General features: G+C 43.3%; 4 protein-coding genes across 8 annotated transcripts; 2 read left to right on the top strand and 2 right to left on the bottom strand.

Annotated features, from left to right (window-relative positions):
- Positions 1-25,127: 25,127 nt before the first annotated feature.
- LOC125744832 (peripherin-like) lies at positions 25,128-33,037 on the top strand. 2 transcript variants are annotated; one of them, XM_049017101.1, is made up of 10 exons: positions 25,128-25,152; positions 25,475-26,011; positions 29,507-29,567; positions 29,655-29,750; positions 30,567-30,731; positions 31,108-31,233; positions 31,397-31,617; positions 31,876-31,925; positions 32,328-32,401; positions 32,510-33,037. In XM_049017101.1, exons 2-10 carry the CDS (start codon positions 25,506-25,508, stop codon positions 32,555-32,557), a joined length of 1,347 nt encoding a protein of 448 aa, XP_048873058.1. In that variant the 5' UTR covers positions 25,128-25,152; positions 25,475-25,505; the 3' UTR covers positions 32,558-33,037. The 2 variants fall into 2 exon arrangements, with proteins under 2 accessions (XP_048873058.1, XP_048873057.1); XM_049017100.1 differs by lacking the exon at positions 25,128-25,152 and having other exon boundaries at positions 25,443-26,011.
- A 3,719-nt stretch (positions 33,038-36,756) lies between these two features.
- Positions 36,757-51,513, top strand: LOC125744833 (transmembrane protein 198-like). Of its 4 annotated transcripts, none has more exons than XM_049017103.1 (6): positions 36,757-37,396; positions 43,287-43,506; positions 48,503-48,747; positions 49,364-49,939; positions 50,013-50,161; positions 50,477-51,513. In XM_049017103.1, exons 3-6 carry the CDS (start codon positions 48,594-48,596, stop codon positions 50,624-50,626), a joined length of 1,029 nt encoding a protein of 342 aa, XP_048873060.1. In that variant the 5' UTR covers positions 36,757-37,396; positions 43,287-43,506; positions 48,503-48,593; the 3' UTR covers positions 50,627-51,513. The 4 variants fall into 4 exon arrangements, with proteins under 4 accessions (XP_048873060.1, XP_048873061.1, XP_048873062.1 ...); XM_049017104.1 differs by lacking the exon at positions 43,287-43,506 and adding an exon at positions 38,117-38,250; XM_049017105.1 differs by lacking the exon at positions 43,287-43,506 and having other exon boundaries at positions 36,757-37,388.
- Positions 51,510-57,155, bottom strand: LOC125744831 (matrix metalloproteinase-19-like). Its single transcript, XM_049017099.1, has 9 exons — positions 56,934-57,155; positions 55,827-55,915; positions 55,342-55,472; positions 54,893-55,105; positions 54,553-54,798; positions 54,145-54,240; positions 53,616-53,780; positions 52,648-52,775; positions 51,510-52,488 (listed from the first exon to the last, which is right to left on the bottom strand). Exons 1-9 carry the CDS (start codon positions 57,144-57,146, stop codon positions 52,252-52,254), a joined length of 1,518 nt encoding a protein of 505 aa, XP_048873056.1. The 5' UTR covers positions 57,147-57,155; the 3' UTR covers positions 51,510-52,251.
- Positions 57,156-62,884: 5,729 nt separating this feature from the next.
- pym1 (PYM homolog 1, exon junction complex associated factor) lies at positions 62,885-66,630 on the bottom strand. Its single transcript, XM_049017785.1, has 3 exons — positions 66,349-66,630; positions 65,222-65,315; positions 62,885-64,806 (listed from the first exon to the last, which is right to left on the bottom strand). The coding sequence occupies exons 1-3, from the start codon at positions 66,377-66,379 to the stop codon at positions 64,281-64,283; spliced, it is 651 nt and encodes a 216-aa protein (XP_048873742.1). The 5' UTR covers positions 66,380-66,630; the 3' UTR covers positions 62,885-64,280.
- Between the last annotated feature and the right edge of the window lie 4,416 nt (positions 66,631-71,046).

Genomic DNA, 71,046 nt, shown 5'->3' with positions numbered 1-71,046 from the left:
CTGAGAAGTGTGGAATATTTTCTAACCCATCTTTTGGGAGAAGTTTTGTTCAGATGGATTGTTTGTGTTTCATAATCATTGACGTTTATATTCACATGACACTTTCCGACAAAGCAGAGTAGGACTCGTAAGTGGCTCAGTGGGCTGTGTCTCTCTGTCCGTGATCAGGAGGTTACCATGATCAGAAGGTTGCCAGTTTGAGCCCTGACCTTGACAGAACAGTCACCTGTCCAGTGGCCCTTAAGTAAGGCCCTTAACCCCCCAGCTCCAAAGATGCTGCACATTGGCTGACCCTGTACTGTGACCCCCCAAAACCATGAATAGCAAGATCGGATAGGTAAAAGCACAAATTCCTATTTACTTGTACTCATAGCTGTGCAATGCAAATGATCAATAAAGGATTACTAATTAATTAAACAGGGCTATTTTAAGGGCCTTGCTCAAAGGCCCAATGGTGACATCGTTCTATCAAGCCTGGAATTTCAACCACCACACTAACCCAGGGCAACACAAAAACCTCAAATAATGAATAACGCTACCAAAGGTGGGACTGGAAGCCATGACCTGGACGTTAAAAGGCACGTGCTGTAACAAACGAGCTCGTCAGGCTGGCTATCAACAGTCACCTGGAAGACGTTTTTACCAGTCCTGACAGTTACAAAAATGTCTGTAACAATTAACACTCAAAAACAGTAACACTGCCATCACAGAAGTCTACATTTTTCTTTGTGTGTAGATTATTGTTCTTTTCTTTTAGTTCTAAAAATAAAATGAAATACAATTGCTTGCCATATTTTGCTTGCTGTATTTGTCCGCCAGCGTGTCATAATAACGTCTATTAAAACTCACGGATATTTCTCTGTTACGTTTGGATATTTTGGAGAATGGATACTTGAATCCCATGCATTTCTGGAGGCAATGATGAAAACATGAACACTGCGCTTTTTATAGCGGTTTGTTATGAATCCAGTAGATTTTAATAGTGCATGTGGTCATGTAAACCTCTCTTCCTAGAATGGCTTGCTGTGAAATCTGAAAACTCAGATGTTCAGGCATGTAGACATCTTCCATCAATCACCTCAGCCAATTCCCGCTGTCTGTAAGAAACTCTGTGGATATTTGCAATATATGAGCATAGTAATAAATGGAAAGTCCTTATCCTATAAATCACTAGTTGTTGTCTTTGAATGTGACTGTTCAGTGTAATGAAAAAATAACACTGTTAGGTAAATTGATTAACTTAGGCCACACACACTGCGCCCATAAAGGAATGATCCCTAAAACGGTTTATTGCTACATTACATATCCATACAATGAACATGATATTCAGTATATCACTCAAGTATTTTACAAAGGGCTAGCAATATAAGCAATATAAGCTACATGTTTGCATAAGATCACGACAGCATGGCCAGTTCTAGGGGCCGAGGGGGGGGGGGGGGGGGGGGGGGGGTAGTTAGAGGGCCCCTGAATCACAACAACAAATTTATTTTTGTATAGCGCATTATCACAACATTACATCGTCTCAAAGCGCTTTACAGCATCCGCACCCAAAGCCCCCAGTGAGCAAGCCAAAGGCGACAGTGGCAAGGAAAAACTCCCAAGAAGGAAGAAACCTCGGGGAGGTGATGACAAGCCAGTGCCGAGTCTTCTTCCAATCGCCAGGACAACTAGAGGTAAGGCAGCGAGCGGGTCACACATGGAAGATGACACTGGCAGAACAGCGAGCTGGATGCAGGGACGTCACTGATGGTCGCGACACCACATGTAGCAGGGTGTGCTGGACATCTTAGTAGATTGAGGTCTCCAGGCAGCACCCCCCAGGAGGAGTAGGGGAAATAAAATGTACAATTAGTCAAAGTAGGGGAGGCTATAGGCAGTGCTAATGGCTAGATGAGTGCAATATGAAGTGCAGTGTGCAAGCTCCGGTAGATATGGCTATGGCAGCATAAGTCAACAGCAAAATTAAATAGCAAAAAGGATTTTTAACAATTTAATAATGACTTGTAACAGTTTACTAATGAGAACAGATGTGTCAACCAGATAAATGACAAACCTGTAATAAGGGGTTTAATAGGAAATAAACTTAAGTTTCTTAAAATTCCATTTTGTAGTTATAATCATGGACACCTTTGTCCATTCTTGATGCTGAGTATAAAAATGCATTGAGAAACCCTTAATCTATAATTCATTTACAATTTGTTTAACTACAGCCCTGGGTGAAAAGTAATAAAATTGATTATATGAGGAGAGTAAAGCATTGCATTGCACTGCTACTTGTTTTTCAGAATTACAAGATAATCTCATCATTGTTCAAATTCTAGGAGGGTTCCGCTGATTGTGAGGCCTTCAGGGTGACTCATCTGATTAAGAATCAATTTATCAACGTTATAAATGCATAAATTGTTTCTCGTTGGAGCAATCTGTGTTATAGCATAATAGCCTAATTAACCAGCACACAGAGAGCTATTAAGAAAAAAAATTAGTTTAATAACACAATGAGGTATTAGCATTATGTGGTTTTTCTGAAACAGCCTTTGTATCCATGCATGGTCTCTGAAAGCTTGACCTGAAAAATGGTTATAAAAGACTATTTTGCATCCATTTTGCTAACCTATAATTAAACTTGTTTGAGCTTTCTTCTAGCTGGTGATGTGGGGATAGAACAATTAGGCAAACAGTGGATGGATGGATGGATGGATGGATGGATGGATAAATGGATGGATGCACACATTGGTGGATTTATTTATGGGAGACATGGTCAGCCAGCGAGGGCGACATCTTGCTAGGGGCAGCATGGGGCAATTTTCTGGCTCATTTACACGCTACATCAGTGTCACCTTGTGGTTCAGTTAACCTTGTCGGAGTGGGGGCCCCGATTCTAGATTGTGAACTAGGCAGACTACCAGTCAGAAGCACGAGATGACAGGGGGGCGGGGGGTGGCCTGACCGCAAGTCACCCCACTGGAAACCGAGGTAGGGAGAGCAGGGGAGGACATGGCATGGCGCACCTCTGACTTTGTACAGTACTAATGCAATCAGTAAAATCAGTCATGTTATAAAATGCTGCCAAATGAACCACAATTCATTCATAATACTGTGAACATGCACTCACTGGCCACTTTATTAGATACACTTTACTAGTACCACTTTAGAGCCCTGCTTGCCTTCAGAACTGCCTTAATTTTAGTATAGATTCAACAAAGTGATTGAAACACTCCTCAGAGACTTTGGTTCATGCTGAGAAGACGCAGCTGCTGCAGATCTGTCCGCTGCACCTTCATGATACGTATATTTTGCTCTGCCACATCCTATAGGTGCTTTATTTGATAGAGATCTTGTGACTGTGGAGGCCATTTGAGTACAAGTGAACTCATTGCTGTGTTCAAGACATCAGTCTGACATGATATGAGCTGTGAAAATATCCCCCACACCAATATACCACCACAAACAGCCTGAATAACTCATTTAAGGCAGGATGGATCCATGCTTTCATGCTGTTTACGCCAAACGTCGCAGCAGAAATTGCAATTCTTGTGACCAGGCAACGCGTTTCCAATCTTCCTGTGAGCCTGTGCCCATTGCAGCCTCAGTTTCCTGTTCTTAGCTGACAGGACTGGAACCTGGTGTGGTCTTCTGCTGCTGTAGCCCAGCTGCCACAAGATTTGACGCGTTGTGCATTCAGAGATGCTCTTCTGCATACCTTGGTTATAAGAAGTGGTTATTTGAGTTACTGTTGCCTTTCTATCAACTTGAACCAGTCTGGCTATTCTTCTCTGACCTCTGCCTTTAACAAGGCATTGTCACCCCGAAAATCGGTGCTCACTGTATGCTTTTCCTTTTTTGGCCTGTTCTCCGTTAACCCTAGAGATGGTTGCGCGTGAAAATCCCAGTAGATCAGCAGATTCTGAAATACTCATACCAGGCCATCTGGCTCTAAGAACCGTGCCACGTTCAAAGTCACTTAAATCACCTTTCTGCCCCATGCTGTTGTTTGATGTGAACATTACTTGAAGCTCCTGACCTGCATCTGCATGATTTTATACATTGTACTGCTGATATATGATTGGCTGATTAGATATTTGCTTCAATGAGTAGTTGAACAAGTGTACCTAATAAAGTGGCCAGTGAATATACAGACATAGTGCTGCATTTTTTCTGGTTTGTGCAAAACCATCAATAACAATATAAAGCCAGTCTGCATTCCACCAAGGTGAATTTGTTTAGTTTTGACTCCTGGTTGCCAGTGTTGGAGGATGGGTAGTGTATTGAGTGCCAAATTAACACAAATGGATAAGAAAAAGTCTAAAACATCAAGTGCCCAGTTTAGAAAGGAAAGGAAGGAAGAGGAGATACGTGCAAAAGATAAAGGAATGCTGCTATTCATCTCTTTATGAGTATAATATTATGCATCCAGTGAAATAAGCTAGTCCAACATTAGTAGGTTTGTTAGCCAGTGGAGTGTTATTTAATTCCCTTTTTAATTAATATATACAGTCTATTTCTATTTGTCTTTGATACTTTTTTGTTGATAATTATGCATTTATTTTTTTTATTTATATAGTTTTACATTTTATTATTATATATTTATATCGGTCCAAATATCTTAATAAATATTGCAGTTAGTGCTAAATGGTGCTCTTTGGAGGGGGGGGGGGTGAGTGATGGATACTCAATGTTTGCTGAAGGGGGAGGGCGTCTGCCCAGAGTGCCATACAGGCTGGAACCGCCGCCGGATGGATGGATGGATGGATGGATGGATGGATGGATGGATGGATTGGTCTCGCTGTGCATTGTGACTGCCGTGACTGTGCCTGGAAATTAAAGACAAAATGGATAAAAATGAAATAAAAGCTTTTACTGTGGTAATTCGAAGTATGTATTGCATTGATAGGAACAACCCCAGAGGATTCATATACAAGTGCATATCTTTGTAAATTTGCAGGGATAAATGTTAAAATCAGCTTTAAAATCAACTGAAGTGCTGACATTGACTTCAGTAAATGTCTGCCATGTCCAAGCGAGTCTATTTTTATCTTCATAGATTTGATCAGAGATGTGGTCTCTGATCAGATCCTCAAAACCTGACCCGCATGTCAATGTTTCTACATCAGGACCGCTTTCACTGCAGTCCAATTTGACAACTCAAATATCCATCTCAACCGTTGCTACTGGTCATTTCTGTCCTTTTTCTGTTTTGCGGTCAGAGCAGAACAAAATGCCATTAAGTCCAGATAACAGAGCTCCACAGGCTAATGTTTCAGAACACATGTGAACATTTGTCATACAAATTTATGGGTTTCTTTGGGGAAAATAACATCTCTGCACACTCTACTGTCATTTTACCCTACATTTTTCAACATAAGAACGAGTTACAGCTGCTTGTAGCTCAGAAAGTAGGGATATTTATTCTTTGTGTTAAAAAGGTGCCGTTCTCAGCATGTAATACTGATCTGATATTGTAAAAATGATTGGTTACAAAGTAACGAACTGTCACAAGGTAGAGAAAAGGTACAGGACAGCAGGCATTTTATAAAAATAAAATATTTGATTAAAACACAGTGAAAGCCATTGATGGGGCCATTTTATCCAAATTGGTGTCCAGGGGCGGTGGACAGGGCATCCCGCAGCCTTTCCAGCTTTTCCTCCAATACTCATCTCCCTAGCAACCCAGCTGACCTTCTTAATAATGCAGTCAGGCCTGAGGGCCAGCTGGGTACCACTCCCTGTTACCTAGACCCTGGGCTGATGATCCATCACTATGGCAACGCATTTGATTACCAAAACCATGTGATGTATGCGCCTCTCTCCAGGTCAGAATACCTTTCCGGAACGTATGCTGCTCATAGTTTTTACATAGCTGTGTTTCACGCACTTTTGTCACTATCCAGTGTTCACCTTGCTTCATGGCCTGTGACTTCTAGCATAATGCTCCATGTTGACTTTCACTGAATGAACAACATGTTTTTAGAAGATGATTAGCTGGATGGATGCATTTTAAGTGCAATGCCTCAAATTATAATTAGTTGAAAAAAAGCCTTTTTAATATAGCATAAAAATATCCATTTGCATGTTAAAATGGTCCTTCTTATACTATAATACCAGATGCATGCATGCGTGCTGGGCTCTAGAGCCTGGCCCTTAACCCCAGCCGCTCCCGGGACGCTGGCTGACCTTGTCCTGCTCTCAAACCTTCCCCAATCATCCATTGCTTCGGACAAAAGCATCTGCTACGTTAATGACTGCGAATCTGCATAAGCGCTGACATGCCAGCTTGTTTCATATGCATTTACAGAAATGTTCTTAGTGGTAATTTGCACTCACCAGAGTGCCTCTAATGGCTTATCTGTTTTCTGCTTTCAGTCGCCCCAAAAAAATCATTCATTGGATTCTAGCAGCACTTCATAAGAAATGCTACGTGAACTAGAATCTACTGCTCGCTTCATTATAGTTCATTTTATTTATTTTTAGTGTTTTCCACTCATGTTTTACATAGCAGGCGGCCCTGAGGCACTGTGTGTTCTCACAAAGGGCTCTGCATCTATAATGGAATGACACTGTTTCATTCCGTCCCCATGATTCTTTTCTTGCAGTCCAATCCTTTGCCACAGTCCCCAGTTGCTGTCCATCCAACGCTTATGCAATGATGTCATAATTGGACATACTTCTGCTCTGGTCCTACCCCTCCTGAGCTCAATACAATCCGCTGCAGGAGTGCATAAGTCCAAATGAATAGACTTCCAGAAATGAGATTGCATAGTGCCATTTCCTCATACCATTTTTTGCCTTTTCCATACATTGCAAGATGTAGGATAGGGGGAGTCATGATTTGTGCCTCGAGTTGACATATATGTACACATCTATTCTGCCTTGAAGTCGAGTCCTACGAAAAAAAAATGCTGTTATACGAATGCATAATGACAATAAAGAATTCTATCTATCTATCTATCTATCTATCTATCTATCTATCTATCTATCTATCTATCTATCTATCTATCTATATGTCTGTCTGTCTGTCTCTCTGTCAGTCTGTCTGTCGGTCTGTCTGTCGGTCTGTCTATCAAAAATGCATTAATTGTACAATATATACCCTGATTCAGGAAGCCAAAGTCATCCTGTTAATCTTCACATTGTCAATATTTCCCATCTAAACAACCTAATTTTTTGCCTGGTCACTGCTGTGCTCCATCTCATGTTTATGTGACAAATGATCGATAACACGCTTTAGCATAGCGGCTAATTTTTCTGCCTGCATGTACACGCTATTGTTTGCTGAAAAACAGCAACTACTGCTTTTCCATTTAAAGGTTTCGTCTGATAGTGTTGTGCCTTCAGTAAACCCAACTGTTTAAATTCTAAATGAATGTTGTAATTCTATTTACGTAATTTAAAAAATAGACTCATTTTGTAAGACAATCTCTTTAGCATTGTGACTCCGCAAGACCTCTGAAGGTGTCTCATGGTATCTGTCACCAAACAGTTAGCAGCAGATTCTTTACGTCAGTAAGTTACGAGGTGGGGCCTCCAAGGATCGCACTCGTTTGTCCAGCTCATCCCACAGATGCTGGATCAGATTGAGATCTGGGGAATTTGGAGGCCAACTGAACACCTAGAACTCTTGTAAGACTGCTGGCCATGTGGGACTTTGTGACCCCCGATTTCATTGGCCTGCTCTGCGTTTCACCCAGGGGTGGAAAACGTCAGCTCGGCTCCGATGAGGCTGAGCAAAGACCATCAGACCAGGATCAGCCCTCATCTCAACCCCCACCGAGTGAGAAAGAGCCCACAGGCAGACTCTCTGACCATAAACACATCCTGCCCTCACCCCCCTCCCTTCCTGCTCCCCCTATCCCTGTCCCAGGTCCCACATGGGCACACAGAAAGCCAAAAGGGGGAAAGCACTGTCTGATGGTAATGTAATCAATGAACCTACTCAGGCTTGGTCGCATTTGAATGATCTCAGTGTGACTGATATCATGACCTCAGTCTAAAACCAGTATAATAACATTATGAAGATCTAGAAAATTAGACAAACCTTGCCTCGTTGGGAGGCTCTGCCCCTCACTAAACAAAAGGCCCTAATGATCTGACCATTAACATTCCAACTGACCATTAGTTTTGGAACTTATCTGCCCAGTGACTTATCAGTATACACTGATGGGAATCACAAAGAGATCACAGCCTAAAACCAATATCTCTAAGTAAACAATACCCATAACATCTGTTCAGAGGCTGGTGGGGTTGACTGGCCCTCCAAGCTGACACTGTGTCAGCTGTAGTGATCCCACAACCTCTGAAATGAGACCAGACGTGGCAGATCTGCGGATCGCCTTATCGGTCAAAGCGAATCTGCTGTAAGGCCCCGACTCACTGACCGATCTGCAGCCGCATGCACACCCATACACTGTGCAATATTTTGCAGCGCTGTCTGACTTTTACCGTGCATGCTCCAACAGTTTGTGGTTTTCTATTGACCTTTTTATATTTAATATACTACTGTAATATCTTATATTTTGTTACATGCTTAATTGCAAATTTGCGCAAATTTTCAAAACAAAAGGGAAAAAAAATTATGAAATATGAGTAAGTATTATTTCTTTGTCAAGTAAATAATTCAAAATGTACTAAGAAATAGGTCTTTCCAGGTGGTCATTTTATATAAACCACTTATTGATTGAATTTACAGGAAATGTGCTGTATCGTGATATGCATGAGATCGTGGTCATATTACAAATCCCCCAATTTGCGTGTTATTTAATAAAACTAATGGCCACAGGATGCCGATTTTAACACTTCTGTCATGACATTATTAAACATGCTAATCACAATTCACCAATAAGTCAGCCTGATCACAAACATCTGAGGATCACCTCCAGTCATTTCCAGAGCCACTTTCCATAATGAATCAAAATGGGTTGTATGTGATACAAACCATACAGCAAACAATCTTTCCAACTGGGAAAAAAAAACCAGACGCCCAAAGGTTTCGTCTCGCTTTTATAAAAATTTCTAAAAGCCGACAAGATTGGAAACCTCTGAGGCCGACTGCCTGCTTCGAGTCGCTGGGCTTTACTGGGACGAGAAAAAGCTCTTAAATCTCTGCCATCACTATCCTTCCCCGTGGGCATACAATTAACAAGAAATAATAATGAAAACTGCGATGCGATTGTAAAATGCAGAATAACGCGAGAAGTGTAATACAGCAGAAAGTGTAAATATTTGCAGTAAGATGTAGTCAAAGTCAAAAGTGCCCATGACTAAATCTACTTAAGTACAGATATGTGAAAAAGTACAGAAGCGGATGATACTTCGTTACTTTCCATCACCTTGAGGTCAGCCTGATGGGCTGGCCTTCCCTCCCCATACGCGTCACTGAGCCTTGGGGGCCCACAACTCGTTCGCCACTTTTGGTTGGAACTGAGCACAGCATTCCAGGAACACCCCATGACACTTGCCGTTTTCTTTAGATGCTCTGACCTAGACGTCTAGCCGATGCAATTTGGCCCTTGTCGGAGTTGCTCGGATCATCGCGCTTGTCCATTTTCCCTGCTTCCAATACATCAACTTCAAGAACTGACTGTTCACTTGTGTAATATACAGTATAATGGCATCATTGACAGGTGCCATTGTAAGCAGTTAATCAATGTTTTTCACTCCACCTGTCAGTGGTTTCAATGTTATGGCTGATCAGTGTAAAGTAAGTACAGGGGAGTCATGTGACCATTTTTTGTAGCACAGCACTAAGAGTTAGGGCTGCTTCCATATGGGGGAGAGACCTAAGTAAGTAAGAGTTACAGTAAGTAAGAGCTAAGTAAGTAAGGGCTAAGTAAGAGTTAAGTAAGAGCTAAGTAAGTAAGTAAGAGCTAAGTAAGTAAGAGTTAAGTAAGAGCTAGGTAAGTAAGTAAGAGCTAAGTAAGTAAGAGTTAAATAAGATCTAAGTAAGTAAGTAAGTAAGAGCTAAGTAAGTAAGAGTTAAGTAAGAGCTAAGTCAGTAAGTAACAGCTAAGTAAGACTTAAATAAGTAAGTAAGACATAAGCAAGTAAGTGCTGCCAGCTCACCTGGGATTGTTTTAATACCCAGACGAGGAAATGGGCTGACTTCTGTTACAGAAGCCCCTGCTGTGGGAATATTATTATAAAAAAACCTGATCCGTTTTGCCACGTATCAAGTTGTACTTTGAAGTGCCTCCTTTGAGGTTCTGTACAGTAAGGATTCAAGGGCACTTTCCTTACTTAACATGGTCTAATTAAAAGCACTCCAGCATGTGTTTTTAACAGCCTTTTCAGCCTGAGAGTAACAGGTTGTTTGTTATCTCTCTGTAACACATTAGTTCTTTGTACTTGGGGTTATGCTAAACTGAAAGTTCTTTCTGTTTTTGTGTGTGTGCGTGCGTGTGTGTGTGCGTGCGTGTGTGTATGTGTGTGTGTGTGTGTGTGTGTGTGTGTGTGTGTGTGTGTGTGTGGGTGGGTGAGTGGACCTATGTTTTTTTTTTCCTCTGACCACATGTTCCTCCCAAAACATCGGAAGATTTCCAGGAAGTTCACGCTCAGAGTTTGGTCAGCAGTAATCAGCTTTTCCTCAAACAGGCTCACTGGGAGAGCAGGGCAGCCCCATCACCTGGGGAGCTGCTGGGTGAAGATTCCGGATCTTCTTTATGGTCCTGTCACCACATGGCTACCGTCGAATATCAGTGATGAAGTAAAGACGAGTTAAAAAAATATAAAGCTAGAGAGGCATTCCTTCAACATCCACAACTCCGACAATCAGTCATATTTACAACAATACATACGCCTCTTTGCATGCATACATACTGCAGCCATACAGATTATACATGCATACATACTGTATATACACTATATATTGACATAACTGACATGACATATAAGTCATTACACCTATCATTTCACCTACAGGCAGTTTTATGACACCCCATTCTAAATCCATACACATCAATACAGATTTGCTTCCCCCTTTGCAGCTATAATAACTGCCACTGATCTGGGAAGACTTGCTTCGAGATTTTGGAGTGTGTCTGTGGGAACTGTTGCCCATCTAGAATAGCATTGTGAGTTGTTTGTCTGATATAGGACTACAATCATAGTGTGTTGTCCTTGCACTCTGCATGCCTCGGTAATGCTCGGATTCGTAATGAAACAAAAGGAACATGCTATTATTTATTTGTTTCTTTCTTTACTGGGGAGGAAAGCGTGCGAGGGGATCTGCTGATTTTGGGGGTACGTCTTCCCCCCTGGCCCCCACTATTTCCAACGCACTGTCATCCATATTGTTTCACACCGTCTGTATTCTTTAGTGCTGTCTTTAGTCTCGGTAACCTCGACTACTGAGATCTTTCCCTCCTTTCCTGCCATTTTGTAAGCGCCCCTCCCTGAGGTGAGACGATGCCTGCGTGTCTGGCTACTTGGACAGGTTTCTGGGGGGGGTAACAGTATGCTGATCTGCAGTGGGTGCCCTAGCTGTGTAATTTTAGCGGGTGGGTTCAACGTGCCACAACACAAGTACATTTCTAAACTCAAGCACACTGTTCACGCACGACTAAACTGCGGAAGAGTATTCGCCTTACAGATTATTATCATTAAAGCCATTCCCTGAAATATCCATAGACATAAATATATAGCTGTTCTATCTGTAGCTGTCCCGGTGCATTTGTGTGTGATCAGGAATTCTTATAGATTTCCCATCCCGATTTGAGCTGCTAATTCCACACGAGCTCTCAAAGAGCCTAAGCTCTATTTCAGGAAGCAGGTACTTCCCAGAGTGGGGGTTCAGCTTTAAATTCAGTAGGGTTGCCACTTTCAAAAGTGATAAAGATTTGTTGAGCTTGGGGGTTCCTATGGTAGGTAGAATTTGCTAAGGGGTGGGGGGGGGTTGTCCAGGACACCATACAAGCTATATTTCATGATTTAATGTTATTGTTTCTTGAACAGTACTTAGGCTTTGCCACCCCCCCCCCCCCCCGTGACTGTGTACTGTATGACCTTATGATTAAAATGGTCCAAGCAATTAAAATTATTGAATATAGCAGAAATCATTGTATTCCTAGATCTGTATGCTTGATCAGCTCCATTTGCATTTCACGGTTTTATTTCTATAACAGATTCATAAGCTATTTAAACCCCTGCAGACATTTAAACATTAATGTACTTGCACTTCAGCTTGTATTGGCGTTGTCCAGTTGACATTCCAGACCATCTTAGCAGGATCTGATCCAGTCAACGTGGAGCCGTTCCACATTTTACAGGCACCCAAAACTGTTCACCCTAATGATAGCACCGACTAATAAACACAAGACTTTGACTGACGGAAACGCATCTGTCACCATGACTAAGTGCCTGTGAATAAAACCATTTCCTCTTCTAAATTCTTACCGCACTGACGGTATGAAAGAGCACATTTCAACGTGTCATTAATCCACCTTACCATTACTAAATAGTAGCATGCGAAATAGATAAATCAATTCACCACATAAGGCATCACAAAAGTGAACCATCTATTACATAAATTGTAAAACTGAAATCATTTGCATTTAACGTCTCCTTATTTTAACTCGGAGTGAAGCACATTCTAAACAGCCTTTTAACAAATTCACGTTTTTAAATTATCAGTCACCAAGTTGTTACAATAGTCAGATTAAATTGACAGAATAATGGAACCTGACTGGTAATTGTCCAATAATATAAACAGCACCTTTGTCAGTCAAAGACTGTTATATCCTGTATTCTTCCAGAACATATGTGTCATCCTAGAATGTAAAATCCATTTATATTTTCAGAACCCTTTGTGGGAATTCTTCCTGTAGATAAATATCCATCCATCCATTTTCCAAACCGCTTATCCTACTGGGTCGCGGGGGGTCCGGAGCCTATCCCAGAAGCAATGGGCACGAGGCAGGGAACAACCCAGGATGGGGGGCCAGCCCATCGCAGGGCACACTCACACACCATTCACTCACACACCATACACTAACACATGCACACCTACGGGCAATTTAGCAGCTCCAATTAGCCTCAGCAAGTTTTTGGACTGTGGGGGGAAACCGGAGTACCTAAAGGAAACCCCATGATGACATGAGGAGAACATGCAAACTCCACACACATGTGACCCAGGCGGAGACTCCCGGGTCCCAGAGGTGGGAGGCAACAGTGCTAACCACTGCACCACCATGCCATCCCTATATATATATATATATATATATATAATAATCCCAAGCGATGGTAACATCAGGAAGAAGGAACATGAGAAGCTCGAGAAATACCAAGGGCTGAGAGAAGAGCTAGAAAAGATGTGGAAGGTGAAGGTAACAGTGGTCCCAGTGGTAATTGGAACACTCGGGGCAGTAACGCCCAAACTGGGAGAGTGGCTCCAACATATTCCAGGAATGACATCTGAGATCTCTGTCCAGAAGAGCGCAATCCTAGGAACAGCTAAGATACTGCGCAGGACCCTCAAGCTCCCAGGCCTCTGGTAGAGGACCCGAGCTTGAAGGACAAAGACCGCCCACAGGAGGGCGAGTGGGGAATTATTATATATATATATATATATATATATATATATATATATATATATATATATATATATATATATATATATATTAGATGCAATGCTCTTCTATTATACCCTGAAAATTTCCTTCAAAATTTCCTTGGCAATATTTTTTTTTCCTGGCCAAGTCAAATTATTATGCATTGAATTTTTTTGTGATAAAAACAGATTTAGGCTTATAAGACGAACATGTCAAACCAAAGCAAGGCATTGAAGGTTATTTATGCTGATGAAGACAAGAGGGCGCTGAACTTGTAAGTCATCTTTAACGGCGACACATCCCTCGTCTGGCCCCCAGCTGCCAGTCACCGGGTTCATTGCTTTTGTTTGGTGCTGCAGATCTTTAACTCAGAGCCGCTTCCTCTATATTCTTCATATTAATTTGTGAAATGGAATGTAATTTAACCCTGTAGTAAATGGGATGGCATAATTCAGTGAAATCTCACTGACTCATAAAAATCTTTGTACCATTTCCATCTCTGCTATTAGCTTAGCGCTTTTACCCAGACTTTGTAAAGCAAAAAAACAGACTGAAAAGACTTTAATGGCTTTAACAGCAGTCAGACCATTGTCGCATGCCACCCCATTGAAATTATATAACTATATTTTCTAAATGATTATTTTAATATCCTTGCTCTAATTTCGCAGAGAAATTGGTTTGAATCTTTTCAGTTTCGTCATTTTGTTAAAAACGTCAGAGCCCAGTGAGATGCGTCCTCTGTTTTTTTTAAATTTGCTAATTGCTTAACGCCTTTTGAAGAATAATTCGTGTTAAATGGACAAAATAATTCAATAAAGTTTATGGAAAATTGTGTCAAAATGGACTGAAAAGTTCAGTCCAGGGAATACAATCCTTGGAGAAAGTCCACCAGTTCATATACTACAGATCCACTAACCTTATGGTAACCTTTTCAGTGTTTGTGTTACAATGACATCGGAAATTACAGTGAGTCACTTAGCCACAATTTTTGTGCACAGTGCCTAGAAAAAAAAAGAAAGTTAAAATACATGCAAAGACCACATGGCTGATATTGTATTTATAACCGCTTTGATATAATTTGCTAGTGAAATGCTTTTATCAAACGTGCGGTGTTTTAGATGTCATCTGTGTATTAATCCTGTTAGGTCCGCTCTCAATAAAACAACAGCAGTCCCCGCATAGGGCTTCTTTTGATCATCGGGCCAATTCTGTCACCACTGCACTAGAGTCTCTATTCTCGGTAATGGGAGATAACAAAATCGGCTGTGTGCTCCACATTCCCCAGCGTCCATAGAAACAACAACAGTCCACCAGAAATATCATTCAATCATTGCTTAAGGAATTAAAAATACAGGTAAACCCTCAGTTTTTATCTCTTACATCATGCAACTTGCGTACAGTACGAGATTAAACGTGCAGTACTCTTGAATACATTTAAGAAGCGGAAATTCACTCCACCTCTCTACTATGAACCCGTGTGTTTGAATTCACAAGTTCAAGATTAGAGTCAGACTGTTAAAAAAAGCTGAAGGCACATAATCTGTGTTATATTTAATATTGGGGTAATTCTTCTGTAAAATGAGAATCGTTACGTGCTTTGTAGGGCTTTTAAATGCCCGGAGAGACACCTACTGTTAAAAAAGCGTATTACAATGCGAATACGATGAGGCTGTCCCTCATTCTCTGTCTAATGACTAAGGTGTTTCTGCTTTTTAAACGTCTCCATTCATACTATTTATTATTGTTAATTTAATTAAATCAGTAATGTAATCACTTCGGTTATATTTGATTGAAGGTGAAATGTTGCTGTCACTTTGCTTTACTGTAATGTCTCCTGTCATTGAGCACGTTACCACCGTTTACCGATTATGAAAGGGAATAACTTAAATTTGATTACATGTTAGATCCAAGCCATATGATACAAACATCAAGAAGCTTTCACTGTCTACTGAATGGTGACCTGGAGAGTGGGATGGCGTCTCGGTGAATACCCCTGTCATTTCACATCTGTGGTTCCAAGATGGATGGCTACTAGCCTGGGTCTGTGTAAGTACAGTTAAGGCTTCGGTGTCCTTTCAAAGTTAGAACAAAAAGCTGCAGTAGTATCTTTCATTTGAAAGCCTGATTGGAAAAGTGCTTTAAAGCATATTCATCTATCATTTGTCAGGCTCTTCTTCTCGACGGGTAATGTAAACATACTTCAAAGCCAACGCAATTTATACTCATTAAGCAAACATTCCAGTGTTCGTTGGAAAAAATGAACGCAGAGGAAGCGACAGGCTTTTGGGATGCACAGTCCAAGCCTGCGGTAAATAATAGTTTACTGCACCAGGACATGGACACTGGGCATGAGAAAGCCACTGATTCTCACAGTGTGGATATGTGTGTGGTTTCAATCTGCTGACAAACTTGCAGGTGACCCTGAAGGTGAATTTTCACATTTCCCTTAATTGGCTAACAACTGTAGCCCAGAAAAGAGACTTTACCAAAGTTATTAACTGAATTAGCTGCTTACATACTGCGGTAGTGCACTGCTGTACAGAGCTTTTAAATGACCTTTTCTCAATAACCCTAGTTAAACTGAAGAACTTGTACATTGAATTGATTTAAATTTCATACATTTCATGAGAGGCTGTAAATGATGGATTATGATTTGTTTCGTAATATTTTACCCAACTAGCTGCTAACCTCCTTTTTTGATGGAAGGTTTTTTTATATATAAAATCTGATTGGCAGAGGTTTCAGCCAATCAAAATGAGGCAGATTTTTAGTCATTGTACCATTTCCAAGACAGAAACATATTGAAACAAAGAAGCAATCAGGAAAGATGGGACACTAGATTAATGAAAATTTCCCATTATGGATTAAAGACACAGCTGAATAAAGGAAAACATATCAGATGAGCAGTATTATGGGCTGTAAGCTAGAAGATATCCACAGCTACAAAATTCAATTATTTTCTGAGTTAGGACATTGTCACCATCGTTGGCAGACCAGCACATGCTGGAGCCAGGCCTCAGCAAGATCTGTGTTAGTCTCCAAAGAATCAAACCAAATAAATCATTAACAGCAGATTATAGGCAAAGATAGCATCAAATGGGTCTTAATTTATCAATTGGAATGAGAGCAAGCTGACAGTGATCTTACCAAGTAAATCGGCTCATGAAAAAGCTCCTATCATACAGATCAGGTCAAGCTAGGCCAAGAGACATCCAGATGGAGTGAGGAGTTTTCGGGTGAGGAAGCTCACAGGGAGCCTTGTTAAATGATATAACACTGCCCAAAGGTTTAGCTGGCCAAATATAAACTGGGGAGGATACCAACAAGACGCTGTGCTGGTTTCCAGTTCTCCAATTCATTGTCTTTATCATTACAGGAAAAAAAAAGCATTTTGCTTAAGAACTGTTACATTGAGCAGAATTAGCAAAATATCCCTTTGGTGTGACTATTAGAGTTAGCTTTGTCAAGGGAATGGCTGCTTATATGTGATAAGAGGGGTTGGACTTTCATGCAATGGCCACCCCTGCAGGGGATTGTGGGTAAACATGATAACTGATTCCTATCACCGAAAGCACTCCAGCTGCCCAGCTGAGTGCATCCCTGCTTTTCTTCTGCTCCGCTGCTCTGGCTGCACTTTAAGTAAACAAAACCCTTATCTGCGAAGTCAGAAGTTTCCATCCAGGTTCTCTGCAATTCTTTCTTTTTGTGACCAAATTTTTATTAGAGATTTTTTTTTTTTTAACAAAAAACAAAATGGAACAAAACAGAACATACTCCACCCCCACCCCACCCGTTCTCTGCAATTCTGTTGGCCTCCAAGCTTCTGAACTCCTGGGATTTTATCGGCTTCTGTCCAGTGCAAGTTACTATCCACAAGACTCTGGGGCACATATATCGCAAGAAGACAACTCCCAAATTCCTTCCAAACTTTCCCCCATCCCCAAACCTCCAGGAATCTCACAATAAAAATTGCTCTTAAGATACAATGATTCCATTTACTCTATCCTTCCAAACCAAAGGCCAATTCATACTTCACTTTTTTGTGTTTGCTTTCGAATGCAGACGGGTGGACGTGAATTTTGTAATCAAGGATTGGTTGCGACTCTAGTCGGTTTGGGTGTAGCCCAATTTTTATGTCTAGTGGAAACCTTGCGCATCCGTGTGCATTGACCCCAACCGTGCAAGATAATTGATCAGTTGTTTCCAGTAGGTGGCAGCGTGGACTTCCACAGATTAGCAGTCAATGACAAAAGGGTAGAGGAACAACAGTTGTTGCTGTTGTAGTAGTTATGATGAGCAGCTGTATTAGGAGGGATGGAGGTACTCGAATATCAAATATTTTATACCAGTCAAGCCTTGACTAGTTGCTTTAAAAATGTTCATTAAAGTTTTTCCAGGTTCACTACACTGTTTATATTTGTGTTTGTTGCAATACGTCTGCCCTCTCCTGATCTGGTAGAATATCGCTGCTGCATGCATGCACCGGCCGCAACCATCCGCACCCGCAGCCAAATGTAGTATGAACAGAAGTAGCATGACCATCCGCAGACCGAAAATGCTCACGGATAGGCTTAAGCATTATCTTGTTTCTAAATGGAGCAGTGGATACATTAATTGAATTTTCAAATAATGTTTATTTAACATAATGATGTATCATTGTTTGACTGCTGTTGGGTCATAGACAAGTTGAAGATTTTTTTGACATGGTACAAACAGGTTCAAAGCAGGTTTAAACACTGAGACCACTGAGTCTGACAGTGATTCCAGTAAGACAGGTTAGTAGATGGTCTATGGCCTGGTATCAGAAGCATACTCTTGCCTTGGATGTTGAGGGCCATAATACTGTGTGATTTTACTATGGCGCTATCTAATATATGGGTGATATTAGATTCAAATACTGTTGCACTTTATGTCATTGCGTCCTTTGCTCAACTGCCCTGTGTGCCTTTAATTGCCCCTTGGGAACAAATAAACAGAATTGAATTAAATTGAATTGAACCGAATGCTAACATTTGTCAGTTCTATTGCCTTGCACTGTGTCACAGCAGCAACACTAAAATAATATAACTACCCAGACAATACGCATGTATTGGCACGATGTCTCCGTGATACTTGATAATCCATCATCAAAGCATCTCTATGCCGCAGACCAATCACTAGTGAATATTTATTCCACATTCCCCCAATCTTGGTGCCATGTTTTTCAACAGCAACTGTCTTGGATCCGGGCGGATTCTGAGCGGTATGAGCGTCATGGTGCAGGCACAAAAGGTGGACAACCCAGTTGCGACTCAAAATACAAAAATGGGGTTTATTAAATTAACTAAAAAAAAACAAGAACCCTAACAAAATAAAAGTCCCCAAGTCCAATACTACTTTGAATCGCATCTGTATTTGTGCAATTGTCAGTTGGAGAGAAAAGCTCTACAACACAATATGGAAGAAACACTACTTGCACGCAAAAGCAGGTACGCCAGGGAATAGTAGTGATGTCCAACTTGTGAACGAATCCATCTTTTGAACCAGTTCTTTCCAGTGAATTGGTGAAACTGGTGTTCAAATCTATAATTTTTGCATATTCACATGTTGGACAGGTCAAAGTATTAGAATATTAAATATATTAAAATTTAAAAATTTTTGACAAATTATCATTTAAAAACACAGCTGTGTTTTTTTAATTCACTTACGTTTGCTTTCATAGACTGTTTGCAGCCATGTTGTCTTGAGTGCATATCCACTCATTTCCAAATCGTAATCGGTTGTATTTGTGCTTTGTGCATGTCCAGCTGCATAGTAGCTGTGGCTCACTGCATCCGACTACTGATGGCCAAAATGACGTTTCATGAATCATTTGCTGTATTTTCTGACCACACTAGATGGTGCCCTCTGTTCAAAAAAGGGCTCAAAGCATGTCTCAAAGTAAACCAAGAGCGCCATCTAGTGGGATCAAAAAATACAGCAAAAGGTTCATGAAGCGTTGTTTTGGCCATCACTACATCCGACTCTCGTCCGACGCAATCGAGACGTTAGCGAGTTCTACACGTTCATTTTAAGTGGTCACTAGACAACTCTCATCAAAGTCAGTTACTAAGTTTGGAGTCGCATGCGACTCCAAACCCTAATTTTCCCAATGTTTATGTCTATTTTAGTATGATTTTAGTGAACGCGAGGCTTTTCAGGAGCGCACAGTAACGGGACAGTCTGTATAAACCACAACACGTTTATACTATATATATATATATATATTTAAATACTGTAAGGTAATTTTTTCTGTTTACCCAACCTGTAGACATACTGTTTAAAATCATATACCACGCAAACAATTTAACTGATTAAATGTTATATGTTTATTATATTAAATATTGACAAAATGACAGATGCAGTAACAATAGGCGTAATAGATATGCTGAACTCATTAAAGCAAAATTATTTTAGGAAATGCACTCCCCGAAACACACATTAACATATTTAATAATTTAAATATTGTTAATAGGCTTAAATGGAACGTGATCATTTAACAATGTTCTGATCTTAAATCAATGTCCTGCCGATGTATGTGTGCTGACTGGGTATGTATGTGTAAGCATTAATCAGAGAATTAAAATAATGTAAGTTACTTTCCCCAGTAACTAATTACTTTTATATGCAGGAATTTAATTACTTTTGAATGAAGTAAGAAGTAACTGTAACTAATTACTAATTTTCTGTGACTTGCACAACACTGTCAGTGAGCTCAGACTTTTTATATTAATTATTATATAATTTATTTATTTTGTGTTGGTTTGTTTGTTTATCCATCCAACCATCTTCAAAATACTTATTCTCATTTGGGTCAGGGGTTATTTATTTATTTTTGTGATTTTTGTGTTTGTTTGTGTCATGGATTTTTCGCCCCTTCCTGCAATTTGACTGCCCCTGCATATAATGTAATTGTCCCCTTGTGCAAGAGAGGGGTACTTTGCAAGTTTTGTGTGTGTGTGTGTGTGTGTGTGTGTGTGTGTGTGTGTGTGTGTGCAGTCAGCTTGGCATTCTCAGGTTGCATGGTCTATGGGTGGTTCTGTTATTCAGCTTATGCTATAAAATCTTGTTCTTTTCCCTTTAAGGCCTGTAACTATTCAGACAAATATGCTTGTTTCTGAAACTGCCTGGTAATGAAGCAAAAACCAACGTGATGTAACACAGCACACCCTGAAGTGAGTTTCTGAAATTGAAACTTCTGTGTTTTGTGCGGTGTAGTGGGTGTCAAACCTGTTAGGATTCTGTTATTATACAATATCTTAAGGAGTGACACGTGACTGGCATCGAAAACCAGCAGATCAGCCAAAAGCTGAGATGCAATCATACTCTATTGGCTGATCGCCCACCACCAGTCTGAAAGGCTTCAGGGGCCCTCTTTGAATAGATCGTCACATTTCTATTGGCTAACGATGACATCATACCCCATTGTATGCTTTTACTTTTGTAAATGGAGAAATATTTCACCACAGTTAAAAAAAAAAATAAATCTTCCATTTTAGGTTCATTATTCTGGGCTTTGGCAATTAAAACAGTACTATATTGACATTTAATGGGTTACATTTCTTTAATGTACCCTTTGGGGCAATGCACTTGTGCTGTAACTTTGCGGAATGTCATGTGATCTTCCCGGGCCAATAAAATTGTCAAGGGAAGAGACACAGGGTATAAAAAGAAGTATTCACTTACTTTCAATGACACTTGACCCTTTGACAGCTTTTCTTTGCTTCAGAACTCAAGTGTTGCCAGAAGTAATTCACAGAAACGTTAAATGTGAGTTTCCCAGCGTCGGCTTGCCAATTAGTCATCTTGTTGAGGCTTACCTTTTTTGCCCCAGATTATATAAGTTTATTTTGTCTGTTAGCGTGGCATCGTCAGGTGTATGCAGGCATTAGTTTAATGCAGGAAATTAAAACACAGGCTCTTCTTTCTTGATGTCGGTCTATGCTTAGTAGATCAAAAATGTTCTTTCAGTTATAGGCTAGTATGGACTTTCTACAACACTGATGCCACTAATTCTAGACAATCCATGGAGACAATGGTCAATAAATAGACTAATAAGTATTTCACCCTCAGAGCTTCTCTGCTACTCCCACTGTTATACTGCCGAAAGTTTTGTTTGTTAGTTTGTTTGTGTGATTTGGCTCTGGCTGCTTTGCTTTTATTAAGAAATGATTCTCGTTCGAGAAAAGAACTGTCAGAAGGGTGGAGCAGTTTAGCTGCATGAGTGTGGATGAATAGCCTCTATCTCTATACAATGGAATCTACAGGTTCAACAAAAAGGGTCACAAAGGTGAATATTTTGTGAGGTCAGCTTCCTGGCACAGAGGTCTGGATTCACAGAAGTGTTGGCTCTGTACAACTTCCTCAAACTGCGGCGGTCAGTAGCCAGTAAAACACTATAGCTTAAAGAGGGTTTGCCATTTAGCCAAGTTAACTGCAGAAAATACCGATATATTACAGTGTACAAACTGTCACATAGGGTTTTATATCTTTTTAGTTGTTACCATACTTTTTCATCCTGACAAGCCAGGCAAATTTACAAAAAAGACTGACCAAGATATCCAGCAATCCAGCACGCCAAGGTGGAAAATTCAAGCAGGGGCTCCCTAGTAGGAGGGAAGTAGTAATTTACTATCAAATTCCTAAGTATATATCCCTGCTCCAGGGGCTTACTGGAAGGTATACACAGCCACACAGTGTCTTCCATGCTTCCTGCTTCATATGCCTTCATAATGCTGTCATTGGTGTGCTGTATCCAAAGTATACACCAGCTGCAGTCACTAACAGCACCTTAACCTTTGACCTATGTGTGTATGGTCATTAGATGGGGTTGAACTGTATTGCCAGACAACAAAATGCAGTGAAGGTGCTTAATCGGCCGCAAAAGTATTCGGACCCAGATATTAAAAGACACTGAAGCCTAGAACCAACACCTTAGATCACTTAATAGCAAGCAGCGAACAAGCAAACACAAACTTGTTTTCAGATAAATCACTTACGAGAACTAATATCAAAATACTTCACAATATCTTTATCACAGCCAGAAGAATGCAACTTATTGCTAAAATTAGTTTCATATGACAGAAAAGTCTGAAGCTTATCCCAGGAAGTACAGTGCATGAGCACTCCTGGATGGGATGTCAGTCCATCGTAGGGCATGCATTCACATACTGCATGCCTTTGGGAGAACAGGAAGAGGAAGCCTAAACAGTAAGTACATGCCAACTTCTCACCAAGAAAGCCGGGGATTTGGGCTGAGCCAACAAACCTGGAGGTCTGAGGCAACAGCACCAGTCACTGAGGCTTCATGCTCCACACAGTGATTCAAACTGCATGAAAGCAACACATTTTCACAGGCGAGTTTCTCACAAAACATTATGGTCAGAAACGAGGAAAAATTAACATCGTTTCATGGTCTCTGCAAAAACAGGGATCAAGCCTGCAATCTACAAATAACAAGGCCAATGACATGCAATTTTTTAAATGTCCTGATAATGGAAGAAAACAATTGGGGAGTAGTGAGGAAATAAAATGATGCAATGCTGTTTAATTTGACATTTGCACCAGTATGTTGGAATTCTTATTACTGCATATCTTATCCGGCGATGGGTTGGTGCCCAATCCCGGGTTATTCCTTGCCTTGCGTCCATAGCTTCCAGGATAAGCTCGAGACCCCCTGCAAACTTGAATGGGACAAACAGGTACAGGAAATGGATAGATGGCACATCCTATCTCGCTCTGAGACCTGAGAACAAAGCTTGGTTTGCGAATACAGGGGTAGCCATTAATCTGGTACATCTGGACCATGGAGCTTTTGATGAAGAAAATTAAGAAAGGGGAAACCAAAAAATGCATATGGCTCCGGCCCCCCAGGACTGGTTTCTGACACCTGTGCTGTACACTAACACAGGCCAGCAGGAGGTGGGACCAACCAATCAGATGTCTTGGTCCCACCTCTTCTACAGTCTAATTGGTTATCTCTCTGAACCAATCATTTTTCCTTCTGCCCTCAGAACATTTTTGTGTAAGTAAAACTCCCACAAGCTCTGGGTCCAGCTGATGATCTGTTTGCTCAGGCCCAGACAGACAGTCCAGAACATAGTTCAGATAATTTACAGTATAATCCTAATCACCAATGTAATTTATTAATCGCTGCCACTTTAAACCTCAGGACCTTGTTGTCCTACTTGTATGTTATTGTATATTGCTTCTGTATTGTATACATTATTGTACTTGTGTATTGTATGTTATTATTTTCCTCTGTAATTACAATTTATGTACTTCATCATTATAGGCAGTTAATCTCAAGGGAGGTACACAAGCACTGTACGTTGATAATGAAGAGTTTGAATCCCGAAATAAAATACAGCAGGAAAAAACAGGCTTGTATTATTGTGTGTACATAAAACTAAAAAAATTTTTTACTGAAGTTCTCATCTGCCACAATGAATAGATCAAGTACAACATATGGCTGCTCAAGCTTATCTACTGCACTACAAATCTTCCTCCATGTGACAAAATTAGGGCTTACTTCATTGCTTAAATCCCCTTTTCCCACTGCATTCCCAAATGACCACTTTCCTCAGTTCAACTGACCGTTGCCCTGACAACAGCCAGTCTTTTGGCTGGGGGCTCCCAGTGTACAATGGGCTCAGTGTGAATGAGAAAGAGTGCGCGAGTCATAGTTTTGATGGCAGGGAAGAGAATACGCACGGCGTGCCGAGGCTATGTGGACGCCGGCAGCAGTTTTTCACAGGGGGAAGAAAAAATCAACAATAAGCTCCATCGGTAAAAGGGCGAGCGAAGCCGATTATTGACGTTTATCGGGCGATTGTCAGAAGGATGATTTATGGGTAATAACGCCCGTCACGGTCTCCCTCCTTCACGTTGGTCAGCCACCTTCCACAAATCCACCTGTCGATGTACAACATCACTTGTTAGCATTGAATGTGGCGGTCATCTTGATTTGGTACTAAGGGCAATATTATTGACAGAATACATGATGTCAGCTTCTCAGTAAAGCCTACAGGGTTAAATGGGGGAGGACTGCTGAGCTGAAGTCATTGTTGGGGCCCCTAAACTCAGAGCTCTGGGCCTGTATGACCTTGAAAGACTGCATTGGCCTTCATTCTGGAATATTCTATACCCATGCTTGTATCCCACTGAGAGGTTCTAATACATTCACTGGGCAAAAGCTAACAGTCCCTAATAGCAGCACTTTTGACCTCATTGGTTCTCAGACCCATGTGATCACCATATGCCATCCAATCCTTGACCCCGTTCAGATAGTGATAGAGGAGGGGCCAGGAAACAATGGGAAAGTCCGATACTACAAAGACAGAGAAAGTGATGGACCCTGCAGCTGGGAAAAAAGTCACCACTGGGAAAGACTATATATAGTATAACTCAAATTCAGTAACACTTCATTCACTGGGTTATGTCCTTAGGTCACTGCTGGACAACTGGACACGAAGGAAAAAAGTTTCCACCAACCTTGGTCATGTGGCATAAGGATCGCGACTCTGAGCACACGCCGAATTTGTGCATATCTGTGATGAAAATCATTTAGAGGAAATCATGGAAGGATCAGGAGGTGATGCATGGAGGATTTGGAGATGCAGGGGGGGGTGCATGTTGTGGACACAGGTGGAGGTTTTAGGAAGAGATGCGTTGCTGTGGATTAGGGTCTGTGTCTTGGATTTGGGGGAGGGGCCCATATTAGAGGAGGAGGGGGCGAGGGGGGGTGAGTGGTGGATGGGAGTGGGCTAATTTGAACAATAAATGGAGAAGGAGGTGCAGAGTGGCAAAGGGCGGTGGAGGTACGGGGGAGTAATCAGACAGGGGTATAAAAGCCCTCAGTGTTGCTCGGACTCTAGTCTGACACCATTGTTTCCCATGCTCTTCAACCTCTTCAGAGAAACCAACGGAGACATAGGACAGTCAAACATGAGTTCCTCAGCCGGCGCATCTTCATACCGACGTTCCTTCAAGGAGACTAATTATGGCACCCCCCTTCTCTCCCGCCTGTCTCTATCCGGGGGGCGCTATCCGACCTCTGCCTCTCCCGTATCGTCCCGCCCGGGGGGCCACCGACCACGCTCCAGCACCCCCGCACCTCGGCTTGTCTACGACAAGGTGGATTTCTCGTTGGCCGACGCGGTCAACCAGGAGATACTGGCGGCGCGTACCAACGAGAAGACGGAGCTTCGGGAGCTGAACGACCGCTTCGCTGGCTTCATCGAGAAGGTGCGCTACCTGGAGCAGCAGAACGCTGGGCTGCGGGCCGAGCTGGGCAGACAGCAGAGCCGCCAGGAGCCTGGCCAGGCCTGTGAGTTGTACCAGCGAGAGCTTCGCGAGCTCCGGCTCCAGCTGGACCTCGTGGCCAAGGAGAGGGATGGCATCCAGGTGGAGCAAGACAACCTGGCGGAGGACCTGACGCTGCTCCAGCAGAGGTTCGTGCCAACAGGGGGGAGGCTTGGGTACAAAGGGCATCAGGGCATGAAGTACAACCAGAGGTTACAGGCTGCAGGGCGTCCTAGTTCCCTTGAAGATGAGGTTGGAGAGCTTTTTTCGGAGTGCAGGTGTGGCACTGAGGACGTCTGATGTAGATGAGTCCATAGCTGTACAGTCAAGACTTTGAATGGGACAATCAGAGGCCAAATATATTTATGGGGGGGCATCAGGAGCCTTATATTTACGAGGGTGGAGGCACCCTGTGTATTCTATGCTTTTGCTTAGAAAATAAAATAATCCGTATTTAAGTATTTTGATGTGGGATGGCAACAGGGATGGCCACATATTACACCCCTGCCCCCCCCCCCTTGATCTGCCCATTCAGCTGTGCACTTAATGCTGTTTCCTCAACCCAGAATACACTAGTAAATGTTAAGCATTTATATGCATATAAATATGGGCAATATGGACTTTCCATAATAAACATATTAGTGTTTCTAACTCAATGTTTGTCTCGTAGCAGCAATATATCAGTAATAAACTTGACCTATCGCTGCACTTTTGGTAGAAGGAGCATTAAATGACACAGCACCCTATATCGGTAAACTGGGGAAAAGCCTTCTTGGACAGAGAAACCTCATGTGATGCTGGGAGACTCCTGAGCATTTAGTGTCCATTGTAAAGCCACATGCTGCCTGACTGTGAAAGAAAAAGCACACATAAATGAGAACGTGGGGGAGGGGTGGCTGGGTATAGATCGGTGCAGCGGGGGGGGGGTAAAACACTGCCGTTCTCTTAAAGGCTACGTCAAAGGATTTAGTTGCCCCGGCCAATGGTCCAGGAATGCCATTAAGAAGGGGGGCCCAGCACTGACCCATGAATTAAAGATGAGCTGCATCTGCCTCTGTCCCTCTGGCCATTGTCTGAGGGGCGAGGATCCAGAATATTCCCACCAGATGTTCAGTCACTGTCTTCACAGAGCAGTAAGAAAGTAAACACAGCCAGCAGAATGAGCTTTGAGGCTCTATTACAAGTGGGCCAGACCTTAAGATCCTGAACAGAGTGATGCACATAGATGTAGCTTTCAGCTAAAGTGAAAGAAGATGATCAAGAAGAAATATCCTGCTTCTAGCCAGTGATGGGAAAAAACGTCCTACTTCTGGACAGTGACGAGAAGGAACATCCTGCTTCTCGGCCGTCATAAGAAGGAACGTCCTGCTTCTAGGCCGTGACGAGAAGGAACGTCCTGCTTCTAGGCCGTGACGAGAAGGAACGTCCTGCTTCTAGGCCGTCATGAGAAGGAACGTCCTGCTTCTAGGCCGTCATGAGAAGGAACGTCCTGCGTCTAGGCCGTGACGAGAAGGAACGTCCTGCTTCTAGGCCGTGACGAGAAGGAACGTCCTGCGTCTAGGCCGTGACGAGAAGGAACGTCCTCTTTCCAGACAGTAATACCTTCTTTTGCTACTGTTTAGTACATGCAAAAAAAGGAACAGAGACGATTGTTATGATGGTTACCCTGGGTGTGATTCCTGGCACCTTTCTGACTGTAGTTGCACTTTCCGGGGGTGAACCTGCTACCACTGTGATGCATTGTTTTTCTGAGAGTAGCTGTGCATCCTCATTGCTAAGCGACTGGAATTTTCCCATATGGGAATGAGCCTGTTCTATTCATAAATCTATCCAAACTGGGAGACTGACGATGTGATATCAGAGGGGTGACAAACAGACTAATTCAGCTCAATTTTCCTTTATTCCCAGTTACTACATTTACATTCTATTTATTTAGCACACTCATTTATCCAAAGCAACACACCTTTTTTGTGTAAACAGACTCAGCCAGTCCCAGTAACAATTCACAGTTACGGGCTCTTCTCAAGGAACTTAACAGTGTAATAATTCTGCCAACCAGGAGATTTGAACTGAATTTCGAATTGAAATTTTCATTTTGGTCACATACACACACACATCCATAAATATGTGTATATACATATTGCTTGAAAAGGTCTAGGCTGAAGCTTTAGCTTATTATACCTAACCTTTTCTAGTAGGTAACCCATTCACTATTATTTTAACCAATACAAAAAAAATAAATTAAAAAACCACAAGCAAGAACAAAACTTCTAAATTGTCCACATACAATGTTTAGTTATATATCCATCCATTTTCCAAACCGCTTATCCTACTGGGTGGTGGGGGGTCTGGAGCCTATCCCAGAAGCAATAGGCACAAAGCAGGGAACAACCCAGGATGGGGGGCCAGCCCATCACAGGGCACACTCACACACCATTCACTCACACATGCACACCTACAGGCAATTTAGCAACTCCAATTAGCCTCAGCATGTTTTTGGACTGTGGGGGGAAACCAGAGTACCCGAAGGAAACCCCACGACGACATGGGGAAAACATGCAAACTCCGCACACATGTGACCCAGGCGGAGACTCGAACCCGGGTCCCAGAAGTGTGAGGCAACAGTGCTAACCATTGCACCACCATGGTGCCCCTTAGTTATCAAATATAAAACTATCTTATTTTTAAACATTTTTTTAATCAGGAGAGTGAACTACACATTCTGAATTCCTATTCTAAAATTCCTGAACTATTCCACAAGTTTGCCCCTTTGACAGATATGCATCTATCTTTTTATATTTGTCCTTATCCCTTGATTTTTTTAAACATACCTCTTTCCCTACCTCTGCCGGCAACCTTCCTATCACAGACACAGGGTCTTAACCCACTGGACCACATACCCCCCCAAAACTATGGACCGCCATTGTATAAGATTTTCTTTTGATGCTCGATGCTGGACACCAATCCCAGCTCATTCCCGCTCACAAAGTCTGTGCTTCCTCCTTCCATCCTCATGTGCTGTAGCCCTGTTCTCCATCCCGCCAACATACCAATCAGAATTGCCCGGCAACCACGTACTGCATGATAGGAAGGCGACAGAAGATGGCAGATTGGCGTAACTGTAATGAAAGGCTGTTGGTGGGAGTCATGACGCAAGCGTCCTCCTGAAGTGCATCTTAATTATCTGAGGCAGAACAAAATACAAAAAGGCTGGACCCCGTGGAGAAGTGTGGAGGAGGGTGAGAAGAGCTGAGAGCCACTAATGACCTGTTACTGAACATCTGACCAAACCCCACGGGAAGGCGAAGGTCAAATGAGTCCGTCTCCGAAGCAGAGGCCAATTTGCAAACTCTGCAGGCAGGGGAGACTCTAGGATTGCTTTAAAGCAGAGAGCATGAAATGGGCAAAAACTGATAAACGGGCCATCCTTATCATTAGTCAATGGCATGTTTTGTATTGGTGAGTGAAGAGGGCACTCCGGGAGCCAATCAGCTTTGAGCTGGGATCAGAGCCCCTGTAGCCCCGCCCATATATGCAGGGCAAAGGCAGATGGTATAAGGGGCACAACTGAAAACAGGCAAGACAAGCATGCATGTTTTCACAGCCAGCCAACACAAATGCTTGTCCTGTTACTCACCCCCCAGGCTAGAGGAAGAGGTACATAAGAGAAAAGAAGCAGAGAGTAACTTAGCTCTCTTTCGAAAGGTAAGTAAAGGAACCAGCATTTCTTACCAAATGATCCCCGTGTAGGACATCTGGATCATAACAGAACTAATCCACAATATCTCAAAGGATGTGGATGATGCCACACTGACTCGCCTAGGGCTGGAGAGGAAAATCGAGTCTTTGATGGATGAGATCGAGTTCTTACAGAAAGTCCACGAGGAGGTGAGTGCTGCCCTCTAGCGTGTATTAATTGTATTGCACGCAGCACCACCATGGGAGAAATTAAATTATGACTTATTTGCCATTGCCAACAGTACAGCTACGTTGGAATGCTTTTCACATATCCAGTCTTGCTCTCCTGAGACATACACACAGGTGAGAGTAACACTTGGGCTCAGTGCACATGGTCAGCAATTTATCTAGGAGCATTTTAGGGAGTCAAGGGCTCAACAGATATGTGACTATTGTGCCGAGACCAGGAATTGAACCTTCCGATCCCAAGCACCAAAGGTTAACTCACTGAGCCACACGGTACCCAGGAGCAAAACTAATTTCTAATAATTATTTATAGGAAGTATAACCACAGGGGCGGCATGGTGGTGCAGTGGTTAGCACTGTTGCCTCACACCTCTGGAACCTGGGTTCGAGTCTCCACCTGGGTCACATGTGTGTGGAGTTTGAATGTTCTCCCCATGTCGTCGTGGGGTTTCCTCCGGATACTCCGGTTTCCCCCCATAGTCCAAAGACATGCTGAGGCTAATTGGACTTGCTAAATTGCCCGTAGGTGTGCATGTGTGAGTGACTGGTGTGTGAGTGTGCCCTGCGATGGGCTGGCTCCCCATCCTGGGTTGTTCCCTGCCTCATGCCTGTTGCTCCCGGGATAGGCTTTGGACCCCCCGCGACCCAGTAGGATAAGAGGTTTGGAAAATGGATGGATGGATGGATGAAACCTGGAACCTTGAGTAAGCTATAATTAGGCATTAATTGCACAACACCGGCTCTGCCCTCAGCACCCCCACCTCTGACTTATTCCCCCAGGAGATCCATGACTTGAGGATGAGCATGAAGACCCAGCAGCAGCAGACGGAGGTAGACACCACCCCCAGGCCTGACCTGACCGCAGCTCTGAGGGACATCCGGGCCCAATATGAGAGCATCACCTGCAAGAATATCCAAGAGGCTGAGGAATGGTACAAGTCCAAAGTGAGTAGGACTCACATACATACACCTTGACAGGTGACTGACACCAGCCAATAAGGATCCTTGTCTGTTATTGTAAAATATATGGCTGCGTCAATATCAAAGAAACTCAACAGACTATGAGCTGGATGAGAACCTCAGTGTGTTTCAAGATCCGCAATCTTGCTATGAAACGCAAATGTTTTTTCCAGTCCTCTGAACATATGCCCATGGGCAGGACCATAGGGGCACTGGCTCCAGCTAAATGCTCATTGGCCCTCAAAGTGTCACCTCCCCTGTCAGTCTGATTCAAAACATATCATTGGTTAATGATAAGGATGGCTCCTCTGTATGAATCGCCCTCAGATGCACCATCCTGTGTGTATCTTCAATGGCACAGATTGCAGACCTGACTGAATCCACAGCCCGCAACATGGAGGCAATGCGCCAGGCAAAGCACGACGCTAATGAGTCCCGAAGGCAGATGCAGTCGCTGACCTCAGAAATGGATGCCCTGAGGAGCACGGTAGGGCTCCACCGCTGCTGGGTCAAAGGCTCCATGATATATGTCATTAGCTACTGTGTTGCATGCTGGTTCTTTCCCCTCCCCTGTGTTCCTTCCTTATTATATACCCGGTGACACCCCCATATCTCACTGTGGGTGAACCGCACACCCTGATTGGCTGCAGAATGAGACTCTGCTGAGGCAGATGAGGGAGACGGAGGAGAAGTTCGCCGAGGAGACGAGCGGGTACCAGGATACCGCGGCGCGCTTGGAAGAGGAGATCCAGCGACTGAAGACCGAGATGTCACGCCACCTCCGCGAGTACCAGGATCTCCTCAATGTCAAGATGGCACTAGACATCGAGATCGCCACCTACCGCAAGCTCCTAGAGGGCGAGGAGAACCGGTACTGAATCTTCTTACTTTGTGACTGTATTAATCAAGTCAAGCCAAAGTATCTTTAAGGTTGTACTTAAATCCAGATTAATGAAAAGATGTGTCATGACTAAGGATGTTCATGGAGAGTAGTTTGCATCCTAAGCAGAAGACCCTTTGGTCTAGGTCCAGGAGGTGCACATCTAGTTTGAGGCTCTCTGTAGTATTTTTCTCTCATGGTCAACCATCAGGTGAATCCATCATCCCTTTGTCCTCCTCTTTCCTATAGAATAACAGCTCCTGTTCACAACTTCTCCTCTCTTAGCCTACGAAGCACAGGTGAGAATCTGGAGCGCACCCTGCAATTAAGACGACTCACAGGCACACTGGCTGACTTAGCCACATAAAGATTAACACCCAGGCTAACACCCTCTGTGGGGAGGTCATGAGGTCAAAATCCCATGGCTGATGGAGAAATCATATCACTGTTAGGCCCTTGAACAAGACCCTTAACCCCAATTGCTCCAGGGACCCTGGTAGACCGTGCTCACTGATCCTCACTTTCACATTGCTTTGGACAAAAGAATCTGCTAAATATATACGTACACACATCACAACCAACACAACTTGTGTATGTATGCAGCTCCTGAATGCGCCATTCTGTCCTTCGGTGTTGACCTGCTGCTCCATCCCACTTCATGGCAAATTAACTCATCCATTGTTGCTATCTCCTCTACACAGAGTTTGACCGGACCCTGGACACACAGACCAAGAGGATGCTGCTGATCAAAACCATAGAGACACATGACGGAGAGGTCAGCACATTCCAAACTGTTCAAAAGCGCCACCTGTCGGGATATTTTCATATTTTTTGTTTGTTTTCAATTTTCACATGGCTTTTCCACTGATTTCCCTCTCCATAGGTGGTCAGTGAGTCCAGGAAGGACAGAGAATTTGACAGAGATGTTTAGAGAAGTGCCAGCGTACTTCAGTGCCAACGTCACAAAAGAGGAAGTAGCCAGCCGGGACAAGGAAAAAGAAAACACGACGAGGCCATACCTCCTTGTCGAATTTTCAACATCTGGAAAATCAGCCTTGCAACATACTTAACCAAAAGTTGGGGTGGGTGCTATAAACACCAGAAAGAAAAGAAAGAGGAGCGTTTTCTCCCTGACTGTTATACTGGGAGAAAAAAATAGCCTTCCCAAGTCTACCGGCAGTCAGTTTTGTGTTGTTCCTATAGTAACCTCATTGCATTTTGATATTTGCATCTAAGTCAGTAGCACGCCCTCACTTAGATTAATTTTTTTTTTGTCATAGCTTAAAAATATTCTTTAATCTCCACCAATAGTGTTTTTATGCCTTAAGCAACATCTGTGCATCAATGGAGTTCATAAATCAGGTGTTTCGCCAGAGAAAATTAAAGTATAATAGTTAAATCAAAAAGTGTTGTTCTTTGTGGGTTATATTAGAGTTAGAGCACCCTCTAGTGGAGAAAGTTACACTCCGTCAGAGTTCTCTGAAAAATCATCACTCGGTTGCATCCATCCATCCATTGTCCAAACCCTCTCTCCTTCTGGGTCATGGGGGTCTGGAGCCTATCCCGGAAGCTATGGGCACGAGGCAGAGAACAACCCAGGATGGGGGGCCAGCCCATCGCAGAGCGCACTCACACACCAGTCACTCACACATGCACTCCTATGGGCAATTTAATAACACCAAATAGCCTAAGCATGTCTTTGGACTGTGGGGGGGGAAACCGGAGTACTCGGAGGAAACCCCATGACGACATGGGGAGAACTTGCAAACTCCACACACATGTGACCCAGGTGGAGACGCCCAGAGGTGTGAGGCGACAGTGCTAACCAACTGCATCACCATGCCGCTCCTTACCTAAAATCTTATTGGACAATCATGAGTTCTAGCTTAAGGTAAAACCAGCTAACCAAGAAATCCTGCTTTGTGGAACACCCCCCAGGTCCCTGCGCAACCTCGACCTGAACGGATGGATACTTACGCCCACTAAATTTTGGTGTTATTCATCATGACCACCAGAGGGAGCCAACATTCTCATTTTAAAATGATGACAACACAGCAATAAACAAACAAATAAGCGTGGAAAAATTCTAAATTAAAGCAACTTTAAAATCACTTTGAACTCTTATTACCATTGCTGGTTCTTAGCATGCAGCTTTTTAAAGACAAAAAGTCTATCAAGTCAGTCAAATTAACCAAGCAAGTCCTACAACAGAATCATGGAACAGTAACAGCTTTTACAACCTTGCTTATACACATGAGGCTTCATTTTATAGGACTCTTTGCTTATTTTAATGTGACACTCAGGTCAGTTTCCAGTTTTTTCAAATACGCTGATTTGTGACTTGCTAGTGATAGTTAGCTCATAATTAAAGATGAGTGTAAATTTGTGTTGGTTTCGTTAAATCACATCTGCCAGATAATTTCGCTAAAAGCTAGTTGGGCTTTAAGTATTTTATTCCAAAATACAATTATTACCTGCGGTAAATAGGCAACATATACAGTCCAATAGTTTCTCTTGAGGGAAGTTAGATAAGACTCTGAAAATGTATGCGTGATGGCACTGAAGGACTGCCTTGAAGATTTATGCAACCACCCCTGAGATGTTCTTATACGAGTTTGTTTTTTTTCACACCATACATGTAAAAACAACCCAACATCTGTTTATCTTATAAAATTGGCTCATATATTTTCCCCTCCAAAGATACATAAACTCCAGCATTTTTCCCAGACATGAGCACCACGCCATTCCTGTCCGTGGTGTTTTAAACCCCAGATCTGTCTGTCATCTCACATCCTGATATAAATGGCTCTTCAGCTTTTTACAGTCAAACTCAATGCTCTCCCTACCTTCTGCAGCTGTACTGGACTCCACTCCCCACATCTGGCCTACATTAACCACTTCCTGCCAGATTTATCCGGTCAGCCCGGAGTGTGAGGGATGCAGAAGTAGAGTCGTCAAAACATAAGCAGCAGCCCTTTAAGCAGGAGGACTGGTGTCTAGCAACAAAAAATCCTGTGTGGTCAAGACAGTAAATCACAACAAGCTCAGAAGTCACGCATGTTTTGTTGGGACCCATAGCAGTGTACAGGGCCATTAACCAGAAACATTACAGTATGTAGGTCAACTTTTAAAGAGGAAGAGATTTAGACTATATTTTAATTGGGATTTAAACCAAACAAGCATTACACAATTCCTTCAGTTTGCCAGTCCTGGAGATCAAATGAAGTTCTTAATTACAGCCTTACCACCATCCACTCATATCCCATTATGTCATAACCCTATGTTTACAATTAACATTAAAACCATTTCTTCCCCACCATGGTGTCTAAGACTAATAAAAAGCTGGGGACAATTATTCAGTGATGACCTATAATATACCAAACACAGCACATCCAATTAAAAGAAGCCATTAGGAGTGAAGACCAATATTACAAACCAACTGGCAAATCCTACACAATAACATGACATAGAATTTTGAAATATATCTAATACAATATAAATTCCTTCACAGGATTCACATTACGAATCATAAACTCTGCCTCGTGGGAGTCATCGGAAAAAATACATGACCACCTTGAGTGACGATATTAAATACTTTGATGATACCTGGTCTCCCTGCTCACAATACCTCTCAATTCCTACATCCCTTTGTCTATAATATGTTAGACTAATATATACATAGGGAAAGATACTCATCATTTCATCTTTCCACCTTTAAACGTTTCAGATTAAATGGTGGAGACTAAATGTTTTGTCTACCATGCCTCATATTGTCTTTATTACCAACAAAAAAAAGACATTTCCTGTATAATGAAATCTTGAACAGTAATATAGACTTTGCAATAATAGAAAATGCTTAAGCAGTATATTAAATATACGCTTTTCATTCTCTTACGTGTTAATTCTTCTAGCTGTTTTTCTTTAAATATTTTTAGTTGCCGGACAACATCAGTTATAGCTACTTTCGACCACCCATTCGAAGTCGGACTTGTCTTCCTGGATTTCCTTGTTTTTTTTAGCTAACGGATTGTGCTGTTTACGTTCAAACCTCCGTCAGAAGGCGGCTCTGTGAATGACTGTGAGATGCCTGAGAACACAGCTCCATTCAGGGCATATTATGGCCCCCTTTTCTCTCTCTCACTCCCTCTCTTTTCCTTCTCCCCATACAAATGCTTCAGCCGTTGGTTACATCTGGTTGGTATGCTGCTACTGAATGGCAATTCATGTAAATTAAGGGGGGGGGATGCTGTTTCTCATGCAGGACCAGTTTACAGTATGTGGGTGTTTTTATTCATACACTACACCAATTATGATTTCATTCTCTAATTGGAATTATTCAAAATCAGAAGCAATCTTGTAGTTTTCCCAGAAAAGGACAGTTTAGGAGTCCTAGGAGTCGATGGTTTCTGTATGGGAAAAGTAGATTTTGTACTACAAGTTGACTATTTTTACATGAAGCCTCATGCTGTAGTGTACTGCATCCAGCACCTTCTGTTGGTTTAGCTTAATTCAGCTGCTGTCAAGGCCCCAAACATTCACTTTTGTTATATTCAAATGAAAATAACGGCCACATGAAAGGCCAAGGTTGCCACGTTGGGGGAAATTCACCCTTAATCTACAGAAAATTATGAATAATTGCTTTAACCTATACCTTTGTATTAAATGATATATGTACTTGTAGAAAAGACAAATATTCTCTCTGCTTGTAAACTGCTATTTATAAACTGCTATTTATTTGCTGTTTATAAACTGGGATCTGGGCCGTTTTGAGTCCATGTTATATGGAATTACAAGATATGGAAAATTAAACGAGCGTTTGCACTGCGTGACTTTTTTGGAGCTGAGCATGAAATCTTTCATATGATTACACATTTAAGGTAAAATGTGCCTTCGAACTTTCCTTGCACGGCTGCTGATAAGGAACGGAAAAACAATTAAGCGAAATCCTTGTTTGGAGAAAATTGTTTGCACACTACAAAGCTGCTATATATTTAACTTAAAACAAGCATTTAAAACATTTATTAAGGATAACAATCATAATGAACAGTGCACTGCATGAGATTTTTCCGCGCATGTTGACCGTGAAAATGGAGGATCTGGCAACCCCCGTGTGAGCGTCGCACGTCGCTGCCTCCCCCCGGCCACCCTCTCGCCCCCAGCCGGCACAGATGGTCCCAGGATCGCCTATGGTGTCAAACGCTTTCAGCTGTTGCTGGCTTAGCAGGAAAGAAACTCCGATGAAAGTTTTTGGTGGGCAAGTTAAGAAAGCCTCGGCAAGCGAGCTACATATCCGTGACATCAGTTTTAAAACAAGAAAAAGGAGTGAACGCAGCGTAATATAGGGCACGCCAGCATTACCAGTTAGCTAACTTTTTCCAGACTCCTGTCTCCGATCCAGTCTTGGGGGAGAATGCGCTAGCTAATATAGCAACGCGTCAAAATAGTCAATAACCGACTTGCAGACTGTTATTACTTCGCCTCTGAAGTTGTTTTTTGGGTGTTTAAAAAAATAAACGAAAAAGAAAGCGTCGATTCGCCAATTCACAAGTGACGGGCGGCATCTAAGAAGAACATTTTAGGATAAATCTACATCAGTATTCCTGTCAGAAATGGCCAGACTGCTGGAGGGGGATATACTGGCCAGTTTGCGAGCCTGCAGCGCCCGGAAAGCGGCGAAATAAGCAGCCCACCTGTTTGTTTGGGGCTTTTATCCCACTGTCACTTCGGTTTTCTTCGTCACCGAGACAGACCAACGCGGCCAGGTAAACAGGTATGTTTAGTTTAGCTGGCTACACTATTTGTATAAGATAACTAACTGACGTGCGGAAGCACTAATACTTTACTTGCCAGCTTATCATTGCTCATCGTTCTTGTTTACTGATAAGCTAAACTGGCTTTAATTATTGCTTTTTGTGCGTTTTATGACTGATCACCTACCTAGAAAATCTTGTTTTTTCCCCCATTGCCTTCCTTCTGACTCCGGCTGCAAAATGCGTGCACTGTCAGCGCGAAGTGTGCTTTACGAGCTCGTGTGTTTGGTCCTCATAAATTATGAGCAAATAAAAGTTAATCACTTACGTGGAGCTTTTCAAACTCAAAGTGTTTCTTCTTAATTTTTAACGTGTGCATTAATTAGTTCTTTGCAAAATGTGTATTTAGAAAAGCCAGTTATCTGATATTAACATAGGAGCATGTAATTAAATACATTTTGGCTTCTTGGTGATTCTGTCCAATCCCAAAATCAATGATTACCTGAGATAGGGCTTTTAGGTAGAGTGACAGGGGTATAAAGACACACACCTGTTATCTCCGTCATTTAGGTACAAAAAACACATTTTCAGCTGGTCTCTGTGTTCAGGGGTGCTACTTGTCCCTTGCTACATATTGAACTATAATAATGTACTATCTTTTCCCATTAACTCCATCTGGTTGACTTTTGTATGGTTTGTATTCAGGGTGTGATGTGGGTTTTTTTTTTTTTTTACTATAGAGATGTGTTAAGTAAGAGGGCATGTGGGTTCGTTTACAACATATTGGGAACACATGCTGAGCACTTCAAGAACCCGTTGCCTTTCCCTTTGTTTACAACCTGGATGATGACCTCATCCTCTGATCTTATAGAAGGTGTGTAGCTTTTCTGTGCATATTTTCAGGTTGTTGTGATCACACGTGGCCTCACTGGAGGGTGTGTATGTGTGTGTCAGTCATAGGGCAGAAGGCCATCTGTTCTCTAGGAGGTGTAATGTTGGTCGGTCCCTTCTCTGGTGGAGACATTGCATCTCCAGTTACTTCCCAGATGGAATCTGCTTGGGAGAGGTCTCATCTTGCCTTTTACATGTGCCTCTTTTCAACTTAACTATGGAAATTAGAAGCTGATATCTCACCCTGGCAACTGGAGCCAGCTGTAAATACAGTTATAGTCATGTAGCTAAATTGGACTTTTGTTTAATTAGTGTGTCAAATACAGTGAGACAAAAATGTACTAAGTGTTTGTATGAAGGTTCTTATAGCACAGTGTAGTTAACACAGTATAGTTAATTTGGTGAGGACCGCTTTGCTATTGGAAACAAACACACTGTGTGACTCTGGTTTTAGCCTTTTGGTTTTGTTTTGCCGAACTTAGAAACGGAAGCAGCACTGAAAACATGTAGTATAATCATAAATACTATTTAACAGTAACGATTAAGGTATTGTAAACACTCATGTAAATATATGCATCCATTATCTGGATTCAGTCACGCTGTTTCCTGCAGAGGAAACTAAAGCCTTTATTCTTTCTGTAATCTTCTGATGCTTGTCCAATGTTTTCTCATTAGTTATAACTGTCACTTGCTATCAGCAACCATGATTTTAGGTTGAACAAGAGCTTTCACGAGTTAAGTTAAATGCTCTTTTTGTTAAAATCTCTTGAAGTTCTTTTGCCAGTAAAACTAGTGTTGTTTGGGGAAAGTTTGATTTTCTAATGTTTACAACGATAGCTTGAAATATTGTGGGAAACACAGATTTCCCCTCCAGCAACAGTTGCACATATAAAATGTTAATATTTTTTTAAGACACAGGAAGCTCTTTTAACTCGTCATAGTTAAGCTGTTTTTGTACTGTAGATTGAATGTCTTTTCAGGGGATCTGAGATCTCCTCTAGGGCTGACGCGATTAGTAGACGTAGTCGATGACATCGACGATGAAAATGCGTAGTCTTTAATATTCTATATTGACGCATCGTTTTTTAAAATTATTATTATTGTGATAAAATTACCTTTTTGATTTATAAAATGCTTCACTTCGTTATAACAAGTTTTACTTTAATATCACTATGTAATTATGGGAATTCTTCAAATTGTCACAAAATAAAAAGGTGGTTTTACACTGCGCAAAGTTTCAGTGGCATACCAGGGTAGCACTAGCGGGATGCAGGAGCACCTGTAGAGGAAAGGCACGGGCGCTATTCTGGATTGTGGACCTCCAGGAAAGGCAAAGCCACCTTAAGTGTTGTCTGTTTATGTTTATTAAATTACCATTAGTACGGGGAGCTTTAAAAATATCTATTCTCTATACAGCTGCTAAATACCTTAGAAATTCCATTTAGTAAGCGTTTGGAAAAACGTTTATGCTACAATCTGAAATTATTCTGCGTTGATTGATGGTTCCAGTGTGTGTTCATGCACTTTGGGCTTGGTGGGACCAAATGTTAGCGTAAACTAAAGTTGAAACATTAAATAAAAAAAAAATCGTGAACTGAAATAAAAATGGGATGTTTTAGGTTTCTGGGCTGTCTCCTTCTTCAAGTTCTTGACTTCAGTGCTTATGGCTTCCATGATTTACCAGAACAATCGCATATGGCGGTCTCCGCTAAACGATTTTAATAGGCATAAGGATACACCGGATTTATACAGATTACTATAACTTTGGGTATCACAATGCGCCTCTCATTTATATTTTAGGCCTGCTACTAATCTGTTTATGGGGGGTAAGTAAGGTACGTATAGTGCGGAAAGGCCGGCTATCGTTATCTAAAGCCCTGCAATTTCATAGTTTGTTGTTGCTAAAAACAAAATTAAATGAAATGGTCAATTTTATTTTAGGAAGAATATTAATCGTTTAGATTATTCGACGAATGGGTAAAATAGTCGATAGATTAATCGATAGAAAAAAAAATTGATATTCGTTAGTTACAGCACTAAGCTCCTCTAATGCCCGTCACCTGTGAGAACCATCTGCTAACTGCATAAGGGCTCATCTCCCATCCATTCTCCTTTTTAAACCTTAAAAAATATTTACTGATGGTTTTAATGCACCTGTTATAGCTTCTCCAGCCTGTGCAATGCCTTCCATATTCTGCTTCTTTACAAACCAGTTTCTGGTTCCAGATTTGAAGGGCTGGGCTTCAGTTGTGCTTCCACTACAGAGAAGTATCTGCATAGTTACTGAGCGTATTTCCGATACCCAGAAGACCCTCTGTGTAGGGTTCTTGGGTGTATAGGGGTGCCATCCACAGAACACTGGGCCTTTCTTCCCAGTGCCAAGAAGTGAAATGAGCCAGAAATGAAAACCATTGTAGTGTGGTTTCATGAAATGTTTAATCTGTGTTTTCCATGATTTGTCTTTCTTGGTTCTGGTCAACAGCACTCTCCAAATGTTGGTATTTGCTTGGTCCTGGCCAGAGACTTACTCAACATTGCTACGTCTGTTTGGAATGATCAGTGTTGGTGTTTTTGGTCAATAATTGTTAAGCTGTGTGTGCTTTAAGCTCACGTGTCTGCTGGTTAAATTTTTTCTTTTCCTCTATAAAAGTGTGTATACTGATGATTAAATAGTCATGTTATTTATTAACCATGTTTAAAGGAATGGTATTATTGAGGGCCTTAGTTAAATTGACCACATGAATGAGGTTCATAAATGGTACACAGAGCAGTTGATTAGAAAATGTACTTTGGGCTGAAATGTGTACTTTACATGCACATTAAGTCATAAAACACCAAGTATAATAATAATTCGATTATTTTTATTACCTGCAGGCTCTGATACCAAAAAGTTGGCTTTTTCACTATGCAAAAATGAGAATTTTCTCAGGTTGTACAGCTGAATTCACACAATAGCAATAACAAATAGTGTCAAGCAAACCATTTAGCCTAAATTTATTTTTTACAGCAATTTGTTAATGTTCTAATGTAAAGAATGTGTTTCCATCATATGAAATATTCGGTGTTTGTAATTGGGGTTAGAGATTTCAGTGCACGTTCTTTAGTCATTGCTTAGAGACGATACTGAAATGCCTATTAGACAAATATGTTTCACATTCAGAAGGGAGACATTTCAGACACAGACTTCACTGGAATGCTCAGATGACCCTCTGAAGGAAGCATTAGCTTCCTGTTGTGGACATTCCCTCCATTCTCAACTGCTGATGGGCTGGGCCTGAAACCTGGCTCATGGTTCTTTATTAAACAGTGTTACTGCTTTGTTTTGCACTAGTGAGTTGGAGGCGGAAAACGTGGCAGAAAAACAACACCGTGTGTTAAGCAGCCGTAAAACATAAAATAATATGCACTGATACTCAGCCAGCCCTAGCCATACTCACGAAAAATAAATCATGCTCCTATGTTAAGCCATCCTGGCTGGAGATTCTTGGAAGGAGACGTTTCTGCAATGAATATCAGAACTTTTTCAGAACGAATGCCTAACCCTGCTCTTGCCAGGCAGACCGTTTTTGAGAGCGTCCCCCTGTTGAAAGTAAGCCAAACTTTTGAGAGTATCCTTCTTTTATCTGAGGAATAACAATGAGTTTATCGTGAACGTAGCCATTACATTTTGTGTTTATGGATACGAAAGCTTATCTGCTTTGTCCCCCTTCCTGTTGGCACGTTGACAACATTGTAATGATTTAGCACAGAACCTGAAGATTAGTGGTCATCATAGAGTCGGAATATTCCACTTCCTGTCTCGTCTTTCTCATAGATTATTATTTCAGACTGGTTGTACGTTGTCAGCTTTTTATGTCATTAATTTCATTTAAATTGGACACTTTGGAATAATTTTATTGTTTTTTATCATGAGTATGTACCTATGACAGCCCTGGTTTGTGTAAGATACTTCCCCCACGAAGGCATGTAGCGATAGATTCTCTTAAGTAAATTGAATTAAAATGGCATTATCACACCAGAAGCTGCCATCATGGCTGGAGGGGCTATAAATAAGGTCCTTGAGTGCTCCACTCTAGCAGGTGCTGAGTGGGGTGACAGTTGGACATATGGACTTGACAGTCCGGGGGCCAGACGTGGGGCTATTAATCACCCAGGGTGTAGTGTGCAGTGAATGGCATGCCCGATGTAGAGGACGCCAGGGTTCTGGGGAGTGCAAGAGGGCATGAGGCTTCACTGCTGTTCGCTGATATGTCTATGCAGAACGTTGCTGCTGATGAAAAACATTGCACCGCGACGGGAGATCCTCACTCTTTTTTGCTCCAATCAGATAGCTCTGCTGCCGTTAACCCACCCACTTTTATTTACCCTATGGGCAGTCAGCCGTGTGAATGCATGGGAGACCCAGAATGGAACCCGTTGCTATTTGGACTGATGATAGGCCAAGTTTGATATCAGGACCACATGCTCCAGTGCTAGAGCCAGAACCATAGCAAAAAGGTTCTTGAGTTTTCTTGGTTTTTCCCATCCTGTCGAAAATGTACAGTATGTGCAATTCATGGATCCCATTGCTTTCTTATAAGGATGATTACAGATATTTCTGTTAATTGCTTTTGCTGTATAATTAATCTCTGTGAGGGGTTTTGGTCTTCACGTCATCTCTTTCAAATTAACCACCCATGATCTCAGTCCCCTTTCAACCGAAATGAGCATCTGAACTGTCTTCAATAACAGCTTTTATGGGACGGGACCACAGCGACGAGCCAGATAGTTTCCGATGGAGAATGAAGGTGGTTCCACTTTGTCGCGTGGAGTACGAGTGAAATGTGAAACTGGCTCTTAAGGAGGCGAATACAGCACCAGAGTTTGCCACATGGATGCTGCAATCTGCATTTAAATCCCAGAAGCAACTTCAGAAGATGTTCTTAGGGTGGCATTGTTGAGTTTCCCCTCTATGATAAAGCCTCCACCATCAGATCGGCAGCCTCCCACACCTCCCGCTGATGCCGGTTCCCATTTCAGAGGCTTGCGGGCCAGTGGCCTGAAAGGAGGGATTGTCTGGTGTCTCAGAGGCCAGACCAGGCACCCATTCACCACGGCTCAGCTCCAGTGTCCCAGCGGGGTCTGCTTGTGGATTACCAGTGCCTCCAGGCCGACTCTCACTGTGCCCCTAAGCATGCGAAAGCCTTTGCACTGCATTTCTGCGAGGAAGTGGTTTTGAAGTCCTTGCCTGGCATGCGTGGTGAGCCATTAAAAATACATGTTTGTGAAAATGAAGCACTGTGTTTTCTGTGTGCGATTAAGTGCACCGTGAGAATTTAATATGCTGTAGGATGTCAGCATAGGTTTAGGTGATAATACAATAACGATAATTATTGTAATTTTCCTCTAGCAGTATAACAAATATTCCATAAAAGTTCTATATGATTTAAGACCCGATGCTTGGCATCGCAGTAGAGCAGGTAAGTCTAAAGCAATCTGTCCAATATGCGTAATTCCAATGCCAATCTGTGGAAGGACATACATTCACACATTGGATAATTTAGAGAAGCCTGCGTCTTTATATTGTAGGTGAAATCTAGAATACTCTCAGGCAACCCGCACCAATAGGGTGAGAACATGCAAGCTCCATACACGCAGCAGCAAGATGTGAGATTGCAGTGCTAACCACTAAATCACCGTGTCTCCAAGGAGGGATTGAGACACTTACAGACCCTCTCAATAAATATAAAACTGCCATTTCAACTGCTGAGTAAAACAACACTGCATATTTGGCACATTTGGTCTGATATTCCTGTCAAAAATGAACACACTAATACAGAAACACGGGGGGGAAAGCAAAAACAGATCCATACTCGCCTGTCTAACCTTGGTGGGCCTACCCCCCCCCCCCCCCTTTCCGATTAGAAAAATTATTAAAAATACAAAAGGTCTTTTTACATGATGAACATAACTAGAGATGATAGTTCAATTCTTTCATTATTTTGTGCAGGATGTTTCAGTAAACATCTGTGTAATGCTAAAAAAAAAAACAATTTCTTAGTGTGTCGAGTTTTTTGCAAGTCGGACATTACGTTCGTTATTTTTAATATGTGTAATGTAGCAGCAGGATTTCCCAAAAATATACAGGGATAATAAGTTATTACACAACTGTTTTTGTTTGCAAATACCAAACTGTATAAATATTCAGTACTAAGGCAGGTATGAATATAATGTTTACAATATTGTCATTGTAGGATTTGGTGGCAGGGGTGCCGCTAGAGATCTTGGGCCCTATGAAAACATACCATATTGGACTCCAAACCCAGACCAATCCAATTATGTTTCAACTTTTTGGGGGCCCTGTCACTCAGGGGCCTTTGGATTTGTCCTAATTAATTAGGTTAAGTACTCTGCTTTAGGGTCTAACAGAAGGGACCCTTCAAATACTTAATCCGGCCTCCGTGTAGCTGTGGTTTTAGCTGTTGCAACAGCTATGCTTTCTTTTACACAAGTGTGCTATTTGGGATAAAATCAGTGCAGGCTGCCCATTTGTTACTTTGCACAAGTCTTCAGAAATACAAAGCAGCATTGTCCCCCGCCCCCCAGCCCTACTTTTTCATGTAACGCTGCGAGCTCAGGCGATGGCAGGCAGGATTTCTAGGGACAAGCCAGCAGCCTGGCGATGCAGTTCGGGTCCCTGTGGTTGATTAATGAGCGTCAGGAAGGCCTGCGATTTAGATCCTTTTATGGTAGCGTGACCATGTGGGGTATCCACAGTGACCAAGCAGGGAGGTAAGAGGAAGCCACCCTGGAGATGTCCGCCCGCTCCTCTGGGAGAGCCTCTTCTCTCATGTGGAGCGGTTCCTTTCCTCTGCGGCTGGATGGCGACTTCTCTGTTCTCTCCCATTCTCTCATTCTCTTTTTTGTTGGCTGTTGTTTTTGCTCATTCATCTGTGACTATAAGCAGTGCGAAATCAACAAAATTAACAGAGCATCCAATAAGCTGTATTTTTGCTGCTGTTGTTTGGCATGTGGGACACTTTGCACAGCTCTTCAGAAATACGACTGACCCTATCCTGAGCTCTGTGAAAAATTTCACAAAAACACTAGATTTTGAGTTGAATTACAATGATGTGTCTTGCTGCTGTAGCCACAACAGTCATGCTTACGCTTCAGAATCTGATTGCAAAAGGATTTCAAGGGAACATTTCCTGGGGATTGTATAAAAGGAAAAATTTCACAATAGAAAATGAGATTTTGGCTTTGCCTCTAGACATTGAAGGCCTTTTATTTAGACTTCTGTGTCCTGAAGAGAAGTGTGTTGCTATGCATGTTCTCTATTCTCACTTGTGCCCTCTTTATTTTGCCAAACAGTGCTGCCTTGCTGTGGGACCTTCCCCAGCCGGGCTGCATTTGCTGCACCATGTAATCAGACGCTTTGCTCGTTTGGCAATGCGAAGCAGCTCAGTGCCGAAGCTGGCATCCCACCTGCCCCAGTTTCGCTGCCCGCTCCTGTTTTTGAAAAGAAAGTACTTTCTCTCTGTCTTTCTGCTGTCCTTTCCAATCCCTTCTCTCTGGAAAGTGTGAGGACAGGGTCTCCCCAGAGCTGCCAATCAGACTGTCACCTGATCCGCCTCATCACTACTGCAGGGTTTATGATGTCACCGTAATGGTCGGACGCCTCTGACATTCTGTGTGACAGCTCGTAGTGTGTCCGTGTGCCGGGCTGGGGCCGCGGTAATGGCCTTGTCCAGTCACCAGTGACGGGCATAGTGACGGGTTCAGTGCCAGGCAGCAGTAGATGGTGGCATAGGCTTACATGCCCACTGGTGCCAGCTGGTCCACTCACTCAAAGAGCGGGACTCTGATTCTAGTTGTTGTACATGCTTTGCATGCGCGTGTGTGCATGTCACCCGAGGGTCAGTGACCCTGACCCGCCCCCGCCCCAGTGAGGGATGCGGAAAACCCCCCAGGCATGCTCTCACTGTGGGGCCTTTGTCAGCTGCTCTGCATGGTTATCGCAGGACGAGGAGAGGAGCAGCGGTACAATACTGGCCTCTTCTTTAAGGCCCGAGCGACCCGGCGAATGCCGACCAGCCCAAGTAAGCGGGGTGTCGGCTGCGCTCTGGTCTGGTAAAAACTTCTTCTGAAGTGGGGTGAAAGTGGTGTCGCTGCCCCTTTGCTCTCCAGTTTGCAGTATCCATAATGTGGGCTTTTGGGTTGCTGCACTCAGTCCCTCAAGCTTCACAGATGGCACCCACAGCTGAGGACATGGGACATGGGTGAGCTGGAGAGTGGCTATAAACCACTTAGCATATACCACTTAGTTATATCCAAAGTACATTTTTCAAGGAATCAAGGTTGGACAGCCCCTGAGGCAATTGGGGTTAAAGGCCTTGCCAGAAGGTCCAACGCTAATATCACTCTGCCAACCATGAGCCTTGAACCAACGACCTTCCAATCACAGACACGACATCCTAACAGTGAGCCACGCACCTCTCCCTGGTTATGCTGCTATGTGTGACTTTATCCTAGCCCCAGTCTGTTTTCCTTGCTAAATGGCTCAAATTGGGGATGTCCTTAACATGGGGAGGGGAGGAGAGTATTATATAACCTGGATGCAGCTATACTGTGCTGTAATACTAACTCGCAATAAGTGCGTCTTTGGCCCCGCTCTGGGCATAATAAATCACTTTCCCATTATATTGCCTCGAAGCAGTGGTGATTTTTGAGCCGTGTTGACGATGAAAATAGATAGCGATCTGGGCCGATTGTTTATCCACGTTCCACAAAGCCTGTAATTGTGTTCTGACATTGTTTTTGTTTAAATTTGAAGCAGGGAGTAGTTAGCGCACATACAGCCCCTGCCACAAAACTGACAAGCGGGCAGTGGGGGGCAGCTCTGAGAGGAACCGGTGTGTAATGGGAGAGCGGGCGACACGAGGACAACATCCTGCAGGCCCTCATTCTTTCCACGTCAAATCATTCTGGGGGCTCACAGGCCGGGGCTGTCCCGGGGGGGGGGGGGATGTTTGAGAGAGGCTAGGCTGGCTGGGGTCTGCTTTGCCCCTTCTGGAAAACATGTGGGCTAAAACCAAATAGCAGCTGGAGTGTAAGCAAATAGCAGCACAGAGTTTAGGAAGCATAGAATCGGCATTATTAATCAGCTTCCCCAGCGGTTTCTTTGGCGGGTTAAATTTCTGATCCAAATTGCTTTTTTAATGAACTCAGCATAATAAAAATTATTGACTAACCAGCTAGCAGAGGCTTTCGGTTGTGAGATAAGAACGCTTCAGGGAAATATACTCATTAATATTATAAAAATGATCAACTGCTTTATATTGGCTCACTTTGCATCCTGCATGGAGAGGGGCGTTGCTATGTTCGCGTCCCCTGAGAGGGCACTCTACCCGGCCCGCTGGTCTCCAGTCTCGGTGCCCGTGCCATCTGGACCGCAGCGTCCGTGCCGAGTTTACGGGGCCCGCAAAGATTAATGGCGGCACTCTGCTGGACATTCCTGTGGGGAGCCCCCTGGGTGCAGAGTGGGCGTATCCTAGAAAGCCACCCTCCGCCTCTGGACCCTCACTCCGCTCTCGCGTCCTGAGCAGCCTGACGGGACATGCCCGGGCCTGTGCAGGAAACACCATGGCTCGGAGGGAGTGTCCCGCAGAGCCGCACCCCAGCAGGCCCGCGAGCACGCCCAGGCCAGCTGAGGGAGTGCTATTCACCCAGCCGTCAGGCCCAGCACCTCCCCACACCGCCAGCCTGTCTCGTACAGGCTTTCAGTGTGGCTGTAGGGCCAAAACAAACAGCTGGGAAATTTTTATGGTTTCTAAGAAAGTGTATCATGTATTTGATGGTATCTTCTTTAATCCATTCATCCATCTTCTCACTAATTATTCTGGACAGGGTCACCATGGGGGCCTGGAGCCTATCCCTAGTTAGGAATGGCATAGTGCTGCACCCTGGTTAGGATGCAGTCCATCACAGGGCACATATGCTGCAAGCAATTTTAGCTTGAATGCATGTCTGTGAAAGTGGAAGGAAACCAAAGGAGCACAGGGAGAATATGCAAATTGCACTCACACTGCAGGCAGGAATCAGACCCCTCCAGCCTTGAAGGTGTGAGCCAGCGTGCCCCCTTGTTTGCTTTTGTGTACATTGCTTTCTTATGAAGTTGTGCTTAAGCGTATAGATAAGTGGGCTGTCCCTTGTCTCGTTGAGATTCTAGACTGTATTTCCCCCTTTCTTTATAGGTACAGAACTGAGCATGATCTCATGGATGTAATCTGCAACTGACATCGATCGCCCATCTTCAGTCCCAGCCCCCCGAACCTCTGCCTCAACATGACGGACCCCTCCCCGCTGGTCTTGGAAGGGACAGAGGCCGGCATGGCTGAGGTGGACACGTGCACCCTGGAGATCGAGCGCAAGTACGAGGTCATCCCAGCCGTGATCTGCTCCATGTGCTTCCTGTTTGGCATCATCTACTGCTTCTTTGGTAAGCTCAGACGGCCCCCGCGCTTTGTGCGAATCTTTAGTTATTTTTTCCGCCTGCTCTCATCTCCATTTCACCTCTCTGCAAGTCAGTAGTCCACCTGAGTGTGTCAGCAAGCCGTGTTAAATAGGATCAGGCCTGATCTACCCATAGCTAGGGAATGGCTTGGAATCTGCCAGTATAAGCAGATTAGCTGCTTTCCTGCCAGCTGGGTGAGGCAGATGGGAATCCTGAGCTGCCCCCCACCTCAAATCAATTTTTTGCTCCGCTCTCTAAGATGTCATGGCTCGGATGAGTGAAACCTGCTTAGCTCAGCACCTGTCTAGTAGATGAATGAGGTATTTGGCGATACTTGGCTATCCAGGTGTCCTTTTTTGTGTCTTCATTCAGCTAAAATGATGATGACTACTATGTTGAACTTGTTTTTACTTCAGACTCCCTGGCTTTGTGGTAGTTCACCAATTTGTGCATAGAATGTATATATATAAAAAAAAGGTCCCGGCTGCCACCCAGTGGATATGCAGAATACTGCAGTTTCTGGTCTTTCAGCAGTGGTATTTCTGTTTTTTCCCCTGCCTGTCTGACCTCTCCTGCCCATTTGCTCCCCTTCCCCTCTCAGGTTACCGCTGCTTCAAGGCCGTTATGTTCCTGTCTGGCCTGATGTTCGGCTCGGTGGTCGTCTTCCTGCTGTGTCACAGAGAGCGACTGCTGGACACGGAGCTCAGCGTCGAAACCAGCGCGGGAATCGGCCTTGGGATCGGTCTGCTCTGCGGGATGGTTACCATGCTGGTGCGCAGTGTTGGCCTCTTCATGACCGGCCTGCTGCTGGGGCTCCTGCTGGCTGTCGCCGCTCTAGTGGCCATGGGCCATTTTTACACACCAGGTACGGTGTGGGTGCCCCTAGGGGCGCTGTTGGGCGCAGGCGTGCTGTGTGCCGTATTGGCGCTACAGTGGCAGAAACCGCTGACGGTGGTTTCTACCGCCGTGTTCGGCGCGGCTGTGGTGACAGTGTGCGCGGACTACTTCGTGGAGATGTTTGCCCTGGCATCACACGTGTACAACTGCCTACGCCTGGCGCCCACCCCTCCGCTCTGCTGGTACAGCTGGGTGATCATGGGCATCTGGCCGGCCCTCAGCTTCATGGGAATGCTGGTCCAATGGAAGCTCACCGCCGACGGATACTCCCACGCCGAGGGTGAGCCGCCCGTCCGCCCAGACCGGTAGCCACGTCTGGCCCGCCGGCTAACAGCGCTCTCTTTCACCCTCAGTCATCGTCAGCAGGAGGCAGAAGAAGGTCCAGCTGATGCGAATCCGGCAAAGAGAGGCCAAGAAGCAGCAGCAGGGAGGGGGTCAGCTGGCCACGTATCGCCGCAAGGCCACGCCAATCAAGCGCTATGCTGGAGACATCCTGGCACCGGTCCGTGTCAGCAAGGAATGATGGGAATTCTTTCTTATACAATGACGCAAGATTGGTGTCCCAGGGACATTAAAATTCAATCCAAACAGATGTACTATTACATTTAATATGACTTTTTAAATTATTGTTCATGTGATTCCTCTAACAGTAAAGTGCTGCTATAATTCTATTTGGAAATCAGTAATGTATGAACAGCACAACTAGAGGGCGCTAGTGTTACAGTATAAAGTCAATATGATGACAGCATATGTAAGTGCTGATACATTAGTGTTAAGCTGGGCTGTTGTAATCACCCTTGTCATTTGCCTTCCTCAGAGTTACCTACAGAGCCTGCGGGAGCGTCAGATGGGTACAGGCACCTCCATGAGCAGCCTGGGCACCACCAACCACACCACCCTCGACTACGACTTCGAGACAGGCTCCACCGTTCCCCTGACGGCAACCAGCCCTGTCGTGCGGGTCTGAGGCCGTGTCCCGGCTTGGCTGATACTGGGCCATGCTGAGTCTGCTCTGTGAAACGCTGTAGCTCTCAAATTGACTCGATTCTTCATCGCTGGAGAAGAATCCAGAGATCCTGTCATGCTGTCTGCCACAAGGGAGCCGATTTCTGCCCGTCTAGTCAGCCATAGGAATCATGATGAAGAAAGAAAAGTCAATCATGCTATGAAATTACATATCTGAAACGTGTGCAATCATGTATGCAATTGCTGTCATTGTGGTACAGTTGAAAAGGTATTTGAATATGAGGAAATCCACGTGCATTCTGTGATTGCCAGACTCTGTGAGGTGACATCCTCATCTGTCTTCCATCGGTGGCAGATTTAAGGTGATCTTTGACTTTTTCACTGGTTATTTCGACTTGTCCTTTTATGGTAGGATGCAGTATCTGTCTTAGAGTCTGTGCTTATGATCCACCAGGATTTTCACAGACGGTAAATACTCTGATCTGTTTAGTGTGTTGCTGACTGTTTACAGTGAGGACTGTAGATTCTTATGCTTTAGTTAAAAATATTAAAAGCTTTTTTTTTGTGAAAAAAGTGACACTGCAAATGATTTTCCTCTAATTAGTATACAGGAATTGTATACAAGGTTCTTTATTATTAGAAACAGGTGAATTACTTCCCTAATGTCTTAACCTGATAAATGTGATTGACAGGTTACATAGCAATGAGTACTGTGTTTTCTGACAACCATGGAAAAAAAAAACAATCTCCATGGCAACCAAAGTTTTGTTTATGTTATAAATGGTTGCCACACCTGGCTTTCAGATTACCTGGAACAACAGGTAACTCAAGTTCAATTTCCGTCTGTGGCGTGTGTCATAATGAAATTAAAGAAACTACATGAGCAGATCAGCTGTGGCTGTTTGAGATTCATTTTTCATCCATTTTTGATTGACCCGCAGTGTCACGATTTCAACAAGGCTCAAAAATACCTCATAAATTAATTTTCCTACCTATTAAGGGAGACGTTTCAAACATTCTTTTAATTTCACACAGTCTCAGCATCCATCCACCCTCCAGCTGTTTGGCTCACGGGGCGATTCTCAGAAGTTTGTTAAAATAGGTCATGCGGTATTCAGCTGCCCATAGTGTCAGCTAGAGCAGGATCATTCTGTTATGTGTACATTTACACTGCTGTTATGTGTGTTGACATAATGTGTGTGTTTTCTCATCTGTTCTGCTCACGCCCTTGTTTTAGTGACATGGTCACCCTGCACTCTGACCCCCAGGTTTCACAGTGATATAGAGACATACACCATGTTCAGGACCTCAGACCACCAGCTGTACACAATGGCATCAGCACACTTTATTATAATTTTTTTTTTAGTTGTTTGGTTGGTAACGTCATAGGACCATACAGTACCCATTGCCATGTCCCACGGGGACAGATAACGTTACTATGGGCCTTTGTTTCTTTAATAGCAAGTGCACCGCACTGAGATATGCGTAGTGCATTCAGGTTTCTGTTGTTAAATGTCCCGTGAGGCTTGAGCTTGTGCCTGATCCCGCCTCCTGGTGACCCTCCCCCTCCCCACACATTGAATTATCACTCCATCACCACTGTCCTGATGTCACTCGTCTGTGACGTCAGTCATCGCACATCATCCAGCGCTCCCTCTTGCTGAGTGGGTAGCCACTCTCCACGCTCATCTGCTTGCCAATGCGCCAGTATTGATCGCCCTTGAAGAAGTAGACTCTGCGATTGGTCCAGGTGAGGGCGGAGTCAGGTTTGGTGGGCACGCCTTTGAAGAGCTGGGAGGTGGGTCTGGGGTAGGAGCTGAGACTGGTACTGTCCAGCTCATCCCACTGCCAGTGTTCAGAGCCCTGAGGGGCAAGAGGAGGGACATAGTTTGGCATTACAGGCCCATTTCCCAGCAAGGCGCCTCATCACTGGAACTAGAGGCTATCCTCTATAGCTACCGGCTAAAATACCTGTTTCCTTACACCTGCAACATATGAATTTCCAAGAAGTTTGTCCCTTACCTTAAAGAAAGCAAGTTTTTTGGTGGCTTCAAGGTACAAAGCAGCATCGATGTTTGGGGGAATTCTGTTAAATTTCTTGGGGAAGCCACTGTCCAGCTGGAAGTTGGTGAACCTCCACAATTTGTCACCTGAGTTGGAGTGTGTGGATGAGGGAAATGAGAACCTAACATGTCGGTTACCGGTCAAGAGAGTGGAGAACGTCGCAATCTAAGATTGCGGATAATGCTTCATTTTCCAGAAGCACTAATCTATAGTAACCAGATAATCCATGTCAGGGAGGACACCTCAGACTACATTAAAATTAAAAGGTTCCTGTGCTTTGCTAAATAGTTCAGCTCACCTTCTGCCTTGGCTGGTTTGTTTCCTTGATTGAAAGATTCATCCAGCTGTTTCACATTAACATTAGTGACGTATGCATGATTATAGGAGACTGACCAATCGGCACACAGCAACAACTCAAGGCATAAATAAAATTCAGGTCCTTCTAACTGAAATGTTAGTTTACAAATCCTGTCCAAACTGAAAGTGTCCTTTCTGACAGAGATTATCTAGTCACACTAACTAATCCAATGCAAGGTTATGGTGAGCCTGAAGCAGGATACACCACGGATAGGTTGCAAGACCATCATTGGAAGCAGGGCTAGGGAAATTTAGAGATGAAGGTTGACTTGACCAGCATGTCCTTTAGCAGGTGCTGGCAGGAGCATTGGAGGGTCATGGATACCCTAGGAGATTCAGGGGCCCCAGTCTTTAACAGGGGCCCTTGAATATGTAAAACAATACATAAAATTGTGGAAAAAAAACAAATTGTGCCCGATAGGCTTGTACCTGACATCCCACCCAGGCTGTATCCCTGCCTTGTTACCCATGCCGTCTGGGACAGGCTCCATACCAGTTTTGAAATATAAGGAGGATCCAATCCTTTACAAAACCATAACATTCATTAGGACATTTAATGGTGCAGATACCTTTCAGGAAGTAGGTCTTGCCAGTTCTCTGGGAGTGGACGGTGGCATCGAGGTTGCCAGGGAGACCCTTCCATAGCAGGTTAGTTTTGACCGGACTGTTGTAGCCCTTGTCTGACACTGTCCACACATACTCCCCACTGAAGGCATATGTCTTTCGTAGGGGACCTTGATGAGTAGAGGTAGCAAGGATGTTTGGACTTCGGGCAAAAGGTATGATACAATAATTATATGCAGAATAATATCACTGAAACACAGGTGATGCTAATCTGATGTCAAACTGTAGGAACCTGATTGGTTCTTGCTTGACTTAATACTGAGTTAATGCTTCTTTAATATACTGTGTACTATGATGACACAGGGCAGTGCTTCCCAACCTGGTCCTCAGGGACCCACAGACAGTCCATGCTTTTGCTCCCTCCCAGCTCGTGGACTGTCTGTCAGGGAGCCGGGAGGGAGCAAAAATGTGGAGCGGCTGCAGGGTCCCTGAGAAATGGATTGGGAAACAGTGATGTAGATGCTTTCTTCATACCTAGCATGATGGCATCCAGGCTGACCGTACAGGGGTCTGGAGGTTTCCCTTGACCCCCTGACGAGTGGGATGGGGAATTGGGAGTGGTTGGCTGACCTTAAAGGGAAGAGTAAATCATGGACAAAGCTGCGCGTAAAATCATTCCTAATGAACACATTAATGTCCCATCTGTCTATTCCAGTGTTTCCCAACACAGTCCTTGGAGAGCCCCAGACTGTCCACATTATTGCTCCCTCTCAGCTCCCAACACCGAATACCTGGTGCAGGTGTATCAGGAGCTGGGAGGGAACTAAAAAATGTCTGTCTGGGGGCTCCCCGAGGAGTAGGTTGGGAGACACTGATTTCTTTAGGCAGTGTTGACTCCTTTGTAAACCTGTATATTTAATAAAATGGAGGTCTGTCTCTCACCATAAAGGACCTGGATGCCTATCACGTCATCAGGGTGCAGCTTAAAGTTGCTACGGTAACCACTGTAGATGGGACCCATGAGGGCACTGCTATACTGGGAGTGGCCCAGCCCCAGGGCGTGGCCGATCTCATGGGCGGCGACAATGCGCAGGTTGGTGCCATCGTACTTGCCCTCTGTCCAGTACTCGTCCTCGTCGAAGTGCACTATGCCCGACTCTGGGGCTTCAGCATGAGCCAGCACACCACCTAGGGGGGGGGGGGCAGAAACACATCAGTGGTGCTTTGCCTATGTGTGTCCTGACCCCCCCCCCCCCAGTCAATCAGAGTTCGGCATCTTTACCTAGCCCATCGAATGCAGCCGGACACGATCCCGCTTTCTTATGGAATGAGATCTTGATGTCGGCTCTCCCATCCGTCACCTCTCGGAATTTCAGGGGAGAGACATCACTCCAGTACTTAAAGGCAGTCCAGACAGCAGCACGGGTTTGGGCCTGACCCATATCGGGTGTGTAGTTATATATACGGTATGTCAGGTCCTTCTTCCGCCAACGGCCTGCGTAACGCACATAAACAGCAATTACAAAGATGCCTCTAGTTTAGTTATCCTTCTGCTAATGATATTGGTGAGGATTATTCAATTGTTCAAACTGAGAGACTGAGGATAAGTGTAACAGTTAGGTAAGGTGCCATGATCTAACTGGCTGGGTTAGTAAGTCGTTAAACTCTCAGTTAAAGATAATTGTCATATGAAAAATTTTGCTGCTACAGCCGCTTTGGCCGCCGACTCGCCTATCACACGGTATTTGTGGGTCTTCTGGATAAAAGGGTCTTGCAGGCCACAACGAGGCATTGTCATCATCGCTGCTGTTCCATTGTCAAAGTTTCCGGTCACGGGGAGGTTTGCTGCCTTCTGGAAGACCCTGGGGAGAGGAGGAAATGGGAGCGGGAGGGAATGAGGGTAAGAATGAGGCGATTATACCGTCCAGGAGAAGCTAGCAAACCAGTGCTACTCCTAATCCCTACAGTGAGATCCTCAATAATAATGACTGATGGTACATTCTGGAAAAATGGCTTCCATAAGCTTCAGCCTTGATCCTCCACACAACCGAGCTTTTCATTCTGATCTTCGGTGATTCAGTTGTGTGTACAAAAAACTAAGCCTAGTTAAAACAGTAAGATGGCAACATCAAACACACGCATATGTTCAGACTAGTTGCAGTCAGCTTTACTGTTGTTAGCACGAGTGTTGTTGTTAGCACAAACATCCTGGTTACCTGAGGGCCTCTCTAATGTCCTCTGGACCATAGCTGTGCTCCTTTGCCTCCAGCGAGGTGTGCAAGTAGCCGTAACGCTTCAGGTAAGTCTGGAGAGATGAGGGAATGTTACATCGCGTGACATCAAGTTCAATCCCCCTTTCAGTCACTTGTCCTTGGCTTTCGAATTGTGAAAAGAATAGCAAAGTCCTTTCCCTGAAGCTTTCCTGCTGAAAAAAAGCTATGCCTACTTGGCATTATGTCAGTCAGAGAAGGAATTATGTGTTAAACAGACTTCGGGTATGAAAAAGACAGAGCTATCGCGTAGGCCAAGCAGATGCTCTGCCATAACAGATTAAATTACAGCTGGAGCCATTTGCTGTCAATGCAGACATTATTCCTCCAGCAGGTTTCAAGACCACAAAACTCCAGATCTAAACACCATTGCAGATTAATCACAGGGGTGCCAGAAGTATATATTTCTGTGTATTTCCATTAATCGCCTAATCCCCTGCTGTCAGCTGTAATGTTCTATAACAGCTTGACAAGGAGTGGTGTGGATTTTCCGCAGTAAGTAGCAGAGGAGACTTTTAGCAGTTTTAGTCTGAGTAATGGAAAGCTGCCCTTTTAATGCAGAAACCATGTTCATCAACTGCATTTTAGATATACGTTTGCATGAAGATGGCGAAACAAAATAGAATAGCTCCATTATGAAAGTACGATTACATTTTATTTAGCAAACTCTTTTATCCAAACCAACATACAATTGAGAAGACGGAGTCAGACAGTCCCTGGAGCAGTTGGGGGTTTCATGCCTCGCTCAGGGGCCCAACAGTGATATCATTCTACTGGCCCTGGGATCTGAACTGACGACCTTCCGATCACAACATGCTAGGTCCTAAGGCTGGGACAGCCAAGTGTCATACTGTCACTCCCACCACCATCCTAAGGAGGACTTAATACCTGGCCCCACACACACACAGATGCACACGGTCGTCTGTTAATAAGCCATGCCTGCAGTGGGACCAGACATCATCCAGGCCTCGTGGATACGACCCTATTGGTAACGGGAATGTCTGAAGCGAGTCTGAAGAGTGGCTCCCTTGTGTTTTCATTCCTCGCTCTTACCGTGGCTTCCAGAAGGTTGCTCCAGTCTATCGGGGCTGAGAGTGTGGCAGAGAGGACGCTTGAGAGCAGCACTGCTGGGAGTAAGAGGCCCATCTTCCACCGAGAGCAGTCAGCTGTTCTACAATGACAAGACCCCTGTGGGTTTTGCAGATGAGTATGTTTGCCTTGACTGAGAACTCCCTCACGGTGCAACCTCTCCTTGCCCTCCAGCATTTGCTCTTGACTTTCCACTCGTTGTCTCACTTCTCCTCCTGTCGTTTTTATACCCTCTGATGAGTCAGTGCCCCTTGAGCCCCCACTGTGACCTATCCCCAAGGATCCAGGCTCATTTTGGGATGGGAGGCAACCGAGTCAGTCACCGCAAGTCTGCCCTTCCCGGCAGACAAGCACCCCTGACCTCCCCTCTAACAAAAGCAGTTGTCTTACTTTTAATATCCTCTCTGCTTGCGTAAACTAAAATAATTAGCTCAATAAAATCAATATTAAAGGTGGAAAAAAAATATGTACACAGTTGGTGTACTTTACTTTTTTTTAAATTATGCCACTTGTCATATATCATAAAATGTAATTAGACAGAAAGGAAGATTTTTGGTGGTTAGGAATTCTTACTGATCTTTAATTACGGCTGAGTCACGCCTTGGAAAGGCTAATGAGTTGCTTCCAGGAATTTACACATGGGATTTTATTCAGTCTGAAAAGCAAAATTATTCTGGTCTTTCAACTTCATATGTGAAAAAACATACGCATATGGCTTCAGATTTTTAAAGCACTTTTGTGCTTTCGTATGTCCAAGTAACAGCTGCTGTCCTATGAATTACGCCCACATTTAGCATAAAATGACCTTTATTGAAGCGTTTACGAAACCACGCGCCACGAAATGTTTTCATTTGGGAAGCTATCCCTGGATGAAGGGAACGTACGCAGTGGGATTTGGAAGGGGACCAGTGTTCCACTAATTCAGAGAAGCCAATTTATTGAAAAATGAGTGGAGGTGTAAGGGACCCACACATATATACCGAGGACATTTAATCCCCATGTGGAAGTACTCAAACCCATGGCCACCCCAGGAAGCACCTCATGAACATTCAGGACAGAAAACTGGACTCCATAGGGGCACAGTCACCTCCATACACACCATTCTGTGTAGTTTAGGGAATCATAGGGGATTCTGTCTGTAATCAGAATCTCTAATCTGTGATGAAGCAGCACTTCATTCAATTTTACACAATAGCAGGAGGATGACCGAGTTAAACGTGCGTCATTCCACTGATGGCGCTAACAATGACGGTGAGTTGATTGCAATCAGAGGGATAGCCCTGCTCTTACAAAGGTTTTGATGTAATTTACATACCAACATACATAACAACCCTAAAATAATCTTTGTATGCCACTTTGATTTATGACAACTTAATTAATATTAAATAGTTGCCAGAAAGTCAAGTTAGGGCATATGGACGTGAAGAGCTAAAGCTAGACATTTATTCCTGCGTTTGTACCGCATATGATAGCTATCGCTGAGCTAGTTAAATGCCTCCAGGCTGTTGTCTTATTGCTTAATGTTGTGGTGAAAAACGCATAGGCAGTCTTTCCATACCACATATAAATTCATCTGGTTTTACAGTCTCTCTGTGATTATCTACTAACTTGTCTTAGGAGGAGCATGCTTGTTAGTGTCAGACTGTCCACATCCCATTACTGAAACTTCAAAAACCTGTGCACAATATGAGACCTGTACTCATATTTATCTCCATTTTTACTGATTGTTGTTACATCTGTCTCTCGCAAAATTTCCCGCTTGTGATTAATTTCCTGTGTGTATCTGCCCTCTGACTCCAGGTCATATGTCCATGTCATATTCCATGTATACAGGGTCAGGTGTGTATACAGGGCTGAAAGCTGATTGGCCCCCAGAGTGCTGCCTCACTCTCACTCACCAATCATTGGCTAAGGATAAGGTTGGCTCCACTGTATGCGTTATGTCCCCACTTGCAGTCCCGGTTAGGGACGGCAGGGCTGCTGTGTACCAGCAAGGCCTTCACCTGCTCCGGGAACCGAAAAGTCTTACAAATTCTTGTGTTCAGTTTGTTTGTTTATTCGTGGATGAATGAAAGAAAGAAAGAATGAATGAATGAATCAATGAATGAATAGAAAGAAAATCCAAGAAATGGTCCTGAGGTGGATGGATGTCAGCTAGTAAATTTCACAGTGGATAATTTTACTGAGGTGTTTGGTCACAAGTCGTGAACCCTGACGGCTTCGCAAACATGACGCCAACAGTGAAGGCGTTGGCAGCCGGGCATGGAGGAACAGGTTTCAGCTGGCATGCTAGTCATACCATCAGGACACCAGCAGGGGGTGAGTTGCAGGTTGCTGTGTCACCTGACGTCTCTGTCCACGACTCAGACCTTGGCTTCTTAGTTGTTTACTGAAGGTGCTTTTATTTAAAGTAGCTTATGTAATTTACAATAACCATCCATCAATATTCAGCCATCATCCAAGTACTAAATAAGTCCACGAGGAAGGGGAACACCCTAAAAGTGGTGTCACTGAAGCACAGGACACACACAGACACAGTTTGGGTAAATCACTTAAGGGTATGACTCTGGACTGTGGCAAAAAAAACTGTGATACTTGCAGGAACTTTTGTTGCTCTGCAGCAAACAGAGAACATGGAAGTCCAACATGCAAAGAGCAAAGGTGAAGAATGGCCTCCTAAAGAAGAGTGAGGCAACACCAACTAACACCAACTACTAGCTACCAAGCCACTGTACTGCCCCTTGTTTACAATTATGAACTTTATAAGTATAAAGCTACAATTTATGTCAGTGTTTCTCAACCCAGTGCCCAGGGACCACCAACCACCCCACTTTTTGGCTTTCTTTCAGCTCCCAATACCTGGTATTCAATGTTATTGATTGAGAAACTGTGCTGGGAAACTACTTAATATGAAACTATTTCTATGGATGACAGCTGTTTTGGATGAGTTTTCTTTTTTGTAGTTGAAGATCAAGAAGCTGTTTCAGTTGTCTAATTTAGAAGGGCTTTCAACAAAGTTTTGGCAAAAATCCAGCCAGACAAGGAGGTCTCAGCCTGCAGCTTCTGTTCTTCAGCAAAAATGTAATGACAGAGAAAAGGATCTTCTTCTGATCTGTTACCACTTTTCGAGATGGCATGAAAGACTTTGCGCAATTCTCATAATATTTATTTTCTCGGAGTACATTATTATCCAAAGCAACTTAAAGTTAATCCAAACTGTCACAGGCACTGTTTTCAGAGCGATTCAGATTCTGCGAATTTGTCAGTCGTGGAATCTGAACCAGCGATATTCACATTTAGCCAATATGCCCCCTGCAGTCTGAAATGCTCGCATGCTGCAGAGATCGTTTATTGACTGTCACTTGGTGACTGTTTTCCTGCAGCACAGCAGAGATCCTGCTATTCTGCGCTGAGGCCGGAAAGCATGCCCCCCCCACGCCTGACAGCGGGTCCACCTCAGCCTGATTGATTGCTCTGTGTGAGCGTACTAGTGTTGACACTGAGGCCTGCTCCACTGTACTTCATCATGGAGAAAGAGGGGGAAAAAAGGACAATTTTAAACAGAATGTCTGCTTTCAGAGCACACCATAAATTCCCTCTTGGAGAACACTTAAATTTTGAGGTCTGAAGTTTTACCCCTCCCTCCTCCATCCATCCATCCATCGTAGAGAACTCAACATACCTCAATTTCCACGACACAACGATCAATGTCTCAGTATCACAGCACCAAAAAACATGAGGTCCCGCGTGCAATAAAAATCAAGAACTTTTACATTCTTACTTGTAAAGGAAATATTTATTTAGCTAGAACTATATTTATATTCCACAGTTAACACTATAGCAGAGTTAATTACTTGTCCCTGCCCTTATCAAAATAACTCATATTCTTTCCGTCTACATCTTGAAGACTTAATACCCCGCTGTAGCCTCATCCGAAGAGGTGGCTCACACCCTGAAACCACAACTCACATCCCACAGAAATGCACAACACTGTACCACTTTATTTCCATCTGAAGGTGTGGTGTGTGAAAGTCTGGATTAGTCCGACCCTCTTAAACCATGGCCAGTAACATCCGCAAATCCGTGTGGGCGACTCCGACAGCTGCTGCATGGTCATGGGGTTCCAGAAAAGCATGGCCGACAGAAGGCAGCTGGACTCGCAGAAGGGGGCGAAAAACATCTGGAATCATCCCTAGCTTGACAGAGCAATGGAGAGGGACAAAAAAACACTTCTGAACACAACAGTCTGTTCCCAGTAAAAACTTTCATTATGCTGACATGGTTCTTGATGACACCAGTTACCAGGTCTGGGCAAAACACTACAGTAAACAGCAGCTACCTGATAGCTGACCGTAGAAGATGGCCATAAATTAAGACCTGAACTTCGGATCAAAAGGGTGGAGCAGCCTTGAGCGAAGCAACAGCACTTGATACCAGGGGAAGGGAGGGTGGCAGTTATTACCCAGAATCACATTGGCTAAGTAACTCATTATTACTTGCACATGCCTCTCCAAATGTCTGGCGTCAGGTAGATACTGACTCACGGCTTTAAAATCACAGAAATAACACGTGATGAAGTGACTGAATGCAAACCACGAGTATTTAAAGCATGTTCAAAATCATCGAGATAAAACACAATAGTCAAAATCAGGAAATAGACAAAAACCCATTCAAGTCTTGCACTGGAACATCTAAAGGTATTTAGAAAATGGAGGAACCTACAGCACACCCTGACAGCCGTCACAGACAAAAAGTTGCTGAGGTAACACAGAAGTGATACACCGAAGCATCAGAATACAGACGCTCCTCTACTTACGAACTTTCAACTTATGAACTTTCAAACCAACGAAAAGTACTGTAAGTCCAAATTCGGTTCATTGGGCTCTCGTTTCCTGTCTGCAACCTAAACTTTTTTTTCCTGTGCGCCAATTCTGGGTAGTATGACTTCTGGCCGCTATTCCCGCCACGCAGCAGCGTGTAAACCCTTAAATGATGTTGAATAACGATTTACGAACATTTCATGTTACGAAACGTGGTTCGGAACGTATCTCATTTGTAAGTAGAGGAGCGTCTGTAATCTGAAATTCCTGGGTGGTGAGTGGCTCGGTGTGTTAGGACCCGTGCCTGTGATGTTACTAAATTGAGCAAGACCTTCAATCCCAATTTTTCCAGGGTGCTGGATACTGGCCGATCCTGTGCTATGTTCCCCAGATTTGTTCTCACCAATGCACGAGTCTCGTGGAGAGCGAAACGGGATAAGCAAAAAGATGAATTCCCCAGTGAGATAAAGTATCACTATTCTGCAGTTAGCTGGCTTTGTTGTGGATTTTGTTTCTTGTCTCTGAATGGTTTGGGAACTTCTCATTCATTGCTTTTTTGTTTATAATTATTGCTAGTTGCCTTTCTGTTATGGCACAATTTCTTAGTTCCTATTAAAGGCCGGTATTGCATCGCTTGCTGATAATTTCCAGGCTAACTTTAAAAGATACCGTTTCTCAAAAGTGTAAAAACTTAACATTCGTTCAGAACAAACAAGGCTGAATTTTAAAGGGTATCCCCCAGGCCAGGGTTGCAATACATGCAGGTCTTTGTGCCAGCCGTCATCAAAGACTCGATCACACTCCACCTGGAAGAAAATGAAAAACACCGGTCGTGGAAGACCGGTTTTTGTAATAATAAAACTGCCTGTAGTGAAAAGACAGAAAGGAGCATCGGACCACCACAAACCTCTGCAGGAGCAACAACTAAACAGACCTGCTTTTAGGTTCAATTACATTAGCTAGTCTGTCTCGTGCATAACCATGACTCAAGTTCCTAAACTCCCCCTAGAGGGTGGCACTGGAATCTCCGAGCTTGTAACCGCCAATGAAGAAATGCGAATGGCGCGCTTTTACAACAACTGATAGCGACTAGCATTTCTATAACAGGGGATCAGAGGTTTTTTTTTTAATTGCTATATTGGAAAAAGTTAAGAACACAACCAATTCAAAAGTACATGCTTCATAAATCTCACAGGTTTTCTTTACAAAACTGCAGCAACTTTTATTTGTCTTTTCCTACACCCAGAAGAAACACTCCCAAACCCCAACCCTTAAATCCCACCCCTCCTTACAGAGAATTCTGTCTAGAATATAAACATGCAGGGGACCACATATCCCAGACTCCAGCAGGCTGGGAATGCAGAAACACTCAGGTCTCTTTCGGCACACAGATCACATGCCACTCTCAGCGATGGCAGCGTGCGCGTACCTTCCCAGGTACTGGCACAGAGTGAATGCTGTGTTTTCAGAAAACAGGTTAAGAACTTCAGAAAAAAAACACCCCTTTCCCACAGAAGTTACCACCTACATAAAATATGCTAGTTTCTACCAAGAAGGTGCGTCTTTGCAGAAACTACACAAAATCGCATGCGGAAAAAGGAACAGAACCAATATAGAAAAAAAAATCTGCAAATTAAAACCTTTTCTAATGGTAAAATAATAATTTAACAGCTGAATTTACAGAAAACCGTTCTGTGGTTTACCAGCATAAAGATGCATATCCATTTAAAAACTTTTGTTCCTCTGATGAATTTACTACACGACTTACCTGCAAAACAGGAAAACCTATATATACCACCTTTTTTATCTCATCACATCAAGTTTCTGGGTTTTTTTTTCCCCAATCCAGGACACTTTCAGCCAATGAAAAGAAACCCTAGAGCAATAATTTGCATCCAATACTTCAACAACATAAAGAAATTTACAGATAATGCCACAAGCCTTTACAACATCATATAAAGGGGGAAGAAGATGAGCCTCAGAGTCAGTGCAGATAAGGACTGAAATGGCAGACAACCTGAACTATTCTCACGGAACTGTCGAGTAATATCAGATCTACCAACCATCAACCTAAATGGCATGTCGGAAGTAAGGAAGTGATCTGTTGTTATTATACATGTGTTACTGTCCAGTCTGACTGTTAGGATAGTGCACTGTTTCCCAATCCAGTCCTCAGGGTGGGTCCACATTTTAGCTCCCACCCCAGTCCACATTTTTGCTCCCATCCAGCTCTGTGCCAGACAGTCCACATTTTGCTCAGCGGGGAGGGAGAAAAAAAAAAACGTGGACTGTCCATGGGTCCCCAAGAACCAGATAGGGAAACGCTGCGATAGCGTACACTCCAGCCACAGGTGATGATTCCATATGGCTGACAGTACTAATGTCTCTAAGATGTCCAGGCCGAGTTGGTCCAAATCATGTTCCGCAGCTGGATGTTTATATTCTTGACAGCGTCTCCCCACCCAACCAACCCTGCCCACATGTCCCAGGTTTACGAATCCTTCTCCAGCTCCTGCAGCTCTTCCCGCAGAACCTGGGCCCGGCCCAGCTTCTCCAGTTGCTCTTTGGTCGGCTGCTTTATCTCCCCGGAGTCCAGTTTCTGCTGCAGGTCCTCTACCTGTCGTAGCTTCTTCCGCAGGCCTTTGATCTTCTTGGTTTTCTCGGCTGCCGCCACCCCCTGGGCCTGTGGCGAGGGGCCGTCGTGCTGCGGCGCCCCCTTGTGGTCGGCCCCCTTCACCCCGATCTCCATCTTCCCAACAGCGGCGCTGAGCGTCTCCGCCCCTTCCTCAGCACTCACGTCGCCATCCTGTCCCTGCAGCTGCTGCTGTTGCTGCTGCTTGCGCTTCTCTTTGCGCTTCATGTTGCGCTTGGCGGTCTTCGAGAGACCCGCAGTCTCGCCGTCCCTCTCCCCACCGCCCCCTGTTGACGGCTGCTGATTCTGCGCCGCGTCTTCTGGATTCATGCCTGGCGGAAGGTCCGGCTTGCTCTTGAAGAACTTGACATATTTGTTCTCGTAGCTGGAAAAGCAAAGTTAATTTATTGCACTTACAGACACGCCACGGGTTCTGATAGTCCTTGTTTCTATAATTTGTCTTTATTATGGATAAATATTTTTTTACTTTCAGTACATTATTCAATAAATTACATGAGATATTCAACACTCTATTATAAAACAGGCCTTGCGTTAATGATTTTGCCTGTAGGCAAATGTAAGTTTTCGAAGCATGTTTAAGGTAGATTAGGCTAGGCTATGATATTTGTTAGGTTAGCTGTACTGCATTAAAAAACATTTTCGCTTTACGATTATCAGAACGTAGCCCCATTGGCACCTGGGACAGCTGACACCAATGGGAGAATAATAAATGGAGTTACAGTGCACTGCTGTGATTGTCGAGGAGCACAGGAAACCTCCTGTGCCTTGTCCAAACTTACACAGGGACCTCTTCCTGAGGTACATAACCCTCCTTCACCCGGCGAGGCTTCCGCCAGGTTCCGTCGGGCCTCTGCGTGGCAGCGATGTATTTTCCTGGGAGAAAGTGAGGTCGACACGGTAAAATGAATAAGGCAAGTTTGTGGATAGAATTACAGACATTTTACATACAAGACATACATGAAATACTGAACAGTATTTATAAGATATGTAACCAAGTGAATTATCCAAATCTGGTAAAGCTATTGTCTAGCCATGTATTGTCCACTTAGATTCAAGGGCATAGCTTTGGTTTCAGCAGTGGTAGGGATCAAATTTGCCCAAATATCCCTCCCCCTCCCCCCATTAAACACTCACGGTACTCCCAGAAAATTAGTAGGGAGGCTTCCCTACCGACCATGCCCAAATCTATGCCCATCCTGAGATTACATTCAATAATGCAGCTCGTGTAATTTAATTCATATTCTATACAACAAGGCTTAAAAATGAGCTTACTAATATAGGGCGGTGAATTGCATAAAGGCCCTACCTCGGTACGTTTTGCTTTCGTATGGTAGGAATGTGCCGATGTGGCTTCAGGCAAAAGAGAAACCATACGTACGTAACTATGGCAACTGCGTTTGCTCCCGTCGCACTGTACAAATGTAACCACCCCGCAGCTAATCAATGAATCCATGCAAGCACTGACATAAAACGGCTAGCCAGCTGCATCAACGGACACATATGTATGTTTATGCTTAGCTAACTTAAGACAACTAGGAATTTGGTTATTTAGAAAACAGTGAATCACAATTCGTGATGTTAACTTCTGCGTGGCGGTCTAAAACGCAAACTGACTGCTGAATGCAGCGGCATTTTCTCGTTTCATCAAACAGACTGACTAATCTTCTGGCTGGCCGATAGGTATACCTATTATTAAAGCTTTGGAAATAGCAGATCTTAATAACGATTTTAGCTAGCTAGCATACCAGATTCCCAAATAACAATGCTCTGCAAAACGTGTCGACGAAACTGGATTGTTTACGACCCAGATTTGAAATATGCAACATATCTGCTACACGTTTATACGAAGATAGGAAGAAACACGAAAAAATTGCACTTGACCCAAAAACAAATTCTCCAGTTTTACCAGATTCATCTGTCACATAGGGGGTCGCCATCTTGAAACGCGATACTCTTCCGTCGCGCAGCGGAAGCGGCGCATATGGATCGGAATGTTTTTTAAAAAGTCCGCCGTGGCTGTATTTTCCTTCTTTTTGTTGATTTCTTTCTTTCTTTATCAGAGTTACCAACTCTCACGTATCTGGCATGACACTCGTGCTTTCAGACTCTCACGCTCACACGAATATATTATTCATTACCATAAACCTATAATTAGCCACATCAGAAGCGATCGGGTAGTTTGCAAACCCTACAGATTATTTACAAGGTGATAAAACTGCTACGTAGATGTGTACATGTTGCTGGCCGAAGTTGGTGACACTGCTAATCCCTCCTGTTATGTTGATAAACTAGGCACACCTGTTATTTTGCGCATATTGTACATTTCAGTTCTGGTCATTGTAGTAGAAAAGTGTTTTAAAAAGACATGCCTGTTTAACTTTCCCATAAAATTATAAGAAGTTGGAAGATTTTTGTATTGATGGTGGGTAAATGCCTGTTTAATGGTAGTATATTTGGGAAAACTTTTTTGTTCAAATCAGCCTTTATTGTCAGTTACCATTAAAGTTATGCACATTAAGTTTTCACAGAAACATTTAGGTAAGCCCTCGAACTCTACTCCTCTACTATCAACTTTTATTTCACTCACTTTTCATTTTGTGTGTGTGTGTGTGAGCGAGATAGAGAGAGAGATAGTAACATTTTGTAAATGTGCTTTCTGCATTTGGCACATGTGGTGCTGGTTATATTGTCATAGCCAGGGAGACTGAACTGTAGTTTTTCACATTTTCCCCACATCTGCACCTACTGGAGCTGATCTGAAAGGGGGCTTTGGTGCTTCAGTCCAAACTCCCCGAACACGTCTTCCAGCTGTTGGTTGGCCTCACTTCTGGATTTGGGCTTTTCCAGGTTCCTCGAGGAATATGTGGTGTTAGTGAAAGTTTCATCATTCCACTGCTGGTTTCTTTCTCTCCAGAGCAGATGGGTGTTGTATGCAGACATTGTTGTCACCTTGTCAATGCATCATAATTAAACCCCTCCTTTAGTGAAACTGAACTGTCGTCCAGAATGGATTGTAGCTTCATGTCTTCTGTTTAAAAATAGCTCTTTATGCTATTGAGGCCGGACAAACACAGCAGGAATTTTGGGCGAAAGCTAATTTTGGGGATTTCACAAATCTGCCCTGTATATTCAAAATCTCATTAAGAAGATCTATTTAATTCCTTACCCCCCCCCTCCCCCACCACCACCCTGGCTAGTTTGCTATTTCATTACTCAGCTCCAGGTTTTAGATTGTAAGTTGTAAAATATGATAATATGACCCTGCAGCTTTTCACTTGTATCAAGGTTCATGTTGTCATGTGTAAACATAACAATTAAATTCTGTGCTGACATTTAAAGTATTTTTTAATGGTTTTCTTCTGTAAACTGGTGTATTTTAGAGCCAAAAATTGATGCCGTACTTTCTGGAGTGTACAGTAGAAGCTGTAGGCACGATATCCTTCAACTGCAAAACATTAATCCTGTGTAATCCGAGGTTCAGGGGCCTGTTTCACCGAGCCGGATTTCTTGTTTAGCTGGATAACTTGTCGGATTTAATTTATCCTAGTAGCTTACTGAAATTACCTTCATCTTTGCTCACTTACATTTAGCCCAGACCATCTTAAAAAGTTAAATCCAACAAGTTATCCTGCTAAGCAAGAAATCCTGCATTGTGAAACAGGCCTCAGGACTATACCTCAAACCAATTTACTCCATACATCTTTAGTTGTAGCCAGTTTGTGTTTTTGCCCAATGGCAAGTATGTCTGATACCATAATAATATTAAATGGGGGAGGGGTCACCTTTCCACAGGCTAGCAGTTCATTTATAGTTTCCGGCTAATAACAAAGCAAGTTTGTTTTATCTGACTTTCAGTTTACCTGAAAACCATGCCCCAGTATGATCTTCTCTATTTCATGATGTATACAGCATTCAGATGTAGTTTCATTACGCTAAATTTCACTGTCTTGCACTCATCTTCTGTTTCATGAACGGCGTCTCTGAAATCTCCTCTTCACTGTCACAATCACCAACAAGAAACTAGGATAAAACATTTTATGAAATTAGATATTGCAAGTGCAATTATAATAATTCAAATTACGTCCATCCATCTTCCAGCTGCTTAAACCAGCATAGGGTCAGGGTGAGATTGGAGCCAATATCAGGAAGCACAAGGCAGGGGTACAGCCAGGACAGGATGCCCGTCCATCACAGGGCATACACACACACATTCACACTTTATGGGATATTTAGGGACACCAATTCGCAGCTTCACACACACATGCAATGGGATCCAAACTGCTAACCTGATGGTGTGAGAGTACATCACACTGAGCTAGTGTGCTGTGTTAAGGCATTAATTTTGTAAATGGATGATTAAAAAGTCAGACAGCATGGTAGCTGAGTGGAAACCCATATTGCCTCACATCTCTGGGATCGGAGGAGTTCGCACTTATCATGCAAGGGGTCCATGCTGCTGTCCAAATGCATGCTGATCGGTACTGTACTGTAGTGTATGTGGCAATACTATCAGGTTAATTATGATGGCAAACAATGGTGATAAAATGAAGATATATTTTCTTTTTCTGTAATATGGATCAACCAAAAAAGCCTGTACTGTATTTTCCTTGAACACTCTCCTCACAGGCATGGATTTCAAATTATAAATGTTAACAACAAACATCGTGTATCACTATTTAAAATGCCCCTGGTATATATCGCATTCCATTGTATTGTGAAAGTGTAACTGAAACATTGAATCTATTTTAACAAAGAGAATTATTCTGATGTAATGCAGTTTTTTCATTAATAAACAACTTGATGCTATTGTTAAAAGGGTGTGGATTGGAAAACATTAGCTTAATGAAAGAAGGCTGCACTGCCTGTTTTTTGGTAATATTCAGCTCCCATACACGGAACCTTCTTAGAGGAGATCAGCAAACAATAGACAGTTGTGTTGTCTTTTAAGTAAGCAGGTGTGCCATTTAAGGTTCTTTTGTGGTCTCTGGATAATGACAGATTGCTGCATTAAAGTACAATTTGCTATAACAGTATAAACTAGAAAAAAATTAAGGAAGAAATTAAAAACCTTAAAAACAGGAGCTAGTACAGCCCCCTTAAAACAGACTTACAATACATTCCTTGCTACCAAAAATGCATTCCAATTTATTAAAGAATCTATTTAAATGCTGCCTTTATGATCTACAGTTGGCTGGAGTCCCATTGAGGGCATGCTCTGCCCTGTGCTAGGTCCCAGGGCCCCTGTAATGGGTAAGCATTATGTAATATCGATGGATGGAGTGACATGAGAAAGAAGGATCTCACAGTCTCTGGAGAAATTAAGGATCCAACATTTAAGTCACTCTGCCAGTGCTAGGATTTGAACCAGCAAATTTTTTGATCACAGGCACAGTAGCCTGACCCACTGAGCTTCACATCATCCGCTGAAAATGACATGACAAATGTATAAATACGACCACTGTCGGAGAGCTATATTTAATAAAACTACACAATGCTGCCCACAATGGGAATTCAATAAAGTTGCTAAAAAACCTTACTCATATATATGACAGGTTCCCCGGCACTAAAAGTGCCCCCCAGTGCTATTGCTTTACTCCTCACACACCCCACCCTACCCCAGATACTGGTACTACCTGTACTTGGACCTGCCAGGTCAAACGTACAGTGCTGACGTCATAATCCCCAACTGTGCAAGGCCATTAGTTCCACGCCCTGCTGAAGTAGGTTCCAAGCTTGCCGGGCCGCCCAAACAATTTGGGCATACTTGAGAAAATAGGCAAATTAAAAGAAGATGAATACCTGAAAGCGCAGGAGACATGCCGAGACGAAAGTGTGTTTGGGAAACTGGACCTACCAGAAAACGATAAAGGACTTTTTGTTAAGCCCGTCACATTGCAGGAAATGATAAAATGTACAATAACCGCTTTGTTGTATAAGAGTTAATCTACTTTTATTTTATCTCTATTGACTTTCAAACATATTGCAATCTGCGAACCAATACTACAGTGGGACATCTACACGGAACTTTGTAGTACTGTGCAAAAAGTCGCAGGCAGCCAAAGAAGATGATGTTTAAATGATCTTCATGTTGGTGTGATCCTATGCTGTTACGCCTGTCAAAGTGTGTCAGCTTAGCCATTTCAAAACCTCTGCTAAAATCACCCCATTATTTCCATTAACCATACAACACACCCGTGTATTTTTTGACCCAACCCCTAGCCCACCTCATATATCTATTCAATATCTCACTGAATTTTTAGCTAATTAAATTAATTAATTAAGTGAGCTGGTGGTGAAATTTTATAAATACATGAAATGGCTCTGGTGCCCCTGAAGAGAGCTTCGGGAACTGAAGCGGTGTTCATCTAGCCATCCAACTAGATATCAGTAGCTTTTTAGAGAACAGAAGGCAATTTTACTAGTTTTTATTGTGTTACTCCTAATTCGTATATGTTCTGATATTATATTGTGTTTTTGTTCTGAGTAAATGTGCACGAACTGCACAGATAAATAGCTGCAAACATTTCTTTTGACTGTGTAGGACTTTTGCACTGTAGATGTGTGATAAAGTAATATCAGAACTTTTCAAAACGTAACACAAATA

This window comes from Brienomyrus brachyistius, chromosome 6, assembly GCF_023856365.1.
Source record: "Brienomyrus brachyistius isolate T26 chromosome 6, BBRACH_0.4, whole genome shotgun sequence".
NCBI lineage: Eukaryota > Metazoa > Chordata > Actinopteri > Osteoglossiformes > Mormyridae > Brienomyrus > Brienomyrus brachyistius.
The sequence above is the reverse complement of the archived record's forward strand: the minus strand, read 5'-3'. Positions and strand labels throughout refer to the sequence as shown.

What these genes read in the sequence shown, in the direction of transcription:
- LOC125744832 (XM_049017100.1), top strand. Translation starts at nt 25,455, where the DNA reads ATGCTCTTCAACCTCTTCAGAGAAACCAACGGAGACATAGGACAGTCA. An exon ending in ACTTAGCTCTCTTTCGAAAG is followed by an intron (nt 29,568 to 29,654) that starts GTAAGTAAAGGA and finishes AATATCTCAAAG; the next exon opens with GATGTGGATGATGCCACACT. An exon ending in TACAGAAAGTCCACGAGGAG is followed by an intron (nt 29,751 to 30,566) that starts GTGAGTGCTGCC and finishes TTATTCCCCCAG; the next exon opens with GAGATCCATGACTTGAGGAT.
- LOC125744833 (XM_049017105.1), top strand. Translation starts at nt 48,594, where the DNA reads ATGACGGACCCCTCCCCGCTGGTCTTGGAAGGGACAGAGGCCGGCATG. An exon ending in CATCATCTACTGCTTCTTTG is followed by an intron (nt 48,748 to 49,363) that starts GTAAGCTCAGAC and finishes TTCCCCTCTCAG; the next exon opens with GTTACCGCTGCTTCAAGGCC. An exon ending in CGGATACTCCCACGCCGAGG is followed by an intron (nt 49,940 to 50,012) that starts GTGAGCCGCCCG and finishes TTTCACCCTCAG; the next exon opens with TCATCGTCAGCAGGAGGCAG.
- LOC125744831 (XM_049017099.1), bottom strand. Translation starts at nt 57,146, where the DNA reads ATGCTGGAGGGCAAGGAGAGGTTGCACCGTGAGGGAGTTCTCAGTCAA. An exon ending in CCACAAATACCGTGTGATAG is followed by an intron (nt 55,106 to 55,341) that starts GCGAGTCGGCGG and finishes TGCGTTACGCAG; the next exon opens with GCCGTTGGCGGAAGAAGGAC. An exon ending in CCTGGATGCCATCATGCTAG is followed by an intron (nt 53,781 to 54,144) that starts GTATGAAGAAAG and finishes CTACTCATCAAG; the next exon opens with GTCCCCTACGAAAGACATAT.
- pym1 (XM_049017785.1), bottom strand. Translation starts at nt 66,379, where the DNA reads ATGGCGACCCCCTATGTGACAGATGAATCTG. An exon ending in CTATGTGACAGATGAATCTG is followed by an intron (nt 65,316 to 66,348) that starts GTAAAACTGGAG and finishes ACTTTCTCCCAG; the next exon opens with GAAAATACATCGCTGCCACG. An exon ending in CCTCAGGAAGAGGTCCCTGT is followed by an intron (nt 64,807 to 65,221) that starts GTAAGTTTGGAC and finishes TTGCTTTTCCAG; the next exon opens with CTACGAGAACAAATATGTCA.